We start from the raw sequence: 72,089 nt of genomic DNA, 5'->3' as shown, positions 1-72,089 counted from the left end.
TCCCAAAATCCCGGGCTTAAAAACACGAAATCCCGAGTTTAAATAAATCTAAATCCCGACATCCCGAAATTCGAAAAAAGAATTCCCAGATCCCGAAATCCTGAGCTTATAAACACCCGATCCCAGTCCCCCCAATGATCACAACTAAAAAAATGCAAGACAACATTTTTAATTCTAGCCCTCCCGCATAAAATCAATTGGTAGCTTCTTTAGACTTTTGACTTTTTGTACTTTATTTCATTTTATGTAATAACTAATAAGAATGTAATAAGAAAAGAAAAAGAAAAAAAATGGTGTCAATGAAAAGATGAAAATAAATAAATTTTCTTATGATCAGTCCATTATACATGTATTTGCTAAAACAGTTATCTCCCCTTCAAGACTAAGTTGAATTATTGCTTCTCAAACACAATTTTTTAAGTATTTGCTTACACATTTTAGATAATGCAGTGAATCACTACGTGTTCTTTAGATAAATAAAAGTCTGAGCAACTAATTGCAAATCTGTCTCCAAATTTGCAGATTTGGGCAAAGAACTAAACTGATTGTGTACTGAGATTTTACGATCCAAGATGGCGGTATACTATGAACCTACCTTAAGATGTAAAGTATATTCAGGGTGCGTTTTACAGATTATTCAGGGAATGATTTATTGTGTTATAATTCACGCCAGACATTTGTTTTAAAGTTTACATTTACATAGTTTATAATGAAAATACAAGAATACCTTTTTTAAGATTACAATAATTTGTTACTACTTTTTTTTAACAATGTTGAAAAGATAATTGAATCAACATATCTTTCATATATATAAATTCTATGAGTAAATAAATTTGTTTTTATCTTATTGCCTTATTTTACGTGTTACACAATTGTGTTCCATACATTAATCAGCAGGAAGCCTTTAGACACTAATAACAATCTGTTCGTATATTATGGACATATATACCCTGAAGCCAATAAATGACCATGTCTACTGTGATCTTACATGTAACCGTCAGGGGTTAATTGCATAGTTTGACAATTAACCACATACTATTATTACTCCATAACCAGACGACTATGTAATCGGCCTACAGCTATGGACATTTGTATGGACCACTGGACTATATAAGATCCCTCAATGGACTACAAGGAGAGAATTCGATTAGACGACAATTCGATTAGGACAGATTGGTACCGGAGATTCCGCCAAGGTCTCCCCCCTCGTGGGTGGGCTGGAACTCATGCGCTTAATATCAGAAATACTCTAACAGGAACGAACAGTTATACCACTATACGATCACGTGCCCGTGTGAGATATTGAACATTCGAACAATTCAACTTTAAAGACAGTTTGTGAACATTCGAACATTTGAACTTTAGAATCTTTCTTGACTTTGTAATTACATAATAAAATATATTTAATCATTATTGACTTCGTCACATACGTAAAGGATATTATAAGGCAATAACAAAATCATAAAACATGCAATAATGACGTCAAAGGAGTTCCTTATGGAACCATTGTACAGCTTCCAATAAATATAAAAACGCACGACAAGCAGAACAATCTGACAACCGACGTGTTCATGTCAAGTCGTTGGTGCATACATTTAATGATATTGATTCATGTTTTAAATTGCACCCAAGTAAAAATGTTGTATTTGGTAGATTACATTGAAATCATTTTATTTGATTTTTACATAAGCTTTTGAAATATTGTCTTTCTGGTGTACCTTTCGCTTGACAAGTATACATTATGGTTTAGCGGCGTACTACAATCCGCATTAGAGTGAAGGATTTTCTTACTACATTGTTTAAGTCTCATTGGTAGACCTTTGGCGGATTTCTGCTCTGTCGATTGGTTGTCTCTCAGACACCTTCCTTGTTTGTATTCTAAATTGCATTTTATAGTTATATAATTTTCAACTTTGTCAACGTGTCACTTTCCATAAATCATTTGCACATCAATCTCCAAAATTTGAATAAAAATGTAAATATCAGAATGATACATAAATAAATTTAGTCCTAAAGGTTTGAAAAAAACGACTGGTGAGAAATTCGCACAATCGTGTATTACATTACTTTAGAGTTTTTCAAATGTTTTTAACATGATCAATGTTTTAATATACCTTATAGCGGGTTATTCTCGCGGGGTGTAAATTTTCGCTTATTTTGGCTGATAAAACAAAATCGCCAAAATAGATTGCGCAAATTTAAAAGTGTACATGCAAAGGTATTGATAAAAGTTTCGAATCTGCCAAAATAATAACTGGGTACCTTATTCAATGAAAATCGAGAAGTTTTACACCCGCAAAAATAATCCGTTATACGATAGTTTTAATCTTGAAGTATTTTTCTAAAGTGGTAAATATCAATGTATAACAGAATATTACAATACACTTATTATTTATTTTTCACACAATTACAACATGTCAGTAACTGGAATATATCAATTCAATTGAAGAGGATGCATACTTGAAGAGATACAACTGTCAAAATGTATCACCAACACTCCTCATTATATCGACGTTAATAGAACATAAACATCACATAAAAGAGCTATTTTATCTATCACTTACTTTCATTATGACCAAAACTATTTTACAAGCTTCATCACAAAGTTAGAGGAATTGTCACGATATGGAATATACACAGAGTTGTATTTTGATATATGGTCTTTAGCGTATGGTTGACAATTGACGATTTAATTATACTACATTTATACGTCTCCTGATGTATTATATAATCAAACTGTTTGCCTGATGTGTATAAAATATAATTTAGTGAATAAAACACGGGTGGATGCTTAAAAGGGTTAACAAAGGAATATCAGAAATGGATATTTCTTAAAGGTATCAGTGAAACAATTTGTGATGACAAACGGAGGTAGTATTTAGTATCAATATCACTCGATCTTCCTCATAGCATTTTTTGAACAACATTTGTGCAAGGAGCATACGGGTATAATGAAGTTGATATTAAGTATAAACATGCATGAGTTTACGTATTTTGGTAAATATCATGAAAGGGAGGTTAAAAATATATAAGTCACAGTTATGTTGTAAAATATTTATAACATCCATTTGTGAAAAGATAATAGGTGAAAGAAATATACGAGCTATTAACCAATAAACCCCTGTGAACGTATATAAGATGAAGTTATGCAATATGTACTTTTACAAAAAACCTTCACTAGATACATATTGGTTGTCATAACAACTATTACATCATAACATTTTAATCCTAGTAGAAGTTTGGTTCGTAATGCTTTTGAAACAACGATTGGTCGCTTAAAGTTCAACTTGATTAAATAAAATCATATCACAAAAATACTCAATTGCAGAGTAGTATTATATATATATATATATAATATTCAGAGTATAAATATTGTCTACCGATTTCACCATTCTAGGTGTGTTGGATATCCTTTGTTATTGCGCATGCAACAAACAGATTAGTGTTCAAAGAACAGGGTTGAGTTCAATATCGTAGCAGCTACGTAGTGCTACGTATACTATTGAATGTGTAGCTATAGACTAGTTGTTACATAGATATTGATAGCAGCTACATAGCCGCTACGATATTGAACTGAACTCTCATATACATAATGTTTTCTTGCATAAATTGTTAAGTATATAAAACCAATCTCCTGTAATCTTGCTTTTATTTCGAGCGATAATAATCATGAAAATGTAAAAAATACTTTGATTTTCATTTTTGAGTCCTCATTTTCATCCACTTTCAATGCATTTCTATTTCTATAGAAACCAGACACGATTTAGAATTTAAGAAACAGTATTGAATGAAACAGGTTAATTGCAAATAAAAAAAAAGGGCGATTGTCAACAAATACAAAATATATTTGTAACGTATATGTAACAAGATAAAAGCGTTGCGAATCACACTTCCCCTTCTGTTTCATTGGCTGATTTAAAAATCTCACATTTTGTACAGGTATTTAATGAAACAGTTATGCAATTTCGTATATCCATAGTTACAAACGGAATGATTTTGAAAAATATTTGAAGATTTTGTAAGTGTTATAATTGTATTATGAATATTTTTTTCTTACTGTGATATATTACATTCAATCTGATCATTTATATCGAACTACTTTTGTGGATGATTGCTTGGTTCTATGTGAATTTATTCTATTTAGAGTTTCTTATCCAATTAGTATCTTTTCTTTTATCTGATCTTGTTCGCAAAATCATCAATAAAAACTCAACTGATAAACGCTATACAAGGTCTTTTCATCAACAACACGTTCGACACATATACCAATATACATTTAATTCAAAAGTATTTACATTTTAACGAGATCACAAAAAAAACATTAAAAACAAACAAATAGTACACCTTTTGTCCGGCCTTTGTCGGCACTGTCAAGGATCATGGATTGAAAATATATCCAATAAAAGTAATTAAACAAAAACTGCTATCAGAATTTGCTTGCAGCATATTGATTTCAGCTAGTAATATGTAAACATAACAAACACCAAGTAATAAACTACCAGTTCTGAATCTATAATATCTCAAGCAATGTCGAATATTTTCTTGGGAGTAATCGATAGTATGATTTTTTTATGTGTTGCTTGAGAAATTGTGCGTAGTAATACAAAACATCTCTGGTAATTGTCACCGTAGTCTGTCGATAAATCAATTAATTAGGGAATATTCTTACCAAAAATCAAATTGTTAAGTTCCATTTTATCTTTTGAGTCATCTCAATTAATTATCGCATATCGCCTACGGTACCAAGCTGCTTCGTTATTAATTGATCAAAACCGTACGTTAGTGACAATTAGTGCTACAAAAATCAAGAAAATATTTTATTTTTTCTTTGGTATAAAACAGAAAAACAATCTTAAAATAGACCATGACGAACTAAGCACATTGGTGTATCAGACTTCGAATGTTTAATGGATAACTCTGATCGACTACCAACGGGATAAAGTAGCAGTGTCGTTCTTCCGTCTTATAGATATGATTATTGTTGAAATAAGAAATTAGAAACATGACTGTTTTCAATCAAAAATTTTAGTAATAAGAGAGGTGTTGGGGCTTTATTGGATTAACAAAGAATACAAGTTGCATTGAGGTATGTTTATCTTAATCCATCTGTCATTAAGAGAATCGTGATTATATGATCTTTTATTTTTGTTTAACAAATGAAAATTTTTTTTTTTTTATTTTTAATGTATAAAACGAACACTGTTGATGAATGATATTTTTACTATTTAAAAAGTGCCGAATACAATTTCAAAATACAGTGTGTGCTTTCGAACACAACGTAGAATCAAGATCACTTCAAATTTGAAACAAATCTTTAAGCGTTATAAAACAAAATAATTTTAATTCTAAAGAATAATTTCTTTTTAAAGAATTAAAAAAAAATTCCAACAATTGCAGATACGAGAGTTAATTCTATTTATTCGTTATTCTTTTATCTTCAGTTTTATTTTCATGGTCGGTCCATCCATGTCAAAAGGGATAGCGTTATTGAGATATATAAACATATCTGCATACATTAAAGTATCCTGCGATCTAACTATTATTGTAGAAATAACAAGTGTAACAATAAGTTTCTGCTTTATTTGTTTTTTTTTTTATTTCATACTCTTATGTTTTTGCATATCACTGGATGAGACAAAAACATTGCACATCATAATTGAAACATCTGTATTAAAGAATGGAATTTAGGACAGTGGCCTGTTGGTCTCTTGTTATGTCCCGCTAACATAGAAAATGTGTCATTTAGTATGTCATTTCCAGATGAGGGTTAGTGCCATTTGTCACAAAACCATGTATAATTGCTATACTACTGAGACAAATGCGACTATCATTTGATACGGACGGACGGTGCGGACAACCAACTTACAGATCGAATCTGATGTACTACTATAAAAACGAATTTTATTTTAATTAACACCTAGGTATGAAACTAAAAACAAGCATTAACCGTAACTGTTACTTGATATTGAAGTTTGCATTCATTATCAATTTTATTCACATTATATTTTATGTTCATCTTATTAAATTTGGTTTTGAAATCATGCACCAAGTTTTTGTACTTTCAAATTGACGATATTTAGTCGATGCAACAATTTGGAAAGACAAAGTATACATGTACCAAACAAAGATTAAGTTGCATTCGATTGCATCTCTTTAATCATCTGTTGTTGTATGTATACATGTACCTGTTAATTTGTTGTATGTTCAGTTATTTATCTGTATATAAGCCCCCTTCTAAATTGCATTTAATATGATTTGTGATAAAAAGTAAAATCATAAAAGTACTGAACTTAGAGGAAAATCAATTCGGAAAGTCCATAATCACATGGCAAAATCAAATAACAAAACGCATCAAAAACGAAAAATCATAAAGTCGATCTGAATAGAAATATGTGTTTTGCACATAAAAAAGATGTATATATTTGTAACACAGCAGAAAGATATAACAAGCTTTGCTATAGTTTGTAAAGGACAAATACATTAAGTTTGTAAATAATTGATAATTTCAATTTCATTTCCAGTTTGATGACTCCGTCTATTACATAATATATTGAACAGTATAACATCAATGAAATGTAATACAAAAAACCAGAATATAACCACACAGTTGTCAAGAGTTAATTATAAGTAGGAATGGTTTCAATATAATTTATAATGTCCATACACATATTTGATTTGACCATTTTAGAAAATGGATACTATTCGCGCTCCTACTAAAATGCGTAGTAATTATTGGTTAAATCTAACTTTATATCAATTAGATAATCAATAATGAAATTACGAATGGAATGTTTCAAATTTAAAAAAACATATCTAACATTTAATTCCTCTTAAATATACCGTGTGTCGCGATATGTTTGCCCCATTATATGCGGTATGGGTCAAAGAATGGACATATACATCTCCGTTTTAAATGATTTTTCAAAATTCATAGCATGTACATGTGTAAAATGCATTGAAAAGGATGTGTAAATGTTTAAGTTTGATACATTTGTTTTTAACATTGTATCCTAAATATATTGAAAATAAAACCAAAGAGATGGTGCTAACGATAATGAATATACCACCCTTTATTTATTAGTAACACTCTTTGTTTAAGGGCCGAAGTAGAATATTTAAGTCTTTCTTTAAGTTTTGTTTGGATATTCAAGCCATCTTAATATTATAACTAACAAATATCGCTTCTGATTAGTTGCTGTACTATGTGGATATATAGGAGTAGCTAGAATGGGATATCATGTTGAGAACATGCTCCCGACAGTAGAAGATATCACATTACAGTATGAGATTTCAAGATGCTCTCAATGATATTGCTTCATGTTGGATCCTGATTCAGGATGGTGCACAGGATGTTAAACATGTATTTTATATTGAAACATTAAAGGACAAGTAGTATCATTACCATTGAGACAAGTATTCGCCAAAGACCAAATGACACTGAGGGATAATTACAAAATGTGCGTTGAAAATTAATCTGTTTTAATTCGAACGTCGCTGATGAGTCTTTGTAAACGTTATGCAATTAGTGAACAAAAAGAATTTTATGTGTGGTTTCAGCTTTAGATATTATATGAGCGATTTTTTTTTCTTTGCATTGCAATTCATTTTTTGAGATTTTCTTATGAAAATCTGTCTTTGTAATTTTTTTAATTAAGTACAATTGTTGTGTAATAAAAGTTACACAGTGACATTTGCTTAAAGCTTTTCTCTACAATGCGTTAAATACAAAAAGATTTGATAATAGCAAACAAATATTAAACAATCAATGTAATTCATATGTGTATGTATTATATTGCAACAAAGCATATTCAATAAATAAATATGTAGAATTCGTATATGATGCAGCCTACAGTTTTCCCCTTTCACACAGGTCAACCCACGTTTGACATCCTTAAATTTTGTCTCGTTCAGAAAATGCATTAAAAATGTATATCTTTGTCACTAGATGTAGATAAAAAAAAGAGTAACAACAAAATTGGTGTGTAGAGATCGTATTCTTTGAAATTGTGTGCCATCAAGAGCAAACTATATACTTCAACCATATCTGGGAATATACTTGTTTATGACAATTATCAACAGCCTGCAAAATGCATTATAAGATTACATTTTTTATTATTAATTGCGTTAAAGAATCAATGAAACTTTACTTTGTCTTTGATGCATGCGAAACAAAACTCTTGAGATCAAAAATAAAATTATAATATTTGATACTTCAATTGTTGAATGTAAAGATTCAAAGTGAAAACTTGTCCACTGTGTAACATAATTGTTGTTATGATGTGTTAGAAGTACCATTTAAGACACAGAGAAACAATTAAACCGATAAACACATAAGCGCGTAGGTCCTAGACCTTCAATTGTTTATTTTTATTTTTTTATGTCATTTTTCATTATGGTTTTATTTGTTTTGTCCATTATTCTCATTCGTTTTATATTATGGCTCCTCATTTTTATTCTGTTGATAAAAAACAAATATTATGAATATTGAATTAGACTCAAAACGTCATCAAGCAAAACAGCGTAGGCGAAAAGAAGAAAGCATCACGCCCGTTAACCGTTCCGATTCATAGCTCGGATTGTTTTTACTCTAGAATGTTAAGAACATACCAACTATCGGGTAAAAGGAAATATCATATTTGATAGATTGGTCATACCTTAGCTGGAATTTGTGCTTTTTTTATGACCAAGTCAGTCCAAATATTTTACAATAACCAGTTAAGTCTAATGAAGTAGTACTTTTCTCCCATTTATTTGTATTATAGTCCTGTCATGTAATGTTGTCATTTTAATGTCATAATTAACATTGCCATTAAAGCGGGAGGTTTGGCATGCCACAAAACCAGGTTCAACCTACCATTTTTATCTTAAAATGCCCTGTACCAAGTCAGGGAAATGGCCATAGTTATATTATAGCTCGTTTCTGTGTGTGTTATATTTTAATGTTGTGTTTCTGTTGTGTAGTAGTTCTCTTATATTTGATGCGTTTCCCTCGGTTTTGTTTTGTAACTCGGATTTGTTTTTTCTCTATCAATTTATGAATTTCGAAAAGCGGTATACTAATGTTGCCTTTATTGAGTGTTTAAGAATAGTAATTAGTCCCAACCAGACCTTCTCCTTTCAGTCACTTGCTAAATAGACTAAAGTGATAAGGTTTGAATATCCCTTTGATTTAAAAATAATTTATTTTTTTATGTAACGCGTCTTCTGATTGGCCTGACGTTATTTTGTTATCAGCACATAGACATAATTTAGTCATGTGACTGTGACGTCATCAATGTTTTTTCATGGTTTTCTACGGTTTAAAATGGAATTGAGAATTAAATTATAAGAAATGACTGTAATATATTTCTGTCTATTCGAAATAACATAAAAAATGTGGTGCACACTGTTAAATAACCCGCTACGCGCGTTATTCAGTGTGCACCAAATTTTTAATGTTATTTCTTCATAGACAGAAAAAATATTACAGTCATTCCTTAAATAATTTAGAACTATGCTTTATTTTGTGATACATGCAATACAAAATGCATAGGATTGAAAATGATATTTGAACAGTTGATATTTTAATATTTGAGGTTAAAAATTCAAAGAAAAAAATACGTTCCTCATGTGTACCTAATATGTACTTAGTAGTTATCATTAAACAGACATTGAAACTGTTTCAATAACATAGAAACCAAAGAGGCAAAAGATAATTATATCAATTAGATATCGGAATGGAGACTGAAATATGTTTCCTTGAAAATGTATCTAGCATTTTATTCCTTTGACGATCATAGTTTATCGACTTATTCTGCGTCTAGATTTGCATGCGCTTTTTTGTCATAGAACTCGCCGTCTTTATTTTTTCGCAGTTCATGATCATGAATGTATTTAAAATGTAGTAAAATAGATGTTGTTTTTTTTTAATATGCTCATTTTGTGGTGAAAGGGTCATATAATTGTACAATGAATATATCGAATAGAAATGACATTTGGAAATGTCGTAATCTATGGTATTCACTGTTACATAAAAACATCACTGCATTGTGTACTATGACTAATTGGATCTTCAAACCCTTATTGATGTGTCTTTCTTACATGTATACTACATGTATAGAGCACTCGTCTTTCTTTATATACCGAAGTTTAATTCTCATATATAACATATAAACATATGTAAATATGACATGATTGCCAATGAGTCAACTATTCGCAAACTACAAGGATGACTTACATAGTATACCTGTTAAGGTGACCGTGGAATACAATTTTTAATTCTATCTTGTAGACGAACGATCTGATTGTTTGCGGTGTAATCATCTATTTAAGTTGTCCCAGACATGATGTAGTATCGTAGTTTGATTCTTATTGAGAGGATCAGTGAGTGCCGGTTAATCTTGGGCTGGTAAATCAAAACAAATTACAAAAAGAAACCAAGCTTTTGATGGCGCTGTTTTTATGGTTTTAATTATTTTGTTGTTGATTTCTGAAAGGGCGCTTGGATTAAAGACGACTTATATCTTTATGGTCCCGATTGTGATTATCGTTTTTTTTTTTTTTTTAATTTCTGTTGATTTGCAGATGGTGCAAAGATAATTGATATAAGGGGTAAACATGCATTACACTCTTGCCTAATATATAGACATGAGTTTAATGAACCAATTAGACTTGCTACCGGGTTTGTACTACCCAACAATCACGAGAATGATCGGCTTACCATTCCGGAGCACCTAAGGTCCCCGAGTGTTTGGTGGGGCTCGTTTGATTATTTTTTTATTTATTTTTTACTTTCCTATGTAGTATTTTGTGTACTTTTGTTTGTCTATTTGTTTTTTTTTTCGTTTAAGACATAGGCTTGTCGGTTTATTTTTGATTTGTGAATTTGAATGTCCCTTTGTACCTTTCACCTCTCTTTTACTACATGTATCGAAATGTACCAAAAAAAAAATATCAAGGTAAACAATAATAATCTTCTTTGTTTTTAAACTATGTTGTAAAACAAAACCCCCGAATTTAACAAAGATTATCAAAGAACTGCTATCATTATTTTATTATAAAAGAATCACTACATTAATGCGTATGTATAACACTAATTTGATAAGTTATTACGTCATAATAGAAACGATTTACTAATTGATGTCGAAAGAGATTGATATCAACATCATACATGACACTATCACAATCATTTACTGAGTTATCACTGAGCGCCCTTCTGGGTTTATATTGATAATCCATTGTTTGTACTTTATCAAAAAGATGAAAGACTCCTGTGTATTGTTTTTGTGTTTTTTTTAATAAATGAGATATTGTATAAAAAATGACAATTATATTGGCATGACAATCAAATTTCCTTTTTTAGCTGACAAAAGGCAATATCGTGAATTAATCTTTGGAACTTTATAAAATACCACGACCCTAAGGTGAGAGTAGTAATCGCTGATATTAATGAAGGTATTGTAGTTTGTTATTTGAAATGACATTTCTGTTGAAATACAGTGCTGTGCTATGTGTTTTCGATAAATAATTAATGTTCTAATTTGTATTTGTCGCAAGCACTCGTATTCATTGTAAATGTTGAAGAACCTTCATGTCTATGATATAATTTTCCTATTTTTATTGTATTGGATACGTTTATGAAAGCTCATCGTTTACCAGTACGCAGTCATTATTTCTTACTGTGTAGTTAGTATTTCTGGAATACCATTTTTTGTGGAACTCATGGTTTTTAGAAAGATGTAATAATGAACTATTCAATTAATTATTTTTTGTTTTACTCCAAATGGCAAATATTTCATAACCATAAACAAATAACATTATTTTGAGATTCTATACAAAGACTGATTTAAATCTTGAAATTAAACTGAGGATTGCGTGTATCATCATTTAATAACAAGGTCAACACATATTGCGCCAGACCCATGTTCAATCTTATTTTCGGCGCTATCAGCCTTCACTGAATGAACAAGCTTTATTCTTAAACTATGTCGTTGGGTTGCTGTCTTCTGTCATATATCAGTATATTGCTGTTTTCGTGTATAGATCACAGATACATGTACATGCATGTGTATAAAAGCATATACAATAACAAGACTTTTAATCTGACTGGATTATATTAGCTGTGGAATTTAATACTAACAGTAAAAACATATTTTGTACACCTGATGTCTCTTTGAAATATCAATTTACAATCATACTAAACAGCTGGAATTCTCACTAATACTGACATGTGTATGTGACAGAAGATATTTTCCAGACTTACATAACTTTGATATTGTGTTACTAAATCCTTGTAATACAAAAGAAATATAGAATAAAGGCAGCAATTAGGTAAAACAATATCATTTCCAAAAGTGCAGAAATTACAATTATGTAATAGACATACAGGAACTCGGAAAACGAACGAATTTATATAAACCCGTCTCCAATAATAATGTTTTGTAAGCATTATCAATTTAAATATAAGTGATATAGAACAAGTTTACTCATTATTTGTTTCTGTCATTTGATTACAGGCCTTTCTTTTGAATTTTTTCGGAGTTTGGTATTTTTTTGTTATTTCACTTTTGGTACTTTCAGGATGTATTCTTCTGACATTTCAGTCTCATTGAAATATCGTTCTAGAATTATTCCCAAAACATGTGATACAAGTGGAAAATATCAATGAATTTGACAATAATCATAAACTTAAATCTGTGAAAGAATTGTGTATTTCCAATAAGTAGTTTTTTAGTATTTAAATTTTCAACTTTTATTACTAATCAAGTCAGTATTTTTAGCTGAAATTTTGAGAAAAATGGGTGAGGGGTACATAAAATGATTTTACCAGAAACATAAACATCCCATTTAACTTTTTCTATTCAAATTTCTTAGATATGTATTTTTCAATCATTTATAACAAGGGAATTGAAATAATATGCATTTTGGTCTTTATAAACATAGAAAAATCGCAAATTGACAAAATTAAACTAAAGGTTTTTTTTTAGTTGAATTTATTCAAATCGGTTCACTTCATCTTTATTGAGGAAAAAAGTTTAATTGTGGAACTTTTTTTTCACGATAATAGCCCAAAAATGGGTAAACAGTGATGAAAAATGGGAAATCAAAATTGGGTACTTTCAAAGGGCCGTAGCAAAAAAAGTAGCGCACCACCATATGACTTTTTCTTCCCCAATAATTATTTTACAGTCATATAAACCCAAAAATCAGGGTTAAAAACAAGTTTAATTCTAGAAAAATTGGGATCCTCAGAGGTGTACATCCTTAGATATACGGTTTCTATTTTTTCTTGAAATATTCCATCTTTAAATATAATGTGTCTGAGTACATACTGGAAATTTTATAACGGCTTTACGATTGATGTGTTTGAGCTTTTGACTTTGCCATTTTCTAAGGGACTTTATAATTTTCTTTGAATTTCGGTATCTTTGCAATTTTTCCTTTTATACTTTTGATCAAAGTCAGTCATAAAGAATATTTTACTGTGCAAGGAAACATGCTAGCCGAATTTAATACAATAAAACATATTTTGTGCAGCTGATGTCTCTTTGAAACATCAAACTACAATCATACTAAACAGCTGAAATTATCTCACTAATAATGACAGATGCGTGTGATGTAAGATAATTTCCAGATTAACATAACTTGATATTGTGTAACTAACTCCTTGCAATGAAAACGACATATAGAATAAAGGCAGCAATTAGGTCAAACAATATTATTTTCAAAAAGTGCATTACAGTTATACAATATAAAAACTGGGACTCGGAAACAAGAAGAACTTATATAAATCGTTTTAAACATGTTTTGTAAGCATTATCAATCAACATATAGGTGAAAAAAGATATTTTCCAGATTCATGTAATTTTGATATTGTGTTAATAAATGATTGTATTAAAAAAAGAAATGTACAATAAAAAGTCTTCGCAGCAATTAGTTCAAACAATAGTTTTTTTTTTCTCGTTCCTAAAGTACACACACTTAATTATATAAAAGGAAAGCAGGGATTCGGGAAAAGGAACGAATTTATATCAAACCGTCTCCTTTATAAGTGTTTTGTTGGCAATATTAGTTTATATATAAGTATTATAAAATGACTTTGTATTTACGATATTATTGGTATTGCCAATTTTGTTAACATACAAATTGCAATCAAAATGTCATATTAACACATATGGGAATTTACCATTTTGGTTTATATTCATTATATCCGCGAATAACACGTTATTATCCTTTATATTAGTATAAATTATGCAGTTATTGTTACAGTATTACCTTCATGGTCAAAAGATAAAAACGTCTGATTTGTTTTTATAGGCACTGTTAGTCCATTTAAAAAAAAACATGCGAGTTTTGCTCGTCTGCATGGTGACAGGTCATTGAAGTAATATGATATAAAAATGCGAAATGTGGTAACAAAAAACTAGCGGCAATATTCAAAATCTACAATTTTGTGTACATTCTAAACATTAAGAAAATTCAAGATAAATAATATGATATCTTTGTTAGATATAAAACACTCAGATGTATATAAAAATCCAAGGTTGTAACATTCTACGGTATAAAATATTCCGGCAAAAGGCTACAAATGTCGAATAAACAAGCATGATTTTTAAATTTTAATCTTGATAAATGAGAAATAAGTCGAAAATAAAATGCCAACGCAATGTCAAATAGATAAAAAGTCCAAATAAGATCCAACAGTACTCAAAACACAGCCTAGAATATAGAAGACAAAAGCAGCAAAAACTGGGGTTGATCTACAAGGCTTCACACGGGTTAACACATCCTGCTACTTATGTTGCAACGTTGCTTTGCTCACATAAGAACAACCCCGGTGATAAGTCTAATAAACCATTTTGAGCGTTTCACTAATTCGTTGAATTGTGAAACTAAAATGCAAATGAAAAAATTGCAAGATCTGTAGAATTTAAAAAAAACTTAAATTAAAGTTAACGGAAAACCTCAGATTAAATAAAGTGTGATATATGACGAATACAGATATAAACACATCATGTATATATATATTTTAAAGAAAACAAAATATATTCAAAAGTTGAATTTTTGCATCTTATATTTTGAGGGAAACCCTGTACATAACGGGTTTTAAATTTGAACCAATCACTGTGAGTTAGCAAATTGTCATGTTTAGCGTGACAAAACTTGTACGACCTACTATGAAAATAAAGAACAGTTGATAGTTTGGTGTTGCACATTTGTCCTATTTGATTACTATATTGGTGATGGTTTTTCGAATCTCTTTTCCAAAAAGATTTTAGTTTCGAATTAAGAATAATGAATATGTACGGTAAGCAATAGATTACGGTATCGTTTGGGGTAATTGATGGTCAAAAATGTTTATACTTTGTTTTTACATATATCGTAACGAACTGTCCTCTAAAAGTGTGACCCATACTTGCTAACCTTCTGCATCAATTTGTCTCTGGTTGAAGGTTATTCCATTTGCAATCAGAGTATATTTTCTTATTTTCGTTTTATAGCTTATAAGAAAACTTAGACATTAAGCATGTACAATAGTTGTAATGATATCATTACAACGAATTTTAGGGTGACCGGATTCGATTTGATAGTATATCCAAAAAAAAAAAAAAAAAAACGCGAAAGCGAAATAAAAAAAAAAAAACCCAACAAAACTCTCGCTAACCGTTGTGATTTATAGCTCGGATTATTTACACTCTAGAATACTAAGTACATAACAGTTATCGAGTAAAAGGACATATTTATGTGATATTATTTAACTTATGACTTTAAAAGGGAAGTTATAAACTGTCAAGTCGAGCAATAAACTACCTAGACACAGAGATCATTAGTATATGTTTGTATTTTGAACTTGTCAGTAAGAAGGTTTGGTTTCAAACAACTCTCTAATGACTGATGACACATAGATATTCAAAACGATGTCTTTTCTGTCAATATTCATATTATAAAGATCGTTAATTATCACCTTGGTTTAATTTTCAGACATCACTAGAGTTGTTCAAAAGAAGAACAACAAAAAAATTTGTAGAAACCCAAACTCTAGTTGATAATTTTCTCCTATAACGGAATTTTCATAATGTATCAATGTTCAAACGTCCTTCACTTTTATTTATCTTAGATACATCCAAGCCATCGGTATCTTCTGATATAACATGCAAACCGTTCTACCTACAAACAACCTACTTTTGAACCGAAGATGCGTATAATATTTAGCTGTGGAGGTTCAATAAAGAGGAGTCAAACCATTAAGTCTGGCTATCTCTTAATTCTGAAATTCCCTTTTCAACATTTCTCTAAGTAATCTGATATTTGTTTATACATAAACTCATCATAGATACTAGGACTAAATTTTGTATAATACAACATTCAGATATTTATCAAAATTTAATTTTTTGTAGGATTTTAGTACAAGATATTCTGTCAACTAACTGAATAAAGCTTTATTTTGAATATTATTCCGAAAAGACATTTTTTACAGTTTCCTGAATTATATTTTGATATTCTAAAATTAACCAAGATTAAACCATCTTTACACGGCTGATTTCAACTGAACACTAACGTGCAACGAATACAAACGCCTGCATAGAAACCAACTATTCAATAACAACTGCCATATTCCTGACTTGGTACAAGACATTTTAAGAAGAAAAAATAGTGGGTTGAACCTGGTTTTAAGGCTAGCTGAAATTGTTTTATAAATAAAAGATAATGACTGAGAAGTAACAAAGTTTTTTTTGTAACAGATCTTGTAACATCAGGTCAGATACAATTGATTTAGTTTTAGTCTAAGAACTTTAAAATTGGAGAATGTGTCAAAGAGACAACAACCCGACCAAAGAGCAGACAACAGCCGAAGGCCAACAATGGGTCTTTAATGCAGCGAGAAACTCCAGCACCCGGAGGTGTGCTTCAGCTGGCCCCTAAACAAAAAGGTATACTAGTTTAGTGTTAATGGACGTCATACTCCGAAATATACAAAAGAAACTAAAATTAAAAATCATACAAGACTAACAAAGGCTAGATGCTTCTGACTTGGGACTGGTACAAAAATGTCGCGAAGTTAAACATGTTTTTTTGAAAACTCAACTCTCCCCCTATACCTCTAGCCAATGTAGAAAAAACAAACACACAAAAATACGGATGTACGTGTATGTGATATACATTTTTGTATAGCGTCATCTCTTCAGATCTTACAAGGCTGAATGAGTTTTATTATCCCATTTGTCTATTATATAGATGAGAAACAGGTTTTTTTTTCCATTGGAATACTGTCTTGTTGATATTTCAAGATTTCTTTAAAACAAATTGGAATTCTGAATTTAAAATAAAAAATATGTAAGGTGGAAAATAGATCAGGGTATTTCAGGGGTAATTGATGGTAATTTTACCACATGGGATATTTCTTAATTTATCTAAGTAATTATTATTAGTGGCAGATCTTGTGGTTGTCTTTGTAATAAAATTTCATAACTCGCCTAACCTCGTGATGGCATAGAGCTCGAGCTTGATAAAAAAAAATGGCTTATGCAACCTTTCCGAGACATGAGACATCAAACATGCTACCTATTAAAAATCTCAACGAGAATGATGTCAACAAACGAAAAGGCGTAGGCAGAAAAAAGAAGAAAAACCAACACGTTCGATAACCGTTTCGATTTATAGCTCGGATTGTTCTAACTCTAGAATACTAAGTACATACCAGTTATCGGGTAAAGGACATACTTATTAACTGTACGTGATATCATTTAACTTATGACTTTAATAAGGAAGTTATAAATTTTAAAGACGTAGTACTCATTAGCAGATTTTTGTAGTTTATTCTCCAATATAAAGGGACATTTTTTTCAATCAACACTCTAATGACGGAATAAGCAAAGACATCCAAATGGAAGTCTTGTCCGTCAATATTCTTATTATAAAGATAGTTATTTGTAACCTTTATTAATGCTTAGACGTTCTTGGAATAGCGCACGACATGAACAACAGCTCATTCAGTGTAAACACAAATTCGACTTAATTGATAATCTTCTTCTGATTTTTTTGTCAGAAAATGAAAAACAATATTTATACTAGTATTTGAAATGTATACCCTATTCAAACGTTCTACAAATATCTAAAGTTATTTTAAAAAAAGTCAAATTTGGTTGATACTTTGAAACTGTTCTCCCTTAGAAAAACCAAGTTGAACCTATTTCATTTATTGATTCTGAATATTCTCGTAATATTTGCAACTTGAGGTTCAGTAAAGACCAATCGATCAATCAATTATAATTTTCACTTAATTCTGAAATTTTCTGTTTATCGTTCCCAAGTACGGGTTCTATTTTTTTTACGAACACTGTACTTTCCAAATATCCCTCATTATCATTTTAATGAAGATCTGATAAATCTGATGGGTACTACGCGTGATGCAGGATCTGCATAACTTTCAGAACCACCTCTGATCAACCCAATGTTCGGTGGGGTTTGTGGTGCTCTCTTTCTAGTTTTGTATGTAGCGTGTTCATGAGTGTGTATCTCTTGAAAATGAATAAAAGAAAAAAGTTGTCCTATTTTTCATAAATCCATTTTAATGTTAATATTTTTCCAATATAATATCTAAAGCACGTGTATATCAAGGAGGAGCCTCACTTACAGTTTTAAAGTCGATGTTTAAAACAACCGATTATGTCTCCTACGCACGGAGAACATGCTTCTGGGTAGTCGACTAGGTGATTTGTCATCTGCTTAAAAAATGTCATAAAGCTGTGAATTTTTAGTTTATTATATTGATTTACTGTAAAAGATTTGATTTGATATTTGTATTAATAAATATCATATTTTATAACAGAGAACAACAATATCTTAAGTATTTACTTTCCAACACTGATAGTTCATTGTATTTTACTATAAAAGCCATTTTTCTGATAATCATAGTGGCAATTTCAGTTCACAAGAATAGATTATACCAGGACCAACTGATAACTTGATATAAAACCATTCATATGAAAAAGTAATAAGTTGTCATCAGAATTCTCAAACTACTAAGCACTATCAGAAAAAAAGCCATTAGCCTTTGTTGGTATGAATCGTTGATCTTCTTTTTATTCAGGTGGCAGACATCAATTTGTTTACAAAAACAAACTGCAATAACAGCCTAATCCAGAAAGTATCACCATAGTTGATTGAAAACTATTGTTGGGTTTGACTTAATTTCAACCCGTCTATTTATCATAGTCGTAGACGGAATTGGATCCGTGACTTACATACTTTTTATTTTTGTGTAAGAGCTGCAATCAGTCGACAATTACTATTAATCTTAGAGAGTTAATAAAAAACGTATATGAAGAGAAATGGGATTGGTAAAATATCCCATAAGATTTAAAACTATTGACGACAATGGTTTCTCTCTTAATAACGTGTTGTTATAGTGTTGTTAAAATGGTAGAATACAAAGAACTCTTGTGAGTGTAATGGATATATGTGATATCCACGAAAAAGAGACAGAAAATACCAAAGAAAAATATAAACTCACCAGTCAATATATATTCAATGATATGAATAAAAATAGATGTCGGGTAGTCCTCAATTAATAGGAAATCGAACGACACACCAACAAAATAAAGATATAAAAGGATAATTATATTCATCGCTATTATGTGTATTTTTTCTTTGATCGTTTTATATGATAATTTTCATTCTCATGCACTCGGCTTGCTTGAAATGAAAAGTATCGCTAGTTTCTAAGGCCCTAAGCAACAGCGTTGTTATCCATATCCACGCACTCGAGAGAGTCGACCTACCAGAATAGTTAAGCCGGAACAACAAAAAAGAAACGTTATCGGATGACTGCACTATAATGCCAATTTTACCATGAGTTTCACTTATAAAGTAACTTGCAGTTAAGTTGTAATTAAAGTAATGAAATCATGTTTCTAGCAAATAAAAAATATGTTTTTACACATTCGCATGTATATATATTAACTATAATATGTTGTTTATATAGAAAAGGCGATTGATATTCGTTATTTTTTTAAGTATTCAGTGTCGTTGAATTGTCGTCACACTGACGTATGCCCTTCATTAAACATTATCAGTAGAGTTTTGTAGACAGTTGTTTGTCTTTCTTCGTTTTTGACATTGAGTTTCTTGGTCTATTTTTGACAAGTGTCTTCACCTTTCGTATCTTCAACCCATGTTTTATTGTTCTTTTATTATTGTCGTAACTGTCTGCATGGAGAATTATGTTGTAATCCTTATGCAGCTTTTACTAAAGTATGATGACTGTATAAAACTGTGATAAAAAAATCCAAAATATCAAAACAAACCAATTAAATACGAAGTAATATAAGTTACTATAGATTTACGGAAACATTCTCGTAAAATTATCATAAAACTCTTGCCCTAGGAATTGTTTATTCAATAAAAACAGCTACAATTCAATTTAGCAAACTGTCTGAAAGCTTTTCATCAGCAACTGGAATCTGCACAAATGGGTAATGGATGTTTTTTTTTACTGAAAAAAATATGAATTTCACTTTAAATACAATTGTTAGATGTTTATCAGTACATATTCAAATACTGCTTTTAAATCATATTCCCATATGGACCTGCTGTAAGTGAGGCGTTGATAATATCCCCAAATTATGCTACTTTTGGTATTTTGTTCTGTATTTAAAAATATTTGTTTTAGTACATGGTGTTGTCCATTTACATTTAATTGAAAAATGTGAGTCGTCATAAGCCTCAAAGGTGAAATAACATTTGAAACTTTGAAAAATGAGTGGAAATGCAATACGCCCGTATACTGAATAAGAGTCAATAATTTTGTTAACAAAGTTAAGCACAGATAACCAGGTTTGTTTTATTTTCTATTCAGATTCAGAATGATTAATATTAAAGTAGCCAATAATCAAGGCCGAATTATGAAAATAGATCTAAGAAACACTTACTTGACTATACAGGTTGACAGGTTTACCATAAGGATCACTCCTGTACTTCTCACACTCAAACACGGTGGTGATGCCAGTACTAAATTACTTTATAAATATGGATGTACAGCAATTAAATCATCAAAGATACCAGGATTGAAATGTGATATTATGCCACATCTACACAAGACTTATCAATGACGTTCGAGTCAATAAATGAATACACTCAGAAAGGATAAAACGGGGGTCCAGCAAACAATTTCCCGTCTAAACATTTAGACATGTGGTTTTGGAAAAACAAGGGAAAACTTTCTTTAAGTAATTAATCATAGTCATTATGCAACTATTTTCTTTTCAATTTTCATGCAAAATATTTTTTGTTTCTTTTTTTTTTTTTTTTTTTAAACTTGAAATGCTTAATTTTTTGTTTTTGTTTTAAAGAGTTACGTTTCTGCATAAATATAGATGCCATAGTATAAAGTTGAGACAAACATTTCATGTGTAAAATTTTGCCAATAATGTAAAATTTGTTGTACATAGTTTGTTTTTTCTCTTTCAAGGATGCACTTATGTGAAATTAAAAAAAATATCAAGGATTAAAAATGGAAACTATAAGTTGAAAAAGCATTAAAAAAAGACTAAAAATATTGATAGGCTATGAAGCTTTAAAATGGCAGGAAAAAGTTGGCTTTGACTTTACCTTATATTTGCATAGGTATTATTTTGGTCTCAAATCAAAAGGAAGGAAATCAAGATTCTGCTTTAAGGTGGTACCTAACACTACAGGGAGATAAATCTGTAAAATCAGCTAAACGTTTTAATTACGTTGTGTTGTTAATAATAAACTCATCAACGATACCAGGACTAAATTTTATATATACGCCAGACGCGCGTTTCGTCTACAAAAGACTCATCAGTGACGCTCGAATCCAAAAAAGTTAAAAATCCCAAATAAAGTACAAAGTTGAAGAGCATTGAGATTCAAAATTCCGAAAAGTGTTGCCAAATACAGCTAAGGTAATCTATGCCTGAGGTACGGGAATATTAAGCTTCTCAATGATCAAAATTAGTGTTTGTCAAACTGCTATATAACCAGTGTAATTTTTCTGATAAATTGGTTGGTTCCAATATTTTGAAATTTTTATATGTTTGTCAAAGGGTCAAAGTAAATACTTTTTCAAAATTTTATGAAAATTAAACGTGCCAAATTAATTTTAGTGAAGGTGTTGGGTACCACCTTAATTGGTAAATGACTTTTAGGAGATATGAAAAGAGCAATGGGTGTTATGGAGCAAAAAATTTTACCCTATATTACAGTAAAAAAAAAAAAAAAAGGGAGTTGGAACATTTGACACAAATTATGAAACTTCATCTAAGTACATCACTAAGGTGTGGAATAACACAATATACATTAAATGACTGTGTGTGGTCTAAAGGAAAACCTTGTTGTTTAAAAAAAAAATGTTTATAGTGCAGATTTCAGCGATTTCAAATCATCTATTTTACCAAACTCATATTCACCACAAATTTGAATAAGAAGACATGGATTTATGAAAATCATGATAACTCCATATTATTGACCTTTTAACGTCCAGTGGTAAATTAAATGCAAATAAAGGACGGTAAGATAGTAAAGTGACATGAGTATAAACATGAATTTCTAATCATATTTGCTTTGATATACATGTAGTAGCTGCTTAATTTTTTTCGTTCTGAATATTGGTGAAATGTTTACAACTGGACGTTAAGCAAACAACACTTAATTATGTTTATATTTCTGCATTTTGCGTCTGTGCTATGCTTTGATGTACAATTTTTCTGTTGCCTTTGATGTACATTTTTCTGTGCCTTTGATGTGCTTTTATTTGTTTTGTTGTTTTCAATATTGTTGTATTAGGTCAGAGACCACAATTGTCGTCCCTTAAAATCACGAATATAGTCCCTAGTGTTGACAGTGGGTTACTTGCCAATATTTTTCATACCTTTTACAAATTTATTTCTCCATGTTTTATGCCTCAAATTGGAAGTAGGGGGATGAAATTACACTGTAAAAAATCTGGATCCAGAATTTCAAAGGAAAGTAGTAATTTGGTCCAGCTGAAAAAGGTTGAAAATTAGCACTTCGGAAGCTGTCAAAAGATTTCAAGACGTCCTAAACATAAAATTGTCCATATTTTGAGTTAGAGCTGCTGAATTTTTCTATAATTTTGATATCATTTGTTCCAAAAGTAGTACAACACACTGTAAAATGTCATTGAGAAAGCGCAGGTGGGATTTTAATTTTCATTTATGTTCTAAAAGAAATGCACTACGAATTAATTGTGGTCTCGGACCACTATGTATTCTTCGCTAAAATATATAACTAATATTATAACTAATAATACACGATCAATAAATTAATATATGTAGTAATAATTTTCATTGGTCAATTTAATTGCAAATTTTTTCTGGTCAACCAATTAGGTTGGCTTGTTTTAATTTATCAATACTGTCATTTATCGGAGTTATAAGCCAATGTTTACTGTAAAAGTCCTTATATTATAAAGAGATAATTGTAGTCAGCATCTAATTGGGTAGGATATATTGTTTTTAATTCACAAAAGCTTAGAGGTAAGAATTCTAATATTTTCTTCATTTACATTTTTGTAAAACATAATAATACAAATAAGATAGAAATTGGACAGATGTGTTGCATCCTCTATTAAGGAAAGTCAGCATGTAAATCAGAAATAAATTCGGAAAATATTTATGACAGTATAAAGACGATACATGATACCTGTACTTTCAGTAAAATTTTCTATTGGTCTGAGATTTTTCATACAGATTTAATCGGTTCAAAAACACATTAAGCTGTCAAAATTTGCAGTTTTCAGTACTACACTGTATGCCAGAAAAGCATTTCAAAATTCGATAACAAACATAATCGTAATAGAATCTCAGAGTGCTTACATGAGTCTGTGATACTAACATTTTTGGTACAAACTAAAACACATTTTTTAAGTATTTCTTGTTTTGAAGTAAATTTAAACTGCATAATGAAAATTCGGCTTTACCTCATTTCTATCTGAAATTGCTCATACCTGACGTTCTTCGGTACATAAACTTCTTACAGGGATTTTTGCCTTGTAACGGGTTTTGTGTTGAGTTAGATCATTTAGAGCATAATTAACATACATGTACCTTCACATGTAACTTCTCTGTCCTATCAGAACTGTCACTTGTACTTGTGCTCCGTGCTGGAGGTGTCCCATTCACATATATTTCTGACGAGTTCTTACTGATAGCACAAATAACGCATCACTACGCGACTGATTTAAGAGTCGTCCCGAGTAATCAACTTAAGGGCTATTACGATGTTTTACGGCAAAATTCAACAATTGTTAAGAGTTGACACGGATAACTTAAATTTGAGCAACTTATGGGCATTGCATGAGCTTTTTGCAGATTTGGAATACATAACGGATTTTCTATATTTTATAGCATATTTACCTGGCGATATCGGGATATCGGTATTTAGTCGGACCTTAACATGTACTTGTGATTTGTTACAAACCGGTATTTTTAAAAATAAACAAACAAATGTCGAAATGTTCAGGACTTAATTACATCTGTATTTGGGTAAGATGATGTAAGCATACGATGTGTATTGCGTCTTACACTTTGAGAAGCAAATAATCTTTAACTACTTTATTCAAATATTGTGTAAAAATGTTAGTTATGAGCTATTGTACGACTTTGCCCCCCGCAGAGCTATAGAAAAACAGTACATTAACGGGTGTTACACGGACTCTTTTTAGACGATACACGGACTCTTTTTAGTTGTTACACGGACACTTTTTATGAATAGAATCACTCGTGCATGATCAGTGAGTTCATGGGCACTTTATCTTTCAATTAGATTTGAACTTTTTGGTTCACCGACTTATTTCCCGTTTTTTTATTGAACAACATCAATATCTTTTTTTTCAAACATTTCCAGTTAATTACTATTCACATCAGTACACTAAGGGATTAGACATTTAACTTCAATAGTGGGGGGTATTTTCTCCTAAAATAGATATTTTGGTCCCAAATTATATGAGAAAAAAATTATTATGGTCAAGCAGATGACAAATTAATGTTTTGAATGATTCCTGATTTTCCAAATACCGTTAATAGTGCTCATTGGCGGATCCGGGGGTTGGAACCCCCCTTTTTTGTTGGCCGATCAATGCATTTGAATGGGGACATATAGTTGGAACCCCCCTTTTTAAAATGACTGGATCCGCCCCTGGTGCTAATTTAAACAAAAACATTTGGGTGATGGCGTTGAAAAGTAAATAGTTAATATACTCAAAAAAGAACATACCGCCCCCTTTATGAAGCAAAATATTCGGTCAATAAATGTTTTCTTAAATATATGGACATGAATAGTATTTTGGACAATGCTGAAAGTAAAGAAAGGATGATACTGACGTGAACATTTCAATAAAAAATAAGACAGGAAATAAATAAATAAAAATCAAATCTAATATCAAAAGATAAAATACCTATCAACTCACCAATGCACGATTGATCCTATAAACAAAAAGTGTTCATGTAATACACGTCCAAATAAGCAGCAAACCTAGAAGAAAATCATTCAACTTGTCATCAATTTTGGGCGGTAAGCTGCGATTGGATCATATGGTAACACGTGTTTAATCCCGATCAACACTTGCAGATCTAGAGACGAGCATGAATTAAAAAAAAAATCAAAGTATATTCCTGAATATAAATAATATTAAGACAAAATCCATTTTTTTCATAAATATTTCATTCACTAATGAAGTAGGAAATTCATTCTTTTGATACCTTTATATTGTTATCGGATTTATATCAGTGGCGGATCCATGTCTAAATCCAGAACAAAACAGGGGGGGTCCAACTTTATGTCCCCATTTAAATTTTAAATGCATTGATCTTCAAAAAAAAGGGTTGTTCCAACCCGCGGGACCCCCACCACTTCATATTAAATTCATGTATTTGGCAACAAACGCGCGATTTTTACGATTTTTTTAAGGGGGAATGGCGAGATTTAATGGCTCATCCTGCATTTTTTCATCAAATATAAAGATCACAGCCTGTGTATTTTAAAATGAATTAGCCTCCCTCCCCCTCCCCGCTTTCCGTTGTATTCATAAAAATCAAACATTATCTTACTTACCACTAAAATATTCCTTAATATATTACTTTTTTACGAAGTTGCATTTTAAAAAGTCTTAAATGTGTACAACATTTATATTTTACTTGAAATGGTTCTTTTTTTTTTTATCAAATTATTAGATTCCTGATTTTTTTTCTTGAAAAAAAATCTCGGTTGAAGGGAAATGAAAAAAAAATGTGTTTATACTATAACTTACATTTACTGCTTTATGGCTATCAAAGATTCTCAAATGTTTAGTCTTGCTTAACGTATTATTACTTGAAACGTCGTACAAGTCAGATAAAAAACAAAAGTAACAAAAGAAACAGGCCGGTAACAACCAGCCGAATAGTTTTTCTGCACTTGTAGTCAGGTCAAGGTCCTCGGCTATCGCCTCGGACCTTGACCTGACTACTCGTGCATAAAAACTATCCGGCAACGGTTGTTACCGGCCTGTTTCTTTGTTACCTTTGTATTTTATCTAATACTTAAAGTCAAGTGGCTCGAGCATTTTTCTGAGGAATTTTTGAAAATTTTCAAAGAAATATTTTTACAGACTGTGGTTAAGCTTTCATTAGTCTTCATTATCCTATAGATTAACAACTTTTGGTTATATTTATAATTTAGAATCATCATTGAAGGATGAGCACAAATGCACAGTTAACTAATTATATTTATGTGCCATTTGTATGCAAGAGTGACATTCCTTTGTATAAATATAAGGACTTTGTTAGCTAAATCTACAAATTTTATTAGATATTATGAAACTTTATTACAATAGATTTATATGCTATATTTTCGCGGTGTTACGAAAAGTTACAAATAAAGTACATGCAAGTATTTACGATTTCTCATGATTTGGCAGTATTTATTCTTTTCTTCGAATCGTATAGAACACGTACGGTGACATAAAAAAAGTATACCGTCGCTGGGCTTCTAAAATGTTGTAAATTACAAATTTTTCAAGAAAAAATTTTCTCACAAACAGGCTTTGAAAATTTTGGCAAAATGCATGCTTCCAAAATGTCGTATATGAACTTGAACATTTTTGTAAATAGCAGTGAAATAAAAACGTTGACACTTCTGGATTATCCAAGAACTTAAATTATTTTCACAGAAATAAAGAAATGTACAATTACTTTTTTCCCAAAACCATTCTACAACGATTTTCAAGTTTTCATACAACATTTTGGAAGCAAACTTTACAAACAACTGACATTGGCAATTTTGTAATATGTCTTATTTCACACATTTTGATTGGTCTAACTGTATGCTATTCTGTAATACCAAAGATTTCCACCCGCTCAGACCATTGGTGTCAAAAAGTATTTTTAGCCAAAAAAGTCATATACGACATTTTAGAAGCCCAGCGACGATACGTATCTATTCGTGAAGCATTTATTATAACACGTTATAAACAGTAAAGCCACCACCACACGTCCCGAATGAAATCGTGAGCATCATATTAGCACTCGTAGCAATCCGTAAAGAAATAGTAAACTAACCGTTCGACTCCTAGATCGTTAAAATAAAACATTTCTATTAATTTACGGATTCTGGCGAGCAGTTTACTTTATTGTCGCCAGCGGTTTACGACACTTACGGATTGTTAGAAATAAAAACTGGAAAATAATCTCTGGGCAATTGAAAGAATATATATTTTTACATAATTATAACTGGTGTGGGTTTGCTGTTTCAACAACCTGTAATGCCTTACAACTCCTACTTCTTTGTTATACTACTTAGGATACCAGTAATAGGAAAATGATTAGATAGAAAACCCAAGTCTTCCATACAAAATACAAGACATTAAATTTTGGAATATTCTAACTGGACTATCATAATCACTTGTCGAGAAAGAATAAATAGTTCTATGACAAAAATTATAAAAAAAAAACATCAAACAAGCAATACAAACAAACAGTCAACAACACATTTAAAACAGATTGTGCAATAGTGCAAGTAACTATGGCCAGCCAAATCCTAGAATGAACTCAGGCAAAACCATTATAGCAAAACACGCAAGAAACAACCAAACTGTCTTTGACAGTAAAACAGTCATATTTAATACAATTATGTAGAAAATGAAAAAGAGCTGAAAAACCGGTCTCAATTATTTTAAATTCTTCCTTCAAAAACCGGACACAAAGAAGGATTCCTGTTTCTAAACCACATTAAATTGTAAATATAACATTTTAAATTTAGTGTTACATGTATTTTTCTGTTCTGAGTACATTGTACATTTACCATATTAACCCATGAAATTCTTCTGACATACTGGAAAATTTCAAACTTATATTCTGCAAAAAGCCGATGAAACGGATAAAAAACATACTCGATTGGTAAATCATTAAAATACAATAAAGTACAACACGTAAAAAAAAAAAACCCCAGTGTTGCAGTAAGTTATAACAAAGGCGAAAAATTACAATTTGCAAATGATTTTTAGTCCTACCATTCCTCGTAAGGTTGGTCGCCTGGAACGAAAACTCAATATGTTAGTCCCAGTAAATCATTATCATTGAAACAAAAATACAAAGGTTATACATTGTATCTACATGTACATGCAGAATGACCAGATAAATCGGTTGTATTTTAGACGGCGGACGAGAGTAACACAGCGGGTCTCGAAGTGTCAGGTCCAGTAGCCATACCAAAAACATAAAAACGATTAGCCTTGTGAGCACAGAATCGTTAAATTATTTTCAAGCCATATACAGAAACAAATAAAAATCAATGTGTATTCAACTAACCGGACAGTCGTTCGACAAATGACTAATGAATGTTTTATGCAACATTTATGCACTGAGAAGTAGATCGGAACCGGTCGTGATGGGTCATTATATTCCGAAGTGATTTGTAAATACATTGTGATAATGGTATTACAAAAATTTAGTAATTGCTATTATATTGACAGTAATCACCACATTAACTGGATATATCAATACATTAATTGTCATTACCGTGTTTGTAGAAGGCCTAAAGTCTTAAGATTACGTATTTTCTTCTCAATAGTTTTATTTGCTTTACTGTAAGGTCGCACGAAATGTTAAACATGTTGACAATAATGATTTTGTCATGTTGATATAGAAATGATATTTACATTTCTTTTCTTGACGTAAACGAAAGGTGTGATTTGGTTAACCTAATTTTTTGTTAATAAAACCTATAATTGTGATTTTGTCATGTTGATATAGAAAATGCAGATATTATATTCTTTCCCTGACGTAAATGAAAGGTATGATTAAGTAAGACTTAGTTTTAGTAAACAAAACGTGGTTGGTCGCTGCCTAAAACAATGGGAAAGTTAACGTTTTTTAAAAATTGAAGCTTTGTTAAAAATGTTGAGTCGTTGTATATTTGAAAATATAAAGGTAGACCTAACCTCCATCAAACAATTTCAGTAAAGTGTCTGTAGCATTTCGATGTTAGTAAAAAAAAAACTAGATACAAGTACATTTAAGCCAAATAAATTTTTAAATTTTAAAAATCTTATTCAAATGCAAAATCCAGTGGTTTATAATAGGATTCGTGTTGTTCGTTTAAAATTTGTATGTTCTGTTTCAAAGGCTGAAAGTCTGCAACAGTTGTCTTTTTTTTTATCCTTTGCATTTGTCTCCGATATCTGAGCTTGGATATCCCTTTGGTATCGTCACAATATCTTCTATATATACATGCTCATACATGTACATGTAGTTTTAAACCGTCATTGTTTTAATTTTTATATTTACCAATTAAAAACACTAAATTCATGACATTACAATAGAACATAATAGAACGTTTAACGTATTTAGTTGTCTTTAAAAACGAAAAAAAAAGCATATAATTGCTCAAAGATTTCCCAATACTCCACAAAATTACTTGCATTATTTAAACATCAAGTTGTTCACACGGAAATCGTTTGTTTGGTAGAAACTATTGATTTTAAAGTTTAACAACCGGTCAACAGTGATCCCATATTCGAGTTTCCTATATTATATACCATTTAAGATGTATTTCAAAACCAACATTTGCGTATGCACTGTTTTAGCAAAGTGTTGCAAGAGGAAGGTATATATATAAAAAATTCCTCAATTCTAAATGATTCTTACATGTATCATATCTCATATCGTCCTGAACATTGATGAAATATTTGTCACTGGACGTTATACAATCTTAATGATTCCAGAAATTGTAAAAGCAAGATATAAAAACACATAATTCATGTTTTCGTGTAGGGACTGAAGTACATTCAAAGTTGCAAAACACCATAATCAATCATGCTGTTATTCAGGAATTTTGTTGTATTTTATTTGTTTTAATAACCGATCGCAGCTATGGAATCTTAAATAATCCATCATTGACATCCTGGTTTGAATTTGACCGAATCGTTTCCTATAAGACCTAAATAGAACTAAAAACTACTTTCATACTTCCGTTGTTTATGGACATAGTAACGCACAATTTATTTCTGGTTCCCAATTTATATCTAAAATAGCATTAATAGACTACATGCGTATTTAAATTGTATCAATTAAAAGATATGAAAATCTATAAATACGTAGGTGAAATTGTAGCTGAAATATTATTATAATAATAGATAAACATATACGTAATGTACGATCAATACCGCACGATTATAGTATACACAATTCAATTTTCATATTTATAGTTTAAAAGACTGGTATAGTACTGAAAAGCATTTAAATATCTTGAAAAAAATGTATGTAGATTCTGAATAGATGTTGACGCGAGCATATTAAAAAAGATATACAGTTTAAATATTGACAGATAAACATATTAATAATGTAAGATTATATATACAATCCAATTTCATATTACAAATTTAATGGGTGTAAACAGTACTGAAAAGCATTTTAGCATCTTGAAAAATAGAGTGTTGACGCAAGCATATATTAAAGTACAGTTTGAATACTGACAATTTGACTTAAACATTTTTTCTCAAAGTTTTGAATATGAATTTCGTGATAATGTACTGTTGGTATACCGGTTGTTGGTACTTGGTATTGCAAAACACGGTATTTTTTTTCTGTAAAGGTTTTGACGTTCATATTGAAATCTTGTAATGGCTACTATGAAAGTTTAAAACAGATTGTTTGGTACAATTTATTAACTTGAAAGCCATTTGTAGAAATATTTCTTTATGTAGTACTTTCAGCTGACAATCAGTAACTGAAGACATTCTTTACTGCGGTAATAAGTATATGTGTTGTGTTTTTAGCTGTTTTACAATGTCAATATCGTCGAACAATTTTATTAAAAAGAAATTTATTAAGGATGGCAGTGTCCTTATGTGAAATTAAAAACAATAAAGAATTTAGAATTGATATAACATTTGTATAAGTAGAAAGAGTAAAACTTGAGAAACAAAATAAGCTAAAAATAATGATAGGTTATGAAGCTCTTTTTCGAGATATTTAAGTTTTAACAAATGGCGGGTAAAAGCAGACTTGCCTTGTATTTGCATTGGAATTGTTTAGGTCTCAAATCGAAACGAAAAGAAATCAAGAAATCTGCTTAAATTTTGGTAAATGACATACAATTATGAACCTTACAGAATACGTACGTATAGATCTTTAAATGTGTGAAATATGGTAAGTCGTTGATTACTAATCCACAAATGACCACCAGAATGGCAGAGAAAACTCGGCATTCAACAATATTCATGATTCAAATCAGGCTAAACTCGAAAAGTACAAACACTTACATTTGTTAGTATTTATGTTGGTAGTACGCTATAAAATTAAAAAAAAAAACCAACTATTAATATCAATCAACAGTTGTATCCAATCTAATATAACGATTGATGAAAACGTTTTGAACGTCACGATTCGTCAAAGCCTTCATATTGTTAATGAAAATAAATGAGTTACAAAACACTTCTTCATTTCCGGAAAATTAAAACAATGACCTCATGATAGTCCTCTTCAATTGTGCTAGTGAAACCATTCTCATGTTTCAAGTATATGATAATTTTGAGAACAGAAACAGTCGCGGGGTACAGAATGTTCAAACTAATTTAGAATTGTTATAGTAGTACATGTAGTTCGTATTAATACGAATGGCAAGATCTACAAATAGAAGAAGTACAATGTAGCTCTAACAATGGTATACCTTGTGTCCGTTGGTTCTTTTGTTTGTTTGTCTACCTACGGTTTTGCCTAAGATACAAACTTGAATCAAGTAAAACGACCATTATACCTGTTGCATCGATCGATTTTAGTCTTTCCGAAATTGACGCCAATTTCGAATTTGTATTACCAGAATCATTACGTTTCGGCATATCAGTATCACTGATTAGATGTAAACCATAACCAAATGATGTAAAAAAACAACATAATACTTCAATTGGTATATATATGTTCACGTTGAAAAAAAATGTTCTACAGAAAATCTATTCTTGGCAGTACTAAAAAAAGCCGACATGAGTGCGTTAAGGTAAGTGATACATGTACCAGTATTTGTGATTTCTTTTAGCATTTAGGTAACACATTTTGATAGACTTAAATTATTGTGTACAAACTGTAACGTTAACTGTAATGCCGATTTAGTTGTAGAATTGAAAATTAAACGATCTTTTATGTATTTGAAAATGAGGATGCTGTATTTTAGCGAAGACATGATCCTTGCATCTGGAAGATATTTTAAATGAAGCGTGTTTGAAAACTGGGATTTAGAAAATACCAATGAGCTTTTAAAATCTTTGATCTGAAAGGATTCTTATTAACGGCCTCCCACATTTGCATTAAATTCGTCATGTCCATTCAGGCGGAATTAATGAACAACGTGGTATCATTTGTTACAATACAAGTACAATAAAAAAAAGATAAGCCCTTAATAGCAATATTGCGTAATGAACATACATGTATAAACCACGCACAAGAAATGCATTAAATTCTAAACCTCTTCCATATCCCGATTAAAAAGTCAAAGTGTATTGGTCTAATTGGTGATTACCCTATTTATGTCTTGTTTGAAATCCTTAGAATTCCGATGCAAATTGCACTTTTACCAGAAAAAGAATTATTTAATGCGTACTTATTTCTCATTTTTATGAATCAATGAACATTTTCTGTAGAAGCTCGGTGCATCAATTTTGTCTGCATGTCGAGAATAATTAGGGACGGAGGGGGCATTCAGGCGGTAAAGTTCTCTTTTATTCTTTACTTCCGTTCTATCCCAATGGATGGATTTGCCTTTTTCATCTGTCAATATGTTAACACGAAACTGAGGCAGTTACTGTGTATGCTGACAGAAATTGCTGCAATTAAAAACGATAGTCACAGTTAGTGCATTTCCTTTTTTGTAATTTATCGGATATTTTTATGAAAAGATAAGAATTATCAATCGATAGGTATTTGAAAGAATATGTAAAGACATCAATATTCTACATTTTTATCATCTTCCTTTTGTAGTATTGTTTTTTTCTGCAATGATTAAGCCATCAAAAAGATGCAGATCGGTTTTTTCTGCGATGATGAATGGGATTCTAAATATAGGTTATCGTCAGCTGACCTTATACAAACTGAAACGGATATGTGAGGAAAATCACGTGAAAAAAAGAGTTGTAAGGAATAATCATTCAGATTGCAACCCAAAGATGTAATATTGCAAATCCCATTAAAATACACTGATATTTTAAATGCAGTTTGAAGTAGGTTTTTTCATTCTACTTTTGTCAATATTTTTTTTTGTCCCGATGTTTTCATCATATTATGTATCACAAACATATATAATATCAAATCTGTACGATGTTTTTTTTTTCTGTCTTCTGATTTCTTGATAAGCTTAAGGGACATATCTTGTTTTTAAATTAAAAGCCTTGAAATACAAAATTGAGCAGTCTGAGATTACATTTTAAAACTCTGACGCTAAGACGGATTTAAAAAGACTTAAACAGCTATTTTGATGAGTTTACGGATTTTCATGTTTTTGTTATATGTTTAGGAGCGTTTTCTGAAATCTCATACCAGACTAATCAAATCCATATAAAAGCCATCCATTTTTTTACGACGTAATAATTTCTTTGCTTTGCAATCCGCAGTAAATCATCAGACACGTCTAAACTGGTCAACATATGAAGCGAAAACAACTTCATCATATAATGTAAACAAACCATGATGTGTTGTCCTGTTATTATAACCCCAATCAACTATAACTTACTTGAGCAGTTTTTAGAAACACACTATATCGACAAAATATCATATGTTTTAGATTTTATTTGTAAACGCAAAAATGGTACCGTTATTAATAGGCAGTTTTAAACATAATAAAGTGCTTCAAACCGTAAGAATCATATTGATGATACAAGTGCGTCGATAGTGTTTATTTGATTGATTAATTGATTGGATGTTGTTTAACGCCACTTTCAGCAATACTTTGCTATATCAAATCAAACAGTATCATGCATCTGCTGAAATTACAAAATTAAATGTGCGTTGAATATTTCATACATAGAAACATTGCGTTTGAACATCCTTATGTTGAGATCTTAAATTTCACCAAAGACCAGTTTTTCAGGGTCCAAACCATCATCCTCTGATATTTATTATACCAACAATAACTTAATTTTCCATACTCAATAACTACATTTATTACATACTTAGTCTAAATAACATATAAATTTTACCGTATGATAACAGCATTAAATTAACGTAAATTTCATATTTTTCGAATTGGTGCTTAGCGGGTTGATATGAAAAGTTTATCACATGCTTCGACTGTTATCACATGCCTTTCCGTAACGTTATCGCATGGCTTTCCGGTGATACTCGTCAAATTCCGGAAAATACACCTCAATTGACCTTTTTCAGTGAAAAACACTACAAAGTAAGGTACAAAACTGGATACTGGAAAGTATATTGTGTAAAATGAAAAAAAAAAAAAAAAAAAAAAAAAAAAAAAATGAAATAACAACAAATAAATGATCAACTAAATGCATATTTTAAAACTTCCAAATAGTTACTTTTAAAAAAATTGACTTTTCCAAACAGTGTTCATAATGTACATTGTTGAATTATTTTTTTATCGAGTCGTTCATATCAAAATATATCATACTAATGTGTTTTCTTCTCTATTGAGGCATATGATAGAAATATTTCATATCGAATCGGCATATGATAGAAATATTTCATATCGAATGTACTAAATTTGGAGTCCGACGTCCATGAACTTTTTATTACGTGTGTAATAAAATAACTCTATATTTGTAAACGCAACCTTCTATATAGTACATTGCAGTTGTCGTTGGTTGCTGTTGTTATTTTTGGTTCGTCATGAAATTCTACATTGAACATCTTCATGAATTAAATTATGTCAATCAATAATCAATTATGATTTTATTTCTAAAGTATATTACTTCAAAGGAAGAATACTGATTTTAAAAATCTAGCTCTCATACTCTCTATGGAATTTCAATAAGCTTAGCCTTGTTCATATTCAAAACTGCTTAAAATCGATGGACTTCTTGTCTAATGAATTTCTTTGACATCAAGATAAAACATCGCATCATTATTGTTTAATGCACACTGGGACTGATATAATTGGCATATAAGCTTAATGTACTAGGTGGGAAATACTTTAGTTCTAATGGAATTGTCTAGGAAGACAATGACATTTTAGTATCTGAGAGTATTATTACCATGTTCCTACTCGCAGAATGTATATATTTTTCTATTAGACGTCTAGATTTAATTTAGTTTTTTTTTACCAACCCCGTTTTCTAAAACAGTAATTGGGATATTCGGAACAAATCGATACATTAAAAAATGTAAATGTTCATCAACGCCGTCATCTTGTGATTGGCAACGATATTGTGTTTGATCATATCTTAAACGAATCTTTCAAACGATAAATATTTAATTATTTTTAATCTAACTTAAAGTAGAGATCGCCATAGCAACAAAAAATAAAGCCAAATAAATCTCATTTAAAACGACACGATTCAATATTATTTTTTAACAAAACAAATTTGATACACATGTATAAAATCGTCTTGTCTAGCCTCTGTCAATTAAAAAAAAAATCACATTCGTATTGTAAGTTAAATAAAAATACTTGAACGATGGATAACAATTGGGAGATGTCTTGCGGGTAAATATTTACAAGATCCAAACACAAATCGCTATTGCGTGATGCCTTAACATCGGTATGGCTTTTCAACATTTTTAGTAGTAACACTACGGTAAATATCACATGTGAAGCAGCTTACCTTTTTTGAAACTCATCACTACCCCTGGATTTTCGTTGGTGTTCGTGTTGCTCGGTCTTTAATTTTCTACGTAAATATTGTTAATATTTTTTGTTTTTTTCGTCGATTTTTATTTGTTTGTATTTATGTTTTTTTCTCGTGTTATTGTCAGTTTCTCTTTGCATTACGAGTTTTTATTGTGTGTTTTATATGCACAAAATATAGATTAGATATGGAAAAGGGGATGAGTTTGTTTAAATCAAAATATGATTCTAGTTTACTACTCGGCAGTACTGCCGACCCGAAGCAGAACATGTGTTCACCATTCGAGCTCCGTTAACTACTACATATGTTAACATTGAATACAAAAGGTATAGAATAAACACAGGCATAAAGGTACTAAACCAAGCTTCAGAATTATTAGTTAATGCATATACGCTGTTAACCCAATGCGATCTATTTCAAAATGTTATGACAATAATATAATAATAATTCATTTTATTAAAGTGTCACATACTTGTCTACAGATTTTTATACAAATTATATAAAATACTTTGCACAATAATAAAATAAGACAAATACCCAGCCTAGATAGGCTTATGAGACACTATATAAATATAAATATAATATATATTTAACAAATACAAATTGTAAAACGTACTAAAATGTAAAAAATGTTTCAAATTATCCGGATTTTTCACATCATAAAAAAAATAATCAAAATAAGTAATTAAAAAAACATAACTTTTTAAAATAGAAATGACAAATTAAGTATGACGTAAAAAATAAACGATATGTGATAAAAAGAAGATATTTTATGTCTGTCTCTCCGTCTGAGGGTCTCAAGTTCATTATTTCTTTTCTAAACTGCGTTATCTGGGTAGCTAAATCAAATATATAATTTACTTTTATATGTATTGACAATATAAGACATTTTGGTGGTCTTAAACATATTTATTTCACGAATATGTACCTCTCAATAATAGTTTAACGCGTTGTAGTATTGGAGGAACATTAATACGTGTTATTATTTTACACAGCTTTGGGACAATTAGGATAATACTACATGTAAGCGAAATTGGCATTTCTTTCTTTTTTAAACCTCGTATAAAGGAATTTTACATTCTGCAAAATTATATACTTAATCTAAATACAAGAATATCCATAATAATTGTAACCAAAAACGAAATTAATCACTATCTACGTCAGAAATCCTCTTATATGAACATCTTATATCCTCATTTAATTATAAGTTGTATATCACAAGAAATTAATAATCTTAATAACATCCGAATGTATTATATTTCATAACATAAAATCCATGGTTACAGGATTTCTTAACAAATCCAATAATAGTTTAAAGAAAGCCTGCACGCTCTTATCATTATACTTTGAAGAGATCTCTTATTGATCTGGGAAACGTATTATTAAAATACCCGTATTGAAATCTAAACCTTAATAGAATCTTGCATATTAAATTCTCAGCGTCTTGAAGGTATGAATAATGGAATTCTATACTTCAGGTATACAATGGCAGAAACTTAAGCCCGTATTGTGTATTGGTTCGGTATATATAGTTGATGTACATTTTTTTTTACAGTTCTTAATAAAATCTTGCATATTAGATTCTCAGCGTCTTGAGGGTATCAATAATGGAATTCTATACTACAGGTATACAATAACGGAAACGTAAGCCCGTATTTGTTCGGTATTTATAATTGATATATATTTTTGTTGACATTGGATACCGATACTATTGGCTGGCATCGAGATAAAATCCAATACAGCTCACCGTTTAAGAACAAACTGCAATCAGAAGGAACAACAGTGAATATTGGAACTTCTTTTGTATAAATATAATTTCTCTCTTAATAGTAAATTCATTAATTGTTTCCGTTTATCACAAGTTGATTAAAAAGACTGCTGGAATTTTTCGTTGTGGATAGAAAACACAGGGTCGAGTAAAAATTGGAATTTATTTTTCAACATTGTAAGGATTTAAAATTTCTCGAAATCATTGACGTGGCTGTAAATAAATAACTTATCGTTGATAAATTTATTATCTGTGTTTTAATTAATTTGAAATTTAAAATTAAAATTTTAGTGTCGTTTAATTTATATTTTAAAAAATTATTCCGTAAAATTGTATTTAAAGTTTTTTTTTTTGGTTGCTTATTTTCAGATGTGAAATGAATAATTGAAATTGGAATAGAATTACACACATTGAAATGGAGATAAAAAGATGGAATTACATCATTATTATTAAGTGAAATGTGAAATGTAAATTTCATAAGACCAGATGGCTTAAGATGTCTATTTGGATTACTTTGTCAATACATTACATCAAAACTGGTAAGTTACATTTACATTCAATTTACATTGTATCATTATTATTGTACTGTAATCTTTTTACAATAGAAAATATTATCCAGAAACTTAATTGAACATTTGATATTTTGATCATACATTTTCATGATGCTGAAAACGGAACATTGTTACAACGAAAACTTAATTACAGTAATAAAGGATTTGATCTATGAAAGGATAATGCGAGATCCGATTTCAAAATTTTATTTCTATAGATTAGAAATCAAGATTCAATATCATGGCCAAAATAACCATAGCCCTTTAATCAAAGTTACATGGCACTTATTTTTACAAACCTGGCTTCGGACTCAGACTTCTTTTGAGCCTATTTTTACAACATGTGTATTGCTGTGTATTCGTTTTTTTTCATTGGCTTGAGGTAAAGGGGAGGGTTGAGAACTCACAACACATGTACCGCCGTATGTTCGCGCCTGTCCAAAGTCATGAGCTTATCGCCCTTGTTTGACTTGTTTGTCATGATTTCTTTTGGATTTTTGGTTCATTTATATGTTTTAGAGTTTAGTGTGACGTCCATTTTCAATGAACGAGTACACATTTTGCTTAGGGGCGAGCTGAAACCCGGCTACGGATGCGGGATTTTCTTGCTGTGTTGAAGACAAATTGGTGGCTTTCGTCTGTTTTCTTATCGCTGGTCGGGTAATAATCTCTTTGACACATTCCCTATTTCCATTCTCAATTGTATTTCAAATGTTTAAGTTTTGGTATTCTAGATGCGGTAAACTCATCAAAAAGCTTTTCTAGCGTTTGAAATATTGTGTTATTTTCTGAATCTTTTTCTTTCTCTAACCGTACTGAACAATGAAAAATTTACCAAATTAATTTCAGATCAATAGCGTCATTTTTTTTTGTTAGCCCGCTTCACATGTTTTTAGATAAAATAAAGACATATCCATAACATTTATAACACGGAAGACATATTATTGCTGCTTATTGATTTTCATTTACCGATACAAGATTGAAGTGAGTAATAGGAAAATTCAGTCTTAGATTTTATTACTGTCAACACTCAAATTAAAAGTCTTTTCTAAACTGGTTTTATTATCCGGCTTATTTAAAATATGTTCCTGATTATCATTAAACATTCTTGACTATCATACATGTATCCAGGAACATATATATATATTGACTATACTGTTCCCAGATGTATCTAAACTTATTTTGCACTACAAAGTACAGCCGATTGGTACCTGATAAAAAAGACAATCTTATCCGTCGATCCTAATAAGTCAGTTTTGGTCTTTAATGCTATATCATCCTTCAATTATGTCTTTTGCATGTAGTTTACTGTAGCAATAGTTAGACATGACATCCTGAAACTTGGAAGAATTGTGTGAGAAATTTTTCGCCAACTTTGACCTGATTTGAATTATTATCGGAGAACATTATTATAAAAAAAAAAAAGAAAGATATTATTCTAACTGCTACAAATTTCCTTCTGACAATACAGACACATTCTCTTTTGTTAGTATATCAACTTCCAGTTGGTGAGTGATTGTTGTTTAGGATTTCAAAATAAGAAGATATGGTATGATTGCCATTTATTATCCATTCAGTGTGAACACTTCTTATTTTTATTATTCAGTAGTTATCTTCATTTGGGCGTTTAAAATATTTTTTTGTAATGTAATATACACGTGTATTTCACCAGCGTGAAATATCCCGGCTAATTGTGTACGTGTTTGGTTACTGTGAATTAAAAAAACGAAGATTTAACAAATGAATATCATTGCCCTTTATCACCTTCGCCCAGCGTCTCAGGTGATATACAAGCAGAGTCAGCAAATATCAGAGAAGTCCATTTATATACACTGTAAAAGATCCCGAATAACATATATTGTTGCCAGTTCAAGGCTTTTAAATTGGCGTGATCTTTTGGTAAAACATTTGTGAGTAAGCTAGCAACTGACAGTTTTTAATATCAAGAAACCTACACAATTTGAAAGGATCAAATGAAAAAGGACCTAAACAAAAGATAAGTGTAGGGGAAGAGAGAGGAGTTGCTACAAAGTACAGCCAATATTCTGTCGATTGGTACCTGATAAAAAAGACAATCTTATCCGTCGATCCTTATAATTCTGGTTCCTCCGATGTAATTAGTATCATATCTTATTTCATAGCATAGATTTGTTGTTGTTTCAAGTTCGACATGTACTTTAAGAATAGCTGGTTTTAATTCATTGTATAAAAGACAAAAAGGATCACTGGAGCTTCAGCAATTTATATCCCTGGAGTTTGAAAATCGAGATCATAATTATATTTGAAAAAATATTTTGATATCAAATATCTGCCAGAGTCAATTAGAGAATGTTTGGCAGTTATAAGGAACTGCAGTCAAAAAAAGCAACAATTACCATGTGTGACGAAATTTTTAATGTTGAACTTCATTAATGTGTTGACAAAACAATGTTTTGCAGATGAAGTTTCCGCTCCATGTTGACGACAGTTTATTTTGAAATAATATTTTGATATTGAAATAGAAGTCATATATTCTATAATAGTAAACAGGAAAAAAAAGCCGATTGTAAGAAAAGGATAAAAACCCGATTGGTTAATATTTGTAACTGCAATATAGACGGACGATACATGTATCGTCATGTCTTTTAGGAAAACCTCCTTAAGGTTCAAATCTTGAGAAGTGCCAACATGTTTTGCGAAAAAAAACTTTTAAACAAAAGACATGACCTATAAATACTATAAAAACAACCCGTCTTCTCCGTCTTTGATCAAATTTGACCGATTAAATTGCAATGCCATTTCTTCTTTAGTATTTTTTTTATTACCTTGAAGAAGGTAAATGTATAGAATGAAATTCAAAACAGTGTGGCTGTGGCCATTGATTGACACATTAAATTCATCCATTGACTGGGACAATTTAGGTGAACGTTTGTATGTAACGACCACTGCTCACTATGTACTTTTTAAAGACACTTAAACTATGGGGTCACCAAAGGTTCTCAACACCTTAATAAAGTAATTCGAAAAATTAATCAGAAATAACACGATGTTTTGATTTATATCAATTATATAAATCAAAACATAAAGGTTATTCCTGATTAATTTTTCGAATTATTTTATAATTAAAGGCGTTAAGAAACCTTTGGTGACCCCACAGTTTAAATGTCTATCGTAGGTACGTCGTGAACAGTGGTTGTTACAGACAAACGTTCACGTAAATTGTCCCAGTCAATGGATGAATTTAATGTGTCAATCAATGGCCACAGCCACACTGTTTTGAATTTCATTCTATATAATTTTCATTTCATTATTCACATCACATCATGGAAACAATATCAATTCAGAAGCAACGAACATATGTAATTTTGCTTGAGTTTACTAGCCCTTTGTGTTTTTTTGGATCTATTTTGCTTTTATGTCTTTAAATTTGAATGTGTGCAGTGTTTTGTTGAATATGTGTTTTTTCGGCGTATTATTTTTACCTTGAGTTGTCTGTTTCCTTTCGTCAAATGGTATTTGATTTCCACTTCCTCTTTTTCCTATCTTTGCTTTTTTATTTGCCAGTTTCATTGGTAAGGCAGTATCACTTATTTCATTATTTAAACATAATAGTTTTTTGGCTGTAAGATTATGGTTTAATTCCAACGCCATTGTTATTGTAGCTTTGCATAAGTTATTTTTTTAGTCATATATGTTTAATTTTCTATTTTGTATCTTAACGCAAAATGTATTATCCAAAAACTGTAAAGTAAACTAGATTCACACTCGAGATCCATGAATAAATACAATGCGTGGACTGACTTTGGATTGCTATACAGTGAATAAGCACTTATGATCCTATATCCTGTCACTGATTATAGTTTGCCATTGCACAAGGCCGTTCATTAACTCGTTCTTGTATTGTTCATAACCTCTGTACACTAAATCAGATGGGTGTGTATTGATTGACATTCTTGTCGGTTATTGGGATTTTTTATGCCCCATTTATGGGCCTTATGTTTTCTGGTCTGTACGTCCGTCTGTTCGTTCGTTCGTTCGTCCGTCCGTCCGTCCGTCCGTCTGTCCCGCTTCAGGTTAAAGTTTTTGGTCGAGGTAGTTTTTGATGAAGTTGAAGTCCAATCAACTTCATCAAAACCACGACACATGTTCCCTATGACATGATCTTTCTAATTTTAATGCCAATTAGAGATTTTACCCCAATTTCACGGTCCACTGAACATGATAGTGCGGATGGAGCATATGTGTACTGGGGAAAGATTTTTATTTTTCCTTTTGTTAGTTGCTTTGCTTTGAACTTCATACCTGTTTGAAGAATAACGACATAACCAAATGATCATCGGTAGTTGGTCGCTGGTTATAAGTTGCCTCATCAATTGGAATCATGCCACATCTTCTTATTTTTATATTGGAAAAAGAATATTTTCTTTAGTTCAACAGGTTTCTTTTTCTATCATGAGACGGTCTTCATACTAATGTTACTGTAGCTGGTATTTCTTTTATTGAGGTTAAAACCAAAATGAATATGATACTTTATTAATTTCATAATATAAAAAAGAAGACGTGGTATGATTGCCAATGAGACAACTGTCCACAAGAGACCAAAATGACGCAGACTTTAACAACTATAGGGCACCGTACTACCTTCAACAATGAGCAAAGCCCATACCGCATAGTCAGCTATACAATACCCCGACTGTTGCGCTTATCTTAGTAATTTGCCTTCACCATGAAAGCCTAAAGCCAAATATAAGTAAAGCAAACGCAAATAAGTTTAAGTACCTAAACAAGTCGTGAACTATATGACCAAAGATAGACCAAAAAATAAAAGCAAAATCAACCAAGGGTTCAGTTCATTCAACGTGAAATTATGCCTAGTTAGCTCTGATAGTTGCATTCCATATCGAATCGTTAATGGCATACTTTTTTGTCTTCCTGGTTGACACTGTTTAAATCTAAAAATTACAGTTATCTGTTTTTCTGGGAAAAGTTGAACGAGTAGACAAATGAATAATTCTTTAATGACTTGTAAATATATCCTATTGATTTTATACCAAATACATAGCAACATGGAAGAATCAAAGATAAAATGATTCGGAAAATATTATTCCTATACGTTAATGAAAATAAGATATAGTGCTACAATTAAATATCAATCTTTTGCCGAAAGCACAGAATTACTCCATGAAATTCTGCAATTTTGTGTCAGTGCAAACTGAGAAGATTTACATGTATGGCAAGGTAAACCTTTCATTAACCTAATTCTGTATACTTATATAAGCATTTTTGACACGCAACATCTATATTTACAGTCTATTTTCAATTTCTAGTTGTAGAATAGGTATCAAACGAAGTATTGAACCGACCTATTCGCAGACAATAGCACTGCAGTTCGATCGCTACGAAAAAGTACATTTCTGTCAAATTCAAATGAACAAGTATTTCGTTTGAATTGAATCCCGTCAACAATTAACCAATTGGTGATTCATTGACACAGCATTTGTTCAATTATTTATAATGTAGCACGTTTAAAAAAGATACTTTAAGCACATTTTTCAGACATTCGGGCTGAAGTGGAACTGTAATGGAATGGTACAAACTGTTCTATGTACTCAGAACTTAACAAGATGTTCGTAATATTTGATTAAGCAGCTTGCTTCATATGTAAAAACAGAAAAAGGCTATAAAAGAGGGACGAAAGATACCAAAGGGACAGTCAAACTCATAAATCTAAAATAAACTGACAACGCCATGGCTTAAAATGAAAAAGACAAACAAACAAACAATAGTACACATGATACAACATAGAAAACTAAAGAATAAACAACACGAACCCCATCAAAACTAGGGGTGATCTCATGTGCTCCGGAAGGGTAAGCAGATCCTTCGATAAAACATATTGATCACACTAATACATACAAGATTCACTGTTAGTGAACTTCAAGCATTCATTATAAAAATGAGGAGATGGAGTTTTAGTGCAAAATGAGACAAATATCTTAAAGACCTTCAATAAGAACAAAACGCATCCCAAATATTATTTTATAGAAATCCCGGAACGACAAATAAAACAACTGATTTGAAGAGAAAAAGATCAACGGCTTAATTTGAACTAAAACAATAAACAAAATATCAATTACGAAAGACATTTACTAGCAATAGCCAATACATTAAGGCTCGACTTGGTTTGGCACACACATACTGCAGCTTGGTAAACATGTTTGTTGGTGCTCCGTTTCTTTAGATGGGAACGTGGCCTTACAACATACATGTAACCTTTAAACAATTAAAAAAAATATTTAGAAACGGCTGAAGTCATGATCAAATCGGTAATAAATACAAGCTTTTCAAAAATGTTCCTTATACATTGTATTACGCTGTTACACCACTATCAGGTTAGGGGAGGGTTGAGGACCCATTCCATGTTTACCCCATTACATAATGTATGTACATGTATCTGTCCCCGGAGCATGGTATCTTACATTAGTCTGTTGGTTAGTTCGTTTTTTTCATGACTTTGTATAGCTAACAACTTGATAAGGTTTTGTTTATTGTTTACTGTCGTACGGGTGTTTAAATCCACGCCATTAAGACAAGCGTATAATTATCCCAATACATGTAGCATAAACGCGAAAAAATCATTATTTGAAACAAAAATAAACATAAAAAAGACAAAAGACAAGAAGAACCAATTTGTAGTACTTATATTGAAAGCTTGTTTTTGTTACATGCTAATCTATTGGGACCAAAGATGCTTGTATATGTATCATTAAAGCAAACACAATGCCCTCGTTAGTTCAAGAATAAAGGTATCTTGTTTGCCCAGATGACATTACAACCAGCGTAAAGTGAAAGAGTTGTGTCTGGCAAAGGATTTTTATTATAATCTAGCGTATATCTTTGCCGATTTCATTGCGCCCTGTCGAGTAAAATAAGTTTAGCTATTCTTTTTGTAATACGTATTTATATATTACAATTGTTCTTTGAAAATTGTTAAAGCTATTTTGATTTAAGTTCCTATGCTACAGTGATCAGCTGTTATATGAATTGTGTAATATAAGCTATATTGGTCTCTAATTTCAATGTCGATTTCAATTATTATGACGTCATTGTTCAATTATCTCTTCTAATTGTTTTATTCCCTCACTAACAATAAAACAGGGGATTAGCAAATCATGAAATCACGTTTAATAAAATCATAAAAGTTCAATATTTGATTATTTTTAAGTTTCTCTTGGAAATCAGCTGTCCCTTTAGAATTGCTATGCAATGAAATTTAGATCAATTTGGAATCAACATTACCGTTAATAATTGAATTTAGCAGGTTTGGTTTGATATATTACCCAGAGTTTCACAAGAAACTGTCTGATTGTGGCCATTTCTTAAATTGATATTTATTATTCATGAGTAATCATTTAATAATTGACAGCAGAAATATCGGTATTGACGTTACATTCCATCAGGGAAAGTTGTCATAAAGAATTATTGTCTATGAAGTGTTGGAGTCAAGTACGCCTATAAAAGCCATTCGAGTGCTTCCGACTTGACAGCAACAAATAGACACAAGTATTCTAAAACTACAATAAAAGGATGCTAAATAAGGAAATCTGTCAAACTTGACGCTGTTCTACATCACGTTCGTAATCTACATTGATTTTATTAATATGGTAAAGTCCTAGTTCTCTTATTCGTTTAATTAATTTCTGATCATATTATATAATCTTTTTCGGAGATATACATGTATTTCTTTAGTGTTTCAAATATATCGTCAGCATCATTTTACAAAATTTAATCAAATAGGAATATTTAGGAAAAAAGTTATTATTTTATTTATTTTATGGGAATCGACCGATCAGAACTACAAGATTCGTTTGAAACAATATCTCTCCAACATTTACATATATAGTTTATATTTTTAATGAAGTTTATATAACTTTTATCTTGATCCCGTTCATTGTTTTAGTTTTTAAGGTTTCTTTTGTTGAAAGTATTTAATGATGATAAATGGACAACACTTTTTGCCCCAATTTAGTAAATTGTGTTTTATCTCATTTCTGAGATTAGGTGTTGGCGGCATAAATGTGATAGTTTCAAATTATTTTCTACAACTCGTGGTAATTTAAAGTATGCAAAGATGACTATGCGGTATGGGATTTGCTCATTGTTGAAGGCCGAACGATGACCTATATTTGTTATTTGGTCTCGTGTGAAGAGTTGTCTCATTGGCATTTTTTTTATAATTATAGGTAAACACTTGTCGTTTGTTACTGACTTCAAAATGGTTCCTGGTAGTTTTGTTTTTGAATTGTTCATACATGATTGTTAATTCACGTTTATCATGAAATGATGACAATAAACATAGTTTGGAAATAGAAGACCGCAAATTATCGATGTAAAAGTTCAAGACAAAAAACAATTGTCTGAGAAGTCATTAGATATAGGAAGATGTGGTACATGTATGAGTTCAAGTCACAATTTATAAAAATAAACCTTTATAGGTCAAGGTACGGTCTGCAACACGGAGCCTAGGCTCATTTTACAGTAATATTCACCTCTGACTTATTGACTTTTGACCTTTGTAAAAAAAAACATGCTAAAGAATGAAAATCCCAGATCCCTATTGTGACAAAAGAAAACCCCAAATCAGAATTAAGAATACATAGTACAAGATGTAGTATGCTTTCCAATGAGACAACTTTCAACAAGTGACACAGGGCCTTCAATAATAAGAAAACCCATAGCTATATAATAAGAAGTTTATCTTTTCTAGAAGTAAAATACCTGAATTGTGTGCTACATACATGTAGTTGTTATCATGAACGTGGGAAAATGAGATAATTGTTTGTCGTTTATAGCTCTCACTTATTTGAATATAAGAAAATGTAAATTATTGATGAAAGTCTTCATCATGATCTCGAAGTTGTTCAAATTGATATCGATTCAAAATTGGCGCGAATGAAATCATTTATTCTTTCTTCTTATTTATAAGACGACAATGAAGCCTCACAATTTATCAGAGCAATCATCAGATATCCTACTTTAAATTGAATTTTGTATGATTTAAATTCCCCACATCAATGGAATTATATTTTCTCGCAGATGTAAGTCTCCATAATCTCCTAAGGGGTTTACCAGCTTGCTTAACAAAGGAAAATAATTCGATTGGCATCTTTTTGATGAATATATAGTAAAAAAAAAAAGATATATTTGTGAAAAATATTTTTTACCATGAAATAGTTATAGTAAAAATAGAATACAAAAACATACTTTACATCTTAAACCTTAAAAGTACAACATCTCTAAACTTAATGTACCAGCTGTTCTTTAATTTGGATTTGTCTGTAGAGCTTCCCCAATTTTATGTTATATGCATGTGATACATAGCCCATGAAGAAAACACAAAACTATTTTATTTCTTTTTATTACACTCTACAAAGTTCTAATACATAAGTTACATTCAACATCGACTCTACTTCCCCGAGGGTATCACTAGCCCAGTAGTCAGCACTTCTGTGTTGACTTGAGTTATCATTGATATGTTCATAATTATAAATTAACTATTAACAAAACTTTGAATTTTTGAAAAACTAAGGAATAGATTATCTTAGCTATATTTGGCAAAAACATTTAAGAATGTTTGGTCCCCAATGCTCTTCAACTTCGTACTTTATTTGGCCTTTTAAACATTTCTTGATTCGTCACTGATGAGTCTTTTGAAGACGAAACGCGCCTCTGGCGTAAATATATATTTTAATCCTGGTATCTATTATGAGTTTATTTGCAACCACTGGATCGATGCCACTGGTGGTGGATACATGTATTTATTTCCCCGAGGGTATCACCGGTCCAGTAGTCAGTACTTATGTATTGAGTTATTATTGATATGTTCATAATTATAAATTAACTGTAAACACAGCTTTGAATTTTTGAAAAACTAAGGCTCGTCTACCTCAGGAATAGATTATCTTATCTTATTATCTTAATTATTTGGCAAAACATTTAGGGATGTTTGGTCCTCAGTGCTCTTCAACTTCGTAATTTATTTCGGCTTTAAAACATTTTTTGATTCGAGCGTCACTGATGAGTCTTTTGAAGACGAAACGCGCGTCTGGCGTAAATATAAAATTTTAATCCTGGTATCTATTATGAGTTTATTTACATCTTTTAGATTTTTTTTTATTGTGTACCGATTCTTTCTACAAATTCGAAACAATACGGACAAATCCAAATCAAAGAACAGCCCTTTTTTGCTGTTTGTCATCTCGGAACGAAGAAAAAGTCTGCGACTTTTATCAAAAAGCAAAAGTTTAAACCCCACTGCAACCGAACTTATTAAACACAATTCTGGGCGTTTTATTAATTCTAACACGCTATTTAAGTGAAATTCAAATACAAATACAATGCAATAAAACAAAAGAGTATATATTAATTCCCAGTTCACCGTATGCATCTTGTTGTTTATGTTACAAATAGATATTCAAAAAGTTTTAATATAAAATGTGATCGAGTATGATATTCTATACAAAATACGACAATTCTACCTTAAAAAATGTAATCAATATATTTTGCACTAAGAAGACGTGTTTATAAATCTAAAAAAAAAAAGATAACTCTAAATAGGACAAGGAAGCTAAATTGATGCAAAAGTTTATCTTCCTGTTATATTCAGATTCAATAATCAAGAGAATAATTGATTAAAGAAGACAAAACAAGATATCCTATAGTTATATTAAAACATTCTGTTTTTGCTTTTGCCTTAGAAAGGAATCTTATAGAACAAACCAATAGTTGACCTATTTCATATTGTTTAAGAATATGTTTTAATTCAAGTGATTCAAGTATAGGAATTAAATGAAAGGTCGAAATCCTCAGCATTAGTTTAAACCCTTCATAATTCTTAGGTTGGATGTAATTTTTGAGCTTCTGCTCCTGTTTTTGGTTTGGTTTTGTATTTCGTTTTATTAAGTTGATGTCTTTTGCTTGTCCATTTTCTATGAATTATGATGTTTATTTGACATCGTTTGTATCGCCTTTCTTACTGCGTGGTTTGGCTAGCCACAATACCAGGTTAAACCCACCTTTTTTTTCTTAAGTACTAAGTCAGGAAAATGGCAGTTGTTATCTTACAGTTTGTTTCTGTATGTTACATTGTCGTTTGTTTTTTTGTTGCACTTAAATGTTTCTGTTGTATCCTTTCTCGCAATCGATCTATGACTTTCGAACAGCAGTATACTACTATGGCCTTTATTAAGTGTCTGCAACTAGATCTCTGTTTCGTTGTTTTAATCCTACACGATTTAAGGTACAATGTATGGATTTGCTGTTAAAAAATTTAAGAAACATACCTAACACATAAACATGATAAAAGAAACACTAACATCCACATAATTCACATTAATTGACACTTGAAAATGAAAAAGGGAAGAAACACATGGTTTGGTTAAACTGATACAATCACAAAATGTCATAGGGTTAAACTTTTTTTTTCCTTCGCAGAAACGAAACCTTTCGAGATCATGTGTCGGTCAGTAAACAGCACAAAACACGTTATGACTAGCTACTTATAGCACGACAACTAACTTGAACAAGGAATATAACGGTGATTTATATTATGCATTTTAAAAGCAGAGTCAAAATGTGCATGGTATTATTGACAGCTAGACAAGGTTACGTATGAACACAGCCATTGTTTAAATATTTTCCCTCCTTACAGGTGGTATCAGGTTTTACTGAAATTATTTCCCTTGACAGTATTGCAGTGTATACACATAAGCAGGTGTTAAACAATAATAATATAAGTTATCTACGTTCATATCCGTAGATATGGATATTTTAACACCCTGAAGTACCCCAGTACACCATGAGGCGTAGCCGAAGGGTGTACAGGGTACTGAAGGGTGTTAAAATATCCATATCTACGGATATGAACGTAGATAACAAATTTATCCCCGGTCTTAGTCCGAATCGGGCGAGTTTTATGAAAATTCGGGTACAAAGTGTAACGTGAAAACAACGTTTTTTTCATTATCTAAAAAAGTTTTATTGAAATTTGGAAATTTTACATATTTTTCACGGGGTGTAGGGTACTACCTTTGGTAGAACCCTACAGGTAGTCAAATATAAGACGTTTTTAATACGGAGACAGAGAAACTGGATTGAGTCAAATTTGGCGCTCAATGTTGTGAGAGTTACGCCATAGATGGTGTGACGTCAACGTGGGTCATTTGCATAGCTAGGTCAGTAGTCCCATTCCTTGAAAATGTGGCATTCAAGTGATGCATTTAATGGAATGAGTGTAAATGATCGGTATAATAGGACAAAATCGTTAATGAATTAAATATTTAATTGCAAACATCATGGATAATCTACAAAATTCAATATTTCACAAGGAGCAATCATGGAACTAAGGAAAACTTGCGTGAAGTTCCCCGGAATAATGGTTAGCAACGTCCGGGGATATGGGTTAGCAACACCCAGTGGCTATGGGTTTTGTAACGACGTGCGTTAACCAATCAAAATCCTAGATATATACTAAGCCGGGGATAATAAAATATATTTTATATTTTCTTTCAGTAAACTCGAATGAGCGTTTGGTACTGTCTATGGGACTAAGTTTCATTGCACTGGTCTTGCTTGCAAATTTCACAAAAGGTATGTATACTTTTTTCTATTTTATTTTCTTATTGCATGGACACCAATTCAACATGCTTAAACAATGCCTTATAGATTATATACCCGTTAACACCCTTAGCAAACAAAATGGATATGAAATAACATTTAGAAAACTAAAATGATTGACCAGCATGAAATCCTGTAAAATATGGAACATAAACTCATTTCCCAATAGCGACGTATTTGTTTTTAGTCGGTGGTTAACGTACAAATCGTTAGTGTAAGTCAAAACGAACTAGAATGGTTCTCTGGTACATCTACTGTACCGATACTTGTAGCACTGAGTTGAGTTTAATATAGTAGCAGCTACTTAGCAGCTACGCAGCGCCTATCAATATACAAATGTAATATATATATATGTAGCAGCTAGTCTTAAGCTACATGTTCAAAAGTCAAAATCTACGTAGCACTACATAGCAGCTACGACATTGAACGCGGTCCTGGTCATTATATTTCGTCATTGTCAAATAAGTCATGAAACCGTCTGAACATACTCGTGATAATGGCATGACTTGAATCTAAAACTTGATTTAAGTGCACATAGTTCAGTAGCATTTTTGTAAACAACATCATATCAATAAAAATATCCGAGAGAACAAAAAATTTCAACCTGTTCAGGAGTGATATCATTGTGTAAATCCAATACTACGATCACCTACATGTAATTCATTTACCAATTTGAATAGGAAATTTGACACATTTCCTAATTTGTCGATAAAACAGAGAATATTATTGAGTTGATTTCATTAGAAAGTATGAATTAAACATAAACATGGTACTATTAAGTACGCTATCATTATGAATCAGTGCTTAAGTATTGATTTATAAATGAAAACATTATTTTTTCCTCGTTTTATGTCTTAAGGTTTTTAAGTTTCCAAATAAATATGTAATTACATTTTTAGTTTTAAGTATAATTTTAACAAGCACCCACTGAAAATTCATTAAAGAATTATTGAAAGATTTTTATTAGAGCTAAAGAGAAATGATTCGTCTTGGCAACCGACCATGCTTGTTGTTCTGTGTGAGCCAATGCTGTGTGTTGAAGGCCGTACATTGACCTATAATGATTTACTTTAATTTAAAATTGTTATTTGGATGGAGACTTGTCTCATTGGCACTCATACCATATCTTCCTATATCCATTGGTGTTATTATGATATCTAATAAAATATGGTAGAAAAATAATGATCATCATGTTTATACGTCCGTCCGTCCGCCTATTGTTGGTTTGGTCTTTTTTGTTAGATTGCTTTCACTGTAATGAGGGTCTTGATAGGGGTATTTTATTTCTATATCTATTTCACTTGAAAATCATTTTCTGTTATCTTTAGAAATAAAGCTTAATGCACAATACTATTTAAAGTCACAAATGTCCGAAAGAACAGATAAAATAGTTAACGTAAAACATGCTTATGATTATGTAAAGTCGTCAAATCTACGAAAGACCAGCACAAAATGTCACATATACGCTAAAATTTTGAAAGACTATAACAAAACAGTAAATATAACTTAGAAAATACAAGGTCGAGAAACCCAAGGAAGGCCAGTGCAAAAGGTTAAATATTCGCAGGACAAAATGAGATGAAGACCTCCTCCTACAAATAATCGTAATGAGAATCGCCAATCTAATCAGTAACACAGTGATTGTCGTTGGAGATCTAGACAATACACCATAGAGCACGACAATTGTAAGATCATGTTTATCACCAAAAACAAACGAGGACAAACTGTCAATCGTGATTTAAAAAAATGCGTTGTCGAGAGATAATGAAAAGCCAGCGCAAAAGTTTTCAAAGTAATTTCCATGTTAGACAACAAATTTCATAGAGCAGTTAAAAATCTCAAGACCAAATTAATTAATATAAAATTCGAAAAACAAGGACAAAATATCGAACGATCTTTTGAAAAATGCATTGTCGAGAAATCACGACAGGCCAGCGCTAAAAGGTTGAATATCCACAGTGCAAAATGAGATGAAGACCTCCTCCCACGAATAATGATAATGAGAATCGCTGATCCAATCAGTAACAAAAAGATTGCCATTTGAGACAGACAGACAGACAATTATATTCTTTAAAACCACTGTATACACATTGGTATAAAGAATGATATAATAATACATAGTATAGAAAATAAATTGTGCACATAACAAAATAGAAATGTTACAATTACTATTTATATACATTTCTATATATATATATACAAGAAGTTTTAATTATAATAGAAAACTAATAGACAAAGGCTTAACAGGAAGACCTGCTACTTAATTTATAACCTTTATAAATTTTGCATATATTTTAAAACTTATTTCTATGTGTTGTTTGTGATAATTTACAAAATTTTAATATATTTACTCTGTTACAATAAAAATTATCCAAAAACAGTTTTCTTGAGTCGTCTAGGGATCTACAATTCAAAAGAAAATGAAATTCATCACCTAATTCTTGACATTGACATAAATTACAATATCTCATTTCTCTATCTAAACCTATTCATGTTCCAGTTTCAATTGGTAATCTAGGATAAAGTTCTACACCAACAAAATATAAACCTATCTCTATCTGGTAATATATCTAAATATTTTTTCGAATTCAAACTTATCCTTATATAATCTATATGATAAACCTTTTGACGAATTACATTTATCTGAACGCCAGTTTTGTTGAAATTGGTCGTTTTAAACTATTACTCAGTCATTTTGTGCTAAAGCCAGTTTGTGCTAAACAGATATTACTATAACCACATGTATCAAGAATATTTTTTATAAACATAACCCATTCAGACATACAATTATTCTGTGAATATGTTAAAAACATAAAGTTATACCAAATGTGTGACAACTTATTTTCTTTGCCGTGGACAATTCTACACCAATAATTTACCATACGCAGTTTAACATAGACTACCATGGGATACACACGGGATACACACCAAGTGCATCATTTACCATAAAGTTTGGAGTTGACTTCTTTAAGTTCAGTAGTAGCTTGCAAAATTTCAAATGTACTCTCTCTATAATACCCATATTACTGAGGCCCCAAAATCCCATAAAGTAAAGTCGGCTTCACTATCTTATCGAACAAATCATACTGACATCTCACCGAAAGGTTATGAACTCTCCCCTTCTTAAGTACATCGTTCATGGCACGGTAAAGTATGCCTTAATAACTAATCTCTTTTTAGTACTTGCTAAACTACCTGTCCTTGAAAAAGTCAATCCTAAATATGGAATTTCTTTGACAACATCTAATTCAATATTATTAAAATAAAAATGAGGATTTTGAGATAAACGTCCACAAGAAAAATTAATAACTTTCGTTTTACTAGAACAACACAACATAGAGCAGTGAAAAATCATAAGACTAAGTTATTCACCAAAAACTTCAAAATAAAAGGACAAAATTTCAAAACGAGTTTTATTACAGTTGTTGTCCATTCGTTTGATGTGTTTTGTCATTTGATTTTACCATTTGATTAAGGACTCTACGATTGCATTTTTCTAGGAGTTCAGTATGTTTGTGATTTTACTTTTTAAAATGCATTGTCGATAACTCACAAAATGCCAGCGCAAAAGGTTAAACATCCACAGGGCTATGGGAAACAAAGACCAACTCCTACGCATAATGATAATCAGAATCGCTGATCGAATCAGTAGCAAAGTGATTGCTATAGGAGACAACACAACATAAAACAGTGAAAATCAAGGAAACATGATCAATTCATTCGGCAGTAAAGGAATTTGAATACGTCATTTTTTGCGCTTACGCAAAGAATGACATAAGCGCAATGAGCAGCAATTAAATACATGTATCTGTGCTGTATTGACGTACTGTTATTAGTCAAATTGTATGCTACAATACTTTAATTTCCTGTTCATAGACTAATAAGGCCGATTATCTGTATTACAGATTCTATAATGAGATTGTAAGCAGAGAAGTCAGCTTTGATCATTTTAAGCCGTAATTTTATTTGAGAAAAAAATCACTTGGCATGTAAATATATTTTGGTTTTATTGATTGCTTCATTAAGTAAACCATTTCTATATATATATGTACAAGCATCAACACACGTTTCCGTGGAAACCAATCAATATAATTATATTTGACTTTTAGATTAAAAGATCGAGAAAGAATGTATAGTTTTGATTGATACTTGAAGAACAAATTTTGATTAATTTATAAATACCTTATTGACGATGTAACAAGAGAACGAGAAATCAAGTAATCTGATTTATTTATAATTGAACCCAAGTACTGATCAACATGTTACAAGTTATTAAGTTCGATTGACACTGACATAATGAATAGCAAATTCGTATATATTAAATTTCATATGTGGAATTAATTTAAATCAATGTTTATTGTTGTATTTGGATCATTGTACGTGTTGTGATACTATTGTATGTTTTGAAACGACACAAACATTCATTTATGAAAATAAAAAAGAACTTGTATCAAACCTGCAGTCTGCAGTTTTTCTTCCACTTGTACACGAGAGAAAGTAGAAAAATATTTTTGAAAGCATTTTTTGTTGAGCCTGCGACTTTTGTCTCGGAAAGCTCGACATAGGGGAAGTGACCCGACGGCGGCTACGGCGGCTACGACGTCGGCGTTAGCTAACTTCTCAAAAGCTTCATATTTTAGAAGGTGGAAGACCTGGATGCTTCATACTTTGTATATGGATGCCTCATGTTACGAAGTTTCCGTCAGTCACATGTCTAATGACCTTGACCTCATGTTTATTGTTAAGTGACTACTTGAAAAAAGTTAAGATTTTTTGTAATGTTAAATTCTCTCTTATTATAAGTAATATGATAACTGTATTTGGTATGTGAGTACCTTGCACGGTCCTCATGCCGTCAGACAGTTTTCACTTGACCTCGACCTCATTTCATGAATCAGTGAATAAGGTTAAGTTTTGGTGGTCAAGTCACTATCTCAGATACTATAAGCAATAGGTCTAGTATATTCGGTGTATGGAATGATTGTAAGGTGTACATGTCTAACTGGCAGGTGTCATCTGACCTTGAAATCATTTTCATGGTTCAGTGGTCAACATTAAGTTTTTGAATTTTGGTCTTTTTTTGTATTACTATATGCAATAGGTCAACTATATTTGGTGTATGGAAATATTCTATGATCTATATGTCAGTCCCGCAGGTTTTATTTGACCTTAAACTCATTTTCATGGTTCATTGCTCAGTGTTAAGTTTTTGTGTTTTGGTTTGTTTTTCTTAAACTGAAGGCTTGCAATAGATCAACAATATTTGTTGTATAAAATAATTGTTTGCTGTTCATGCCGGCTTGGCATGGTTCATCTGACCTTGACCTCATTTTCATGGTTCATTGGTCAATGTTTAGTTTTCTTGGTTAATGTTAAATTTATGTGACAGTTGTAATAAAGCTTTATATTTAGGATTATCAACATAAAATCCATGATTAGTAAAGAGGGCGGGACATTTCAGCGTGTGCACCCTTGTTAGAAAACGAATAACATGCGCAGAAAATAATCGCGATCAAAACAATCATATTCATATAAAGTAAAAAAAAAAAAAAATCGTCTTCAAACAAAATATTCTGGTTGCAAAAGAAACCTGAATAAATATTCTTGAATTGCATTTTGTGTTGTCAAAAATAGACAAGGCCACTAGTACTAATCTAAAATTCTCAGACGCAAAAATTGGATTGAATGTTTTCATCTTGCTGGATAATATCTACGATGGATATGCCCAATATACATAATTTAAAGCTACAACTTTAACCCAATTGGATTTCAACGTAACACTAGCTTCTTGAATGTCATAAAAACCCTTACAAATTTAGATATATACACATAATGAATAAGATGCAGGTAAAACAATAAAATAGAATTATTGATTTTGTAGTTTTTAAATGTCTTTGGCATTCGAAGCTCCGTATGAGTTTTTTCCTTTGATGATAATTGGGAAAGTCTTGCTAGTTTGGGTATCTCTTCTTTATGTATGATATTAATAAAGGAAAAGGCAGTATACCCCTGTCCAATAGTCATAATTGATTACTCAGTTTGACAAAGCCGTACAAATACACAATCTGAAGTATTTTTATTTTTTTATTAACAGACTAGAGGTTGCATTTCTGTAAATATTGACAATGCAATAGATCAACAATATTTGTTGTATAAAATAATTGTTTACTGTTCATGCCGGCTTGGCATGGTTCATCTGACCTTGACCTCATTTTCATGGTTCATTGGTCAATGTTTAGTTTTCTTGGTTAATGTTAAGTTTATGTGACAGTTGTAATAAAGCTTTATATTTAGGATTATCAACATAAAATCCATGATTAGTAAAGAGGGCGGGACATTTCAGCGTGTGCACCCTTGTTAGAAAACGAATAACATGCGCAGAAAATAATCGCGATCAAAAAAAACATATTTATATAAAGTAAAAAAAAAAATCGTCTTCAAACAAAATATTCTGGTTGCAAAAGAAACCTGAATAAATATTCTTGAATTGCATTTTGTGTTGTCAAAAATAGACAAGGCCACTAGTACTAATCTAAAATTCTCAGACGCAAAAATTGGATTGAATGTTTTCATCTTGCTGGATAATATCTACGATGGATATGCCCAATATACATAATTTAAAGCTACAACTTTAACCCAATTGGATTTCAACGTAGCACTAGCTTCTTGAATGTCATAAAAACCCTTACAAATTTAGATATATACACATAATGAATAAGATGCAGGTAAAACAATAAAATAGAATTATTGATTTTGTAGTTTTTAAATGTCTTTGGCATTCGAAGCTCCGTATGAGTTTTTTCCTTTGATGATAATTGGAAAGTCTTGCTAGTTTGGGTATCTCTTCTTTATGTATGATATTAATAAAGGAAAAGGCAGTATACCCCTGTTCAATAGTCATAATTGATTACTCAGTTTGACAAAGCCGTACAAATACACAATCTGAAGTATTTTTATTTTTTTATTAACAGACCAGAGGTTGCATTTCTGTAAATATTGACAATGCAATTTCCCATAGGAAGTCCTTTTACGTCTAAAACTGTACCACTTTTACTATGAAGTTTTGAAAAAAATCTTATCCTAGAATTGAATGTTCATATGCACCACAATTTTTTCATGGTCAAAATATAGGGCTGTGCGGCATATTTTTAACGTTTATATGCCCTGAACTTCTCAGAGTTTAAACTAACACTCATTTTCTTAGTTACCCCTACCTCGAATGAAAGGTTACCACATATTTTAATGTAAACAATATGAACATTTTTATTTACTAATAACATTGCCAAGTGATGTCTCTGTGAGATGGAACACAGAGAGCATAACTGGGAACTAAATTAAATTTTCTATGAACATTCAAGTTCTCCTCAAAAAGGCTTGTTTTGAGAAACAGCTGTACAAAGTGCAACATAGAGCAACAATAATAATCCCAAATTTCCCCTAATAGAAATCTGAAATGATTTTTTCTATTACAAAGCCAGAGCAACAATTCAAATGACAAGTTTTCTTACTCAATGTGACGAATCCCTTCATATAAATCTGAAACATCATTTTTACAGATAGGCCAGAGCAACAATTTGAGTCACAAGTTTCCTTACTATGTTTGACTATTCCCTTCACAGGAATCTGAAATATTTTAAATTTCTTCAAACAGACCAGAGCAACAATATGTACCACCAGTTTTCCTTACTATGTTTGACAAATCCCTTGATAGGAATATGACATATTTTGGTAGTCTATTTCAAGGCCTGCGCAACAACATGGATGACAAGTTTTCTTGTTCAGTTCGACGAATCTCTTCATAGGAATCTGAAATATTTGCATTTTCTATTTCCATGCCTGAGCAACAATTTGAATAAAAAGTTCTCTTACTCAGTTTGACAAATCCCTTCATAGGAATCTGAAATCTTTTTTTTTCTAATTCCAGGCTAGAGCAGCAATCAAAACCAAAAGTTCATTGAAACTGAAATATTTTTATTCTTCTTTTAACAGGCCAGAGCAATAATATAAATCACAAATTCATAATAATCTGACATATTCTCATTTTTTTTTATTAACAGACTAGAGCAAACATATGCATAACAAGATTTCTTACTCAGTTTGAAAAATTTCTTTATAGGAATCTAAAATAGTTTTATTTTCTATTAACATGCCATAGCAACAATATGTGAATCGATAGTTTTCTTACTGAGTTCGACAAATCCCTTAAAGTTTATAGTAATCTGAAATGTTTTCATTTCTTCAATTTCCAGGCCGGAGCAACAATGTGAATTACAGGTGTTCTTACTCAGTTTGACAAATCCCTTTATAGGAATCTGATATATTTTTCATTTGATTAGGGACATTCGTTTTGAATATTCCTCTAAAGTTGAATTACTTTTTACCAGTGTCTTAAAAAATTCATCTGATAAAAAAGTAACACATAACATTTGATTTAAACAAAATAATGTAAAAACAAAAATGAATTTACACACATTTTTTTTTATCAATTTCTAACTCTGTTTGACAAAATCTTTACAAATAAGGAATCTGAAATAGTTCCATTTTTTATTACCAGGCCAACAATTTGAATGACACGTTTTCTAACTCAGTTTTACAATTTTCTTCCCAAGAATCTGACATGTTTTCATTTTTCTATTTCCTGGCCAGAACAACAATTTGAATGACATGTTTTCCTACTTAGTTTGACAAACATAACAAATGAAAGTGATTTAAGGTAACACGATACCGAATGACGTTACGCCACGAGTTACCGTTCCTGACGTTATCGAATAACGTTCACACAGACAAGCCAATGCAGCAGGTTTTGCAATCGCAAAGTGATTAAATAATAAAAAAAAGATATATTTTTGACTACTATGTGACATTTTTAACGGTAACTTTTTCTAGATGCAGAGAACCGAGAGTTTTGATGCAATATATAATGGTTAACTTATTTGCTTTGTCGTTTTCCGGCAATTCTACTACTCATTGTTAATCTTTATCATGTTTATAAATGTATTACTTTACTTTTCAATATTCTATTTCTTTAATATTTAAGCATCTGCATGATTTATCTATATATGAATCACAAGTTGTCTTAATTTTTAATTTACTAAGTTTGATAAATCCCCTCATAGGAATCTGAAATGTTTTCATTTTCTATTTCCAGGCCAGAGCAACAATTTGAATGACAAGTTTACATTTCCCATGTACTCAGATGGCACTGAAGATTGTGATATGGTAATTGAATTCAACATGATGTCTTTCTCGAGAACAGCTTTATACGCTACCATGACAACTAATTACAACGAATCCTACGATAATATCTTAGACAAAACACCATTTGTTATGCCTTTGAAACAGTATCTAGGCTTCAATGCTTCAAAAGGTTTGTAGAAATAATGTTAGCTATGATCTTTAATCATCTTTAAAGAAGAAAGTCGTTCGTTTGAAGATTTTATTTACGCATCAATTGCGATGAAGTTTTGTTAAATGTATCATGCATGTTCTGTTATTAGAGATAAAAGGAGACGTTAGCAAACTGATCAGATGTTTAGGAAATAAATCTTATAAAAATGATATGTCCGTCGTTGGAAAAACTTAAGAAAAATTTATGAATATGCTATTCTGTATACCTTTGTTCATACATTTTGTGCTAGTCTATTTGTTACAATAAAGAAAATTCATTACATAAAAATAAAAATAAAACAATTACATTATCTGAAAAAAAGACGAACAACAGTTTATTCACACACTAGACTGAAAACAAACCTATCCTTCAAACCAGTGAGTTAATTTAGGTGCTTCGGACGAACCATAAGTTTCTGATCCACATGCCACTGTATATGTTTGCTAAAAAACACCTTCAAATTTAAAGTTTTCTTATGCAAAGCGCATTGTAGAGGGGTGGTTGGCTGAGGTTCTCGGTTTTGACTAAATGCTATTATAATTATGTACTGTCTCTAGGTAGTTTGTTTGTAGGCTATTCAAAAGATAAAATGTTCGTATATAAAAAATCAAGTTGTATCAATACATTTCAATAGCGCTTTGTCTTTTCCCAGATAAATTAACTGTACCTTCAGTTGTTTTCAGTCATTCTCGTTTGTCGAAACATCTACTAGATTGTGTTTAATGACACTAATCAATGAATTGAGGTTTACATTTGATACATGGAACTAATTTGAATACCGACCCTCATAGGTAGTCCAGGTAGTAAAACTCCTCGTCCTTATTTTTATGAATTAAGTACCACAAAGTAATGGTCTCACTTTTCTGTGCCATATGCTGCCTGGCTATTTCGATCCATACTATTCTAAATTTTCAATCAAAACAATTAGGTTAAAATAAAAAAAAACAAATCAATTACAAATGCTTTATTCTTAATATTTTACTTTTTTTGACACAGAAATTACCATTTACAGACATACAAATACATCAATGTCTTCGAGTGATTAGATTTAAAATTTTTAATGCCTCATTTAAATCAGTTCTACATGATAATTCAATACATAAGCGATTGATGAAAGAATTGACATTATGCCATACAATCCTGATTTCACGGGGAAATGGTTAACCAACAATGTATTATGAATTATCCTAGCTATTATCAACCGGATGTTGATCATTTTCCTGAATAAAAACAATTCAGTAACTAGCAGTCATTTATGAATTGCTGACGGGAAATGTCGCGTTTCCCAGGCACATGAATACTAATGTAAAAAAGAGAAAGGTAATTTTTCAATCAAATCTGTCTTCGTCTTTAGGACATTATTTGTATTGATTTTGTTTGGGTTTAATATTGATGATGTCTCAAATGTATACTTTGTATATACAGCATGATTTTGAATCCCGTGAGGAGAACATTTAAAATTTTAGTGCAATGATGATTTCTCATAACATTATACTAAAGTTTATATATATTGAAACACCTGCAGTTTTGTTTGTTGTTGCTTGGTCTATCTTAGTGTTGTTACACGTTAAGGTGGTACCCAACACCTTCACTAAAATTAATTTGGCTCGTTTAATTTTCATACAGTTTTTGCAAAGTATTTACTTTGACCATTTGACAAAAATATAAAAAAAATCAAAAAATTATAACCAACCAATTTATCAGAAAAAATACACTGGTTATATAGCAGTTTGACAAACACTAATTTTGATCATTAAGAAGCTTAATATTCCCTTAACAACGCAACGTAATAGCCGAAAGAGAGATACAGCAGATTGGTAATCCGAGATAATATTGTCAACCGAGGCGGAACTAAGGTTGACAATGTCTAATGTCTAATTAATAAGTTTAATGAATTCTAATATTGAGGATCAATTTTATCAATTTTCAATGCTAAAACAGGGATGTTTCGACAGTCTTTAGAATCGGAACTAATTCATGCACATTTACATGAAATCATTTTAGAACTACGATTACCTTATCCTGCCCAAAATTGCCAGGAAGGATTATATTACAAAAGAAATCATAATTGTTTTGATCATTTGGGATTTGAAAGGAAAAATAGATAAAAACTCAGATTAATAGATAACAACCAAATAGAGAATTACATGAATTAGTAGTTTCTTCACATGAACAATCTTTTTAACTAGTAATTAATTGGATATCAAATAGCCTTTTACTTCAACAATAATTGGATCGTGTCCCGAATGAACCCCAATTAATGGTCAGTGTATGGCAAACCAACATCAATTAATCTATCAAGACCAAATTAAATGAAAATCTGTTGTCATTGGGTATACAGTATCCATTAAAATGACCGGTTAGACTGCTGTATCAATTATAATTAAATCAGGCTTGAATATGACGAAGGTTGGAAAATTATACGGTATTGTCTTTTAACATAATTATTCGATCTGGAAGACACGTATTTGCTGTCGAAAGCCAAAACCAGAAAGGATACAAACTAATTCCCACAGAGATTTAGATAAATGACTTTTTTATTCCGGTAAATTGACATTTATTTATAATCAATGGACATTGCTTTTATTCAAAAACAAAAAGTGTTCAATTACAGCGAACACATGCACTGGCTTTATTAAACTGAGTTTTTTCCTTCTGAAATCACTTGGAAAAAAACATGAATAATCCTCAAGGTTGTACTTGATTAGGTGGAAAAAGCAGTTGTAAACTACACGTCATGAATTCATTATTTTGTATTCATCTTTTTTTTAACATTTATTAGACAGGAATAGATTTTTATGTGACAATGATGAAGTTATGAATGCTTCTGCAAATGCATGCATCTAACAAATCAGTAACTACATTTGGTAACCTTGTGTATAGCTGTAAAAAAATCGTAACTTGTTAAACCCACAACATTCTGTGTATGTGTGTCCCAAGTCAGGAGCTTGTAAATCAGTAGTTATTGTTTATTACTGTATATCGTATTTTTTATTTTTTTATTTGTTAATTTGATTTAAATCGGGTGTCAGATTTATCATTTTAATTGTTTTACACTATGTCGTGTATTGGTCTTTTATAGCACGGTTGTTTAGTGTATAAGTCTGTAAACGTAAATAGTTGCCAAAGTCTACATCTGTTTAAAAAGTCTGGAACCGTCTTCGTTCACGGAACGAAACTTCCTCATGCAAAAATCTGAAAATAATTTCGTAACAACATGGTGGGTTGTCCACGTGTTGCCACCTATCCATTGTGATTTTTGTCTCTTAAAGGTTTCTATTGGAACATTAATAAATGAAAGCTTTTGAAACTGATAGAATAAATCTTCTTATCATCATAAGCCTTACGTACATATAATTCTGTAATATTTACATAATTTCTGTAATTCTTTCACATTTAAATTATTTCAACAAATGCGTTACATTTACATTACTTATGTAATGTCTTCCTGTTTTAATTATTTCTGTAATTTTGTAATTGCTTTCATCAACATTGTATCTCTAATTCCTTCACATCAAATGTACCAATATTTCTGTAATACACATTTCAATTATATCTTTACTTCTTTAACATTTAGATAATGTCAGTAATTTGCCTTTACATTAGTTCTGTAATTAACATGAATATTATTTCTGTAATTCCGTCACATTTACATTACATCTCCGATTCATTAACATTTACATTAGGTCTGTTTTTGCTGTACATTTACATAAGTTCTCTCACTTCTTCACATTCATATTATTTCCGTAATTGCTTTACTATTATGTTATTTCTTTACTTTCTTTACTACCTTTACATTTACATTGTTCTGTAATTCACTGATGTCTTATAATTGATAACTGTCATACAATAAGAGGTTTAACAATGTTTAAAATCACAAAAAAAAAATCATGTACCAAGTCATGAATATGACAGTTGATTTCCATTCGTTTGAAGTGTTTGAGCTTTTGCTTTGTCATTTGATAATGGACTTTATTATTTGAAATTTTCTTTTAGTTTGACATTTCTGTTATTCAAATTTTTACAATGCATCTTTTTTATTTCAGTTTTTACATGGAACGTCAATTACACAGTATCGGCTCAGATTCACCGCATGTACGGTGACGTACTACACATATTGAATTCAAATTCGTTAGGACGGAACTATATAGTTTACTGTGATAAAAATTATTTTATTACAGTTTATGGAACTGATCCTGACACTAACGTGACTATCAATAGTATGAATAACACTGTGATTGAAGCTCATAGACTTGATGTCGGAAATACTGTAACTTTTGATCCGGAAATGTCCGATGTTTATCAGATAAATGCATCGGGTACCATCGGAATTATTTATAGTAATGTAGATATAGCCAAAACAATTGTCTGTGATCAAATTGACGATATTCTTTGGGAAATGATCCCTCCTATTGAGAAGAACGGAGAGGAATTTATGATACATATACCTGATATAGAAAGTGCCTTTTTGGAAGTTTTAGGTAAGTCCTTTATAGACCCAACACTCCAAACTTAATAAAACAAAAAAATCAAATCAACAGGACTTATTGGTTGGAATAGTATTGGTCAGTTTATAGAATAGCTAGATATGCTTATGTTTTCAAAAGTATCATTAAATAGCAGTTTATCATTATTGATATACAATACTGGGATTCCCTACTGAAATTGTCTAAAACATCTGTAGAATAAGACGTTTAACATTGATCCCTTTCATGTTAAAGAGTACGAGAGTTTTTTGTATTTTCCTTCAATGAAAACATTACCTATACAAGCTATTCAGTCCGTTATTCCGATTGAACAACCAGTTCATGAGTACAACTGCAACTCAGATATTGAGAGTTAATATAAACTTTGGCCTGTCCGGTTGAATTGTTTCTTTTTATTCCAAAAGAGAGCACTTTGAAAAAATGAAGAGAAGCTACTATTATAAACTTTCACATCAAGTTCCACATTTTGATGATACTAACAATTGAAAATTAAAAAAGTAAGAGGGGAAAGATCTGGAGAAATTAATGTAACAAGAAAAAAATATTTCAATTTCCTTTTATGAATATTCTAAGCTATGCATCTAAATTCCACAAATACCTGCACATTGAAAATACATAATAAATTGATAAAAAAAGTCCTGGGCTTCCTTTTTTACCAATCATAATGTTGTTCATGACCGTATGTTGCATGGAACTGCTTGATGTCTAAGAATCCTCATTGAAGCTGAATGCATCTTGCATGAAGTTTTGTGGACGCCATAATGACCGTTATGATACTGGTATATTTCTGTCACAAATAACTACGAGTATCCACTTGTAGCAAAGTACATTTGATTTTGCAGATCCGGACATCAACGAATGCGATGTATAACTTGATTTCTTTTATTTACAATGGCCACCAAGTCGACGGATACAACAAGTCTTGCAGCACATGATTGCCCATAAGGATAATTTATTTTTGAGTCTGTGTTGCTCAATTTTTACTTTTTCTGTTAAGTGTTTTGTAGTTTTTCCTTATTCGGTTTGTTAAAGAATCCAACGTGTTTTTTTTCTCGATAAACGTGAAATAAATAGAGTATTTTTTTTTGCTTTCCTTTCAATACTTTGTTGCAGATATTAGTCTCTTAATGAACGTTTTGCTATCACCCCTTTAATGTTGATCACTGTTTAAAATTCCCTAAAAGACGATGCGAAAAAGGGTTATATTCAATTTCAATATTTGTGAATGTCATACCAGAAAATATGTAGCCAATAAACATATTGTTCACGAAGCAGCAATCGAGATTGAATAGAATTATTTTTCATAAACCCTACCTACACAAGTATATTTTGTGTTTGTGACCATAACACGAATAGTGTATATGCAATGTTTCTTCAATAATGGATTAAATGCCTTAGATTTCAATAAAAAAAGTTTTATTAATTTAATAAACAACATGTAAAAATACTCCCTTTTAATTTCACCAGTAGCATTTTAAGAAAAAAGAGGAAGCAACTACCCGTCTTGAATAAGGATAGACTGGCTTATTTGCTCTGACTGTTGTCCAAATAAAATATCTATTTAAAAAGAATACGATAAAATCCTTTATATTTACTCAAACTAGAAAGTTATACAATAACATTCAAACAATTTAAGACTGCAACAAAACAAAAAATCTAAAATACTTTGTATTACATTCAAAAACATGGTTTGGTACACATGCATTAGAAACTCAATAGCTACATTTCCAAAGAATTAAAACGGTTATGTCAAGATATAATTAAAAAGCAATTGACAGACAAAAATATGGCATCAAAATAGGAAATTCTATATGCATTTGGATAATTTATTAAATGGCAAACGTTAATGCATTTGAATATGACACTTTGAAATGTAACAAACTCTGTTTTCTACTTATAGGTTATGAAGATGGCCTATTAAAGTTGCATTTGCCGGATGAACTGACGACAATTAACTTAAAAGCTTTTGAACGTAAAATAATAAATGTTTCTCATGCACGTGACGTTCACATGACTTCTTCGACATATGTCTCAGTCTTTAGCACTTTGAAACTAAAAACAGACACAAATCGTACAGCAACGAATGTTTTCAGTGTTTTCCCAACAGAACAATTTATTAATTGTCTATATGTAACGATTTTGAATTGCACCAACAACGTTTGTGGTTACCTTGTAACCGAAAATGGCATCGGTAGTGTCAATATATATAATATCGAAGGGACAATCGTTCGATCATTCAATACATCAGATGTAGATCAAAATAGAACGACTGCCAGTTTTGAAATCAGTGATATATCAGACGGCATCTATTTTGTGCAGTCAGAAAATAGTTCTGCACACCTAATACTTTACTATTTGAATTTGAGCCATGGTAGATATTACCAGACAGCCAGATTAGACAATATGAATTGCGATATGTTTGCATCTTTGCAAACATCTACTTTTAACGAGGAAACTAGCGTTTCGACAAACACCTTATTGGAACAAACTTCTGTGCCAAATGACATTGTATCTTCAACCCATCCTATAAAAAACTTTTCTGGTGCTTATATTGAGAACGTTACCGTTTCTTATTCCACGATTATACAGCCACAAAATAATACACTGATTAACCAATCTGCTCAATCTGTGCCAAAACTTGGATTACTGTTTTATTTAACGTCAAACACTTCAACTCAAAACGAGACTACTGCAGTGGAACCAATAAACAACCGTTTGATATTCCCATTTATGTACGAGGAGATACCGGCAGATGATAGTGTTTTAAACACATATTTGATAGCTGTGATAGTCTCCTTATGCACAGCAATATTTGCAGTCATTGCTGTTATATCAACTTTTTTGTTGCTAGAAATCTTACGAAGGCGACGACAGATACGCAACACAAAAATTCGACCGTTTGTAACATGAGTGTAATATTGTAGTAACGTGTCAAAAAATTCTTCTTTCCTAAGCTCGCCAACTACATCAAGTGACAACTTGCATGAAAAAATAACTGTATGTTTCAGTACTATTAAATTATTTGTTCGACTTTAATTTTTTCAACAACAACAGTCCTACGACTTTTCCTATCCCTTTTGCAACATCATTAATTGTATAGTTTTTTATACATGTAATTCCTAATTATAAGTACACATTTCCATATAGTTCACAATTTCAAATTAGTATAGATATAAAGCTACATTATTTATGACATTTGTTATTGAATGTAAAACTAATTGACACAGTAAAACCTGATATCGCAAGAACATTTGAATTTTCGAGTCAGATGATGAAAGAAGCAAAAAAGTATGTTTTGCTTAAAAAAGATAATAGAACCACGACACTGAAATGCAATATTGTTTTTTAGAAGTTAACCGTAGGTATATGGGAGGTTTTAGTGAGACTTTGCCGTTTAAACTGTAATATGACTTAGAATTAATTTCGATTTTTGAAAGGTGTTTCAAATATATAATCTACATAGAACGTGATGTGATATCTGATGGTAGAATCCAGCCCTTAATAAGTTTCATAATATAAGCAAACAAACTATTTTTTCCACGGATCTGCATATAGATATATCTTTCATAGATACATGTACTATGATTGATTTTATTTTAGCAAGACGCGTATCGTCTACACAATACTCATCAGTGACGCGCGAATCTAAAAGTTAAAATGTCAAAAAAAGAAGGAAGTTGATGAGCAATGAGGACGAAAATATCCTTAAAGTTTTGCCAAATATAGCTGAGGTACACAAGCCTTTGTATTTCAAATATTCAAAGTTTTATTAACAGTTATTTTATAATTATTATAATGACTCTATCAATAATGTTTTTATCCTATATAATGTCATCAGGGATAGTCTCCTTTTTCGTTTGTACATCACAATAAGTAAAACAGAGCATTGGGACGTCATAATAGTTTTGGCCAATGAATAACTGAACTAAGGCGAACACACACTTTGATAAAAATAATCAACAGGTCAGGAAAATGATCAATCCACTAAGAGTTGAAAAACAAGAATAAATATCTTTACACTCGAAGTGTTTTTTTTTTTTTTTGTATTATTCAGTATGTTTCATATGAATGTTATTTGTTTGAAAAATATTGCTTTTCGATTGCAGTGTAGATTATTCAAATTACACATGTAAGGCCTTATTCAAATCGGTATCTAGAAAACTGAAAACTGAAAACGAATATCTGTAGATGTTATATTACTGACATATATCAAAAGAAATCCTGTTTTGTATACGACTTAGGTGTTTACCCCACGTTTTGTTTATATTTGCAACAAAAGAGGAGAAAGTTTTTAATGTGTCAAGGCTAAGCTATAACTTTTGAGAAGAAATTTGCAAATGCACAGCATACGGGTAGAATTAGTAAAGTAGTCTGGTCATTCAACGTATTAAACTTAAGAAATATTGTGTTACTTCTTCATATATAATAGATACTACCGGATATGTATATTACCATACAATAATTTAAATTGATGCATGTATTACTAAGTACATGTGGAACGCCATTATAAATATTATTATGATGTTCTATTTTGTTAAGTTGAGAGAGTTAATTTTTATAAATACAATCCAGTATTGAAACTTTTTCATTAATTTTAATTTTAGATAAATCCTTTAAATAGGATTTCATATTAAAAATACAGTTAACTTAAATTAATTAATGTATCAATTCAATTATAAACTTATCGTAGCATACTTGGAATTGTATTCAATGTTATCACAAGTTTGACGACGAGAACATCAATAAATTTCTTCTAAACGATCTTTGCTACCATACAATTCACTTTATTCGTTTTTGTAAATATTGATACCTGTAGTACTATATATACATGTTAAAGTCTTTAATCGATCAATTATACACATACAAATGTAAACACAAAACTTTTCCTACCAAACATCGATGGTTCCCTGAAGGCGCGCCTATTTCATTCACCTATAAAAACTGACTGTCATGAAAAATTAATTTGCTGCGAGTGGGGTTTAATGAAAAAAAAATCAATTAATTACTCAACCCCACTTTATTGACGCATTTTGAGCATTCAATTTTCTGTTCCAGAACTGCATTTTGTGGACATTGCAAATAATACTGATTGTTTAGCATATTGCTTAGATCAACTTGTTTTTATGAACACTTTGTAGGTCTTATTTATCCAGTTGTTCATGCCTCTATGTAATAACATTATTGCATAACATGTATGATAAACTTTTTATTAACTTTTATTTTTTTAAAATAATGAGCACATGTCATAAGATAATCAATTAACTAAATACAATATCTTTTTGAAATAATTTCACGTCAATTCATCATGGTTTACCCTAAGGCACTCTTTAACATCAATAAGGTTTTTTCAGCAAGATTTTTGCTGTATACATGGTTTCTGCAAAATAGCATTTGTCTTCATTACATCTATACTGTCATTTGAATTGCGTAGGTTTAATGGAAATGATGGGTATTGATAAATTTGTTCAAAACACGAAAATCAAGGTTTTGTATATAAAGAGAATATCATATGACGTTTTCGATATCGCATCCGTATCAACCCGAGACACCAATATAATCCTAAGAGCTCTGCTCGATGGATTATATTGGTTGAGGGTTGATACGGTGTGTGATATTGAAAAAACCATATCATATACACTTTATTATATACATATACCTGAAGTAGATATTTTTTTATGTGACATGACGTCATACAGATAAGAAGGTTTGACATGACGTACAGATTAAGGTTTTGATAAAGCCTTTGCAACAGTGACTGCAATCGATGACGTGACGTCATACAGATTAAAGGTGTGATAAAGCTTTTGCAACCGTGCTGATATCGATATCATCACCGATGGCTGATACAGCACGCTTGCCATTGATTGTATTACAGATACAATTTATCTGTATTTACTACTAAGTATATAATAAAATATGCTACGACATGTGAATGTCAAACATGCTATACAACAACCAGATCTAAAATGTTTAACACAATGGTTAAGATAGTCCTTAAAATCAAAATCATACATTCAAAACGGAGTAAACAAGGACTCAACAAACCAAAAGATAATTACATCAACAAATGATCAACAGGTTTAAATAATAAATAAGAAACAACATGAACTCCACTAAAACCCGGGATTTAAATCAGGTGCTCCGGAAGGGTGAGCATTTCATGCACCGTATACGGCACATGTCGTGTCATTACTTTGTTCAGTTCGGTAATGATGGCAGGTTATATCAAACGTATACCAGGATTATAATTTAATACGTCAGACGCTCGTTTCGTCTACACTATACGTGTGTAGGTAGAATACACATAGGAATACCATAGTCGGGACTTGTTACCAAAAGACGAGTTTATCTCAAGGCATCCAAGGAACAGTCACGTGATGGATACCATTCAATTTATTGTCTAATTAGGAAGTATACATCAGATTGATATAGTTGACGATGCTTAAGTGGCAATTAAAATCCTTTGTCGAAGAACAACATACTAGTTGTAACAGATAAAAGCAACCTACAAAATAAAAAAAGCAAAAAAAAAAAAAAAAAAAAATGCACTAGCAAATTAATTTCAGCATCTTGATCTTAACATCATGCTCAAAGAATTAAAATAAAACTAGTAACAAAACAAATCATATATTTCTTTGTAGTAAATATATAAATAAATATATATTTGTTTGCATCTTATCAAGTATACCTGTACATCAATAGTTTTTTCTGACATTTCAGTACGTTATTGTTTTGTACAGGTGATTAGTGTGATTGAAAGCCAAATTGTATGAACATTACTGAATTTACTGCAGTGGATAAGTCTGAGAGTTGTATGATTACTCTACAAAACTGAGAATTGAAATCAAGAACATGTAAAAAAAAAAACAAAGTAAAATCACTAAAATACTGACCTCCCAATAAAAATTCAAAACGAAAAGTCCCTAATCAAACGACAAAATCAAATGATAAAACA

At 30.9% G+C, this 72,089-nt stretch overlaps 1 protein-coding gene across 2 annotated transcripts; it reads left to right on the top strand.

The window, feature by feature from the left end:
- The first annotated feature begins 23,439 nt into the window (after window positions 1-23,439).
- Window positions 23,440-68,324, top strand: LOC143083326 (uncharacterized). Of its 2 annotated transcripts, none has more exons than XM_076259587.1 (6): window positions 23,440-23,498; window positions 38,424-38,593; window positions 51,155-51,232; window positions 60,408-60,626; window positions 64,694-65,128; window positions 67,035-68,324. In XM_076259587.1, the coding sequence occupies exons 2-6, from the start codon at window positions 38,551-38,553 to the stop codon at window positions 68,042-68,044; spliced, it is 1,785 nt and encodes a 594-aa protein (XP_076115702.1). In that variant the 5' UTR covers window positions 23,440-23,498; window positions 38,424-38,550; the 3' UTR covers window positions 68,045-68,324. The 2 variants fall into 2 exon arrangements, with proteins under 2 accessions (XP_076115702.1, XP_076115703.1); XM_076259588.1 differs by lacking the exon at window positions 23,440-23,498 and adding an exon at window positions 38,070-38,231.
- Window positions 68,325-72,089: the final 3,765 nt, after the last annotated feature.

Source organism: Mytilus galloprovincialis, chromosome 7, assembly GCF_965363235.1.
Source record: "Mytilus galloprovincialis chromosome 7, xbMytGall1.hap1.1, whole genome shotgun sequence".
NCBI lineage: Eukaryota > Metazoa > Mollusca > Bivalvia > Mytilida > Mytilidae > Mytilus > Mytilus galloprovincialis.
The sequence above is the reverse complement of the archived record's forward strand: the minus strand, read 5'-3'. Positions and strand labels throughout refer to the sequence as shown.

Excerpts from the sequence above, each read along its gene's own strand:
- LOC143083326 (XM_076259587.1), top strand. The coding sequence starts at position 38,551 with ATGTCTATTTGGATTACTTTGTCAATACATTACATCAAAACTG. Across the intron at positions 51,233-60,407 it reads GCTTGCAAATTTCACAAAAG|GCCAGAGCAACAATTTGAAT; the intron begins GTATGTATACTT and ends TTCTATTTCCAG. Across the intron at positions 60,627-64,693 it reads AGGCTTCAATGCTTCAAAAG|TTTTTACATGGAACGTCAAT; the intron begins GTTTGTAGAAAT and ends TTTTTATTTCAG.